This window comes from Vigna unguiculata, chromosome 3 (assembly GCF_004118075.2).
Source record: "Vigna unguiculata cultivar IT97K-499-35 chromosome 3, ASM411807v1, whole genome shotgun sequence".
Classification (NCBI taxonomy): Eukaryota; Viridiplantae; Streptophyta; class Magnoliopsida; order Fabales; family Fabaceae; genus Vigna; species Vigna unguiculata.
Window position 1 is genome coordinate 54,192,914 of NC_040281.1, and position 72,089 is coordinate 54,265,002.

At 28.1% G+C, this 72,089-nt stretch overlaps 4 protein-coding genes and 2 non-coding genes across 6 annotated transcripts; 3 read left to right on the top strand and 3 right to left on the bottom strand.

The window, feature by feature from the left end:
* Window positions 1-12,027: 12,027 nt before the first annotated feature.
* Window positions 12,028-13,901, top strand: LOC114176266 (cytochrome P450 78A5-like). The gene is made up of 2 exons (XM_028061248.1): window positions 12,028-13,100; window positions 13,168-13,901. Exons 1-2 carry the CDS (start codon window positions 12,111-12,113, stop codon window positions 13,798-13,800), a joined length of 1,623 nt encoding a protein of 540 aa, XP_027917049.1. The 5' UTR covers window positions 12,028-12,110; the 3' UTR covers window positions 13,801-13,901.
* An 11,740-nt stretch (window positions 13,902-25,641) lies between these two features.
* TRNAT-CGU lies at window positions 25,642-25,713 on the bottom strand. The gene has a single exon. It is a non-coding gene; the product is annotated as a tRNA-Thr (tRNA).
* A 566-nt stretch (window positions 25,714-26,279) lies between these two features.
* TRNAT-CGU lies at window positions 26,280-26,351 on the bottom strand. The gene has a single exon. It is a non-coding gene; the product is annotated as a tRNA-Thr (tRNA).
* A 3,707-nt stretch (window positions 26,352-30,058) lies between these two features.
* LOC114177145 (protein COBRA-like) lies at window positions 30,059-33,592 on the top strand. Its single transcript, XM_028062399.1, has 6 exons — window positions 30,059-30,553; window positions 31,160-31,239; window positions 31,381-31,837; window positions 32,245-32,401; window positions 32,476-32,753; window positions 32,854-33,592. Exons 1-6 carry the CDS (start codon window positions 30,217-30,219, stop codon window positions 33,138-33,140), a joined length of 1,596 nt encoding a protein of 531 aa, XP_027918200.1. The 5' UTR covers window positions 30,059-30,216; the 3' UTR covers window positions 33,141-33,592.
* Window positions 33,593-34,359: 767 nt separating this feature from the next.
* On the bottom strand, window positions 34,360-39,506 carry LOC114178543 (squamosa promoter-binding-like protein 6). The gene is made up of 4 exons (XM_028064521.1): window positions 38,076-39,506; window positions 37,646-37,782; window positions 35,290-36,164; window positions 34,360-34,733 (listed from the first exon to the last, which is right to left on the bottom strand). Exons 1-3 carry the CDS (start codon window positions 38,732-38,734, stop codon window positions 35,305-35,307), a joined length of 1,656 nt encoding a protein of 551 aa, XP_027920322.1. The 5' UTR covers window positions 38,735-39,506; the 3' UTR covers window positions 34,360-34,733; window positions 35,290-35,304.
* Window positions 39,507-66,993: 27,487 nt separating this feature from the next.
* LOC114179818 (MADS-box protein EJ2-like) lies at window positions 66,994-71,567 on the top strand. The gene is made up of 9 exons (XM_028066283.1): window positions 66,994-67,011; window positions 67,115-67,343; window positions 69,943-70,021; window positions 70,390-70,448; window positions 70,548-70,647; window positions 70,783-70,824; window positions 70,910-70,951; window positions 71,028-71,167; window positions 71,255-71,567. The coding sequence occupies exons 2-9, from the start codon at window positions 67,159-67,161 to the stop codon at window positions 71,337-71,339; spliced, it is 732 nt and encodes a 243-aa protein (XP_027922084.1). The 5' UTR covers window positions 66,994-67,011; window positions 67,115-67,158; the 3' UTR covers window positions 71,340-71,567.
* Window positions 71,568-72,089: the final 522 nt, after the last annotated feature.

A 72,089-nucleotide genomic window follows, 5' to 3' on the forward strand; every position in this document is an offset into this window, starting at 1 on the left:
ATATTATGTAAATAAATAAAATAAAAATTATATATATATATATTATTTTTGTGTTAAAAAATTTAATTAATTTTCTAGTGATTAATTCAAATAAATGAGTCTTATCAAAATTAACATAAATTTATAAAATCATTCTATTTACTTAAATTGACTTGTTTAAATCTCATTAAAACTTCTACTCGGGTTATCAATTTAATTTCCTCTAACAATAACATTTATCGATAAATAAAAAAATTATTATTATTTTTTTCAATATTAAATTTATAAGGGTCATTTATGTATTTATGACATAACTTCTAAAATTTTGGTTTAAGTGATTACTTTTTAGTATGTTGTATATTTTGGATCAATGAGTTATTGATATTAAAAGAGATGATGTTGATATTTGCATATTGTAAATATATACAGTTCAAAATTGTTCATATTTATGTGAAGAAAATTATTGTGTGCATAAGTTAATTAATCTAACTTTAATTTATAGATAAAGGTATGTGATTTAATATTTTTTATATTCACTTTCGTTATGTGAAATGCATTTTTTACATAAATTTGGTATGGTTCTTTATGTTATATATTATTTTAGTTATTGTTTTAATAAATTTTGATGAAATAAAAAATGATCGATGGACTTTAATCTCAATATAACTAAAAAATTGCAAATAGTTACGAATATCTGGGATACATTAAATTTCTATAAAAAAAATATTTAAAATATATCAGGACATATGGTATTTAAGAAAAAAAATCATTTTCAAATTAAGTTACGGTTCAGAAAATTGGATGACCTGTTTTTTTTTTTCAAAAATACCTTTTATATATATATATATATATATATATATATATATATATATATATATATTTTGAAAAACTTCTCTAAATAGTTAAGTTAAAAATGTGAAAAAACGTCAATACGAAATATTTTGAATATAATATAACATTTATGGAAAAACTCTGTTTTCACTTTCAAAATATCATCCTAAATTCCTTAAAAAAACAACTTATGTTCTTATAAAAATATAAACACGTAAAACAAAAATCAATAGAAGTAATATTAATGCAAAGGGTTATAAATTATAAAAATATCTAAAAGTCAGCCGGAAACATGACTGAGTTACTATATTTGATTAGGTTTTATAGAAAAAATATTGTTTTGAGATTACAACAAGATGACATAAATTTTAAATAAAATCACAGTAATACTATTTTGAAAAGTGCTGTTCATAATAAAATCTATTAAAAAAGTAATTAAAAAATTAAGCAGACCAAATTAATGAGGAGTTAAAATTCGAGCCATCGATTTGACTGACTAACACGCATACCACACCATTATAACAATCATAGTTCCCAAAAATATTTGTTTGCATCATAAATAATAATTATTTAGAGAGTTTATAAATTTAATTTTCCCTAACAAAAATTAACAATAACATTGCCGATAAATAAAAAATTATAATTATCTTTTTCAATATTAAATTTATATGAGTCGTTTATGTATTCATAACATAACTTCTAAAATTTTGATTGAATTGATTATTTTTTAGTGTGTTATATATTTCGGATCAATGAGCGGTTGATATTAAAGGAAATGATGTCATTATATATGTAAATATCCACAGTTCAAAATTGTTCATATTTATGTGAATTAAATTATTGTGTCCATAGGCTAATTAATTTAACTTTGATTTATAGAAAATAGTATAAATGATTTAATATTTTTTATATTCATGTTTTGTGAAGTGCATTCTTTTATCACGGATTTGTTACTATTCTTTATGATATATATTATTTTATTTATCTTTTTAATAAATTTTGATGAAATAAAAAATATTGATGTACTTTGAATATCAATATAGCTAAAAAATTGCAAATAGTTACAATATTTGGGATACATTAAATTTTTATAAAAAAATATTTAAGATTATCAAGACATGGTATTTAAGAGAAAAAAATCATTTTCAAATTAAGTTACGGTTCAGAAAACTGGATGACCTGTTTTTCTTTTTCGAAAACACCTTTTATATATATATATATATATATATATTTATATATATATATATATATATATATATATATATATATATGATTAGGTTTTCATAGAAAAAATATTGTTTTGAGATCACAACTAGGTGACATAAATTTTAAATAAAATCACAGTAATACTAATTTGAAAAGTGCTGTTCATAATCAAATCCATTAAAAAAGTAATTAAATATATATCAACAAAATCGATATTCAATTAAAACAGAGATTCTTTTTTATTCATTTTTTAAAATCTAAATGGGTCAGTTTAAATTGTGATTGTAAATTTTGAAACCAATTCAAAAGGAACCGGGTCAAAATCAATTGTTTAAACATTATATTACATACTATATTAATTATATTTGAAATATGTATATGAATAAAAATTTAATAGAAACTTATTTTGATAAAATTGTGACAATTGAACAACACAATAATATATGGTAATTTTGAAGAGAAAAATGTCAAAGTAAAATATAGAAATGTTCAGAGAAAATTGGTTAAGTTATGAGAGATAAATCATAGGAATTATTCAGTATTTCTACCAAAATGTATAAAAAATACAACTTAAACACCTCTTTTCTATGTCTTTCATGGAATAGTGTAGACACTATTTATTTATATTTTTCAGTTTTTTATGAAAAAGTTATTACATATAAACAAATTGTTTAATCATATATAAAGACAATGAGAACTTATAAAGTTGAAAAAAGAATTATATATGTAAGATCTAGAAAATAGCGTTTTAAAAGTGATAGTGGTTTAAAAATAATGATACTCGATTATTTTAATATTAAAAGGTTTTAGTATAAATAGAATTGTTATAAACGAGTTTCATTATTTTAAAACATATCATCTCTCTAGAAACCACTTTTCTAGAGTTCTCTGACTTCTCTCTAGACATTTTGTCTCTCTGGTCGTCTGATTGAAGAACCGAGACCGTAGGATTGATCCTCTCGGCTTGCATGCGACGTTTTAATCATCAATATAAGTCTCTGTTGATCAATGATCATAACGGTATGCCCTGATCGTTCTTGTGATATTTCTATGTGTAGATAGAGCACTGTGGAGTTAGAGGTGTTAACGTTTTTAAGGCGTTGACGTTTATAAAGCTGTCTAAACAGGATAACAGGTAAGGGAAGCTAACTGTTTTACTTGAATTTCGTATAGAAATCATTATGATGACTTTGAATTGCATGATTTTTGTTGTATGAGTGCTTGAACTGTGTAATTGAGTGTATGCTTGGATTGTGCTAGATTTCTGTTGCATGTGAGAACAGATTGGGAATCTGGTATTTTCGCCTAAGCGAGTAGCTCTCACCTGAGCGAAAACACTAAAAACTCATCCCCTGTTTCTGCGCGAGATCTCGCCTAGGCGAGCCAGTCTCGCTTGAGCGAGAGTCACTCTCGTCTAAGCGAGACAGCTTAGCCTGAGCGAGAATTCGCCCAGATTGTGGGTTGTTCTCTGTTTCGAGCCTCGCTCAGGCGAGAATGACTCGCCTCAGCGAGAGAGCCCTTTCGCCTGGGCGAGACCTTCCAGCTTGGACGAGAACTTCTGCAACTGAGTGTTATTTCTCTGTTTTTAATGGATGAAGCTATGTTTAAATGTTAAAATATGAACTTAGTTATGATATGCATGAATTGTTATGACTGGTAATATGTGTGGTGAAATTGCATGAAGTTGGAATATGAGAAGAAGTGGTTGAATTAGAATTTCAAGGGAAATTCAAAAGAGTATGTTAGTGTGTGTAAGGACATGAGGACTCCGTATAGGTTGGTATCCTGACGCTCCAATAACCATTAAGGCTCATGTAGAGTGTAATGGATTATGTCGTGAGGAGTAGCAGGAGGTCTTGGTCTGTGGACCCGATTCAGTCACAGACGCGAAGGGGACTTACCTTGGGAGTGGTTGGGTGATAACCCCTTATGTCCAAACTCTGCAGAGTTTGGGAACCTTCACAGGTGCAAGCCAACTAGAGATCCAATGTCGCTTACATAATCCGAATATCAAGTCTAGAGTAATATATTTGCATTGTGTTTGGGGTGGTCTATATGATTCTGGTGATAATGAGAAAGATTGCATGGTTTCTGTTTATAATTGAACTGCATGATTCCTTAATCAGATTAGCTTACCTTTGTTTTGTGTTCCTGTCTTGTGTTGTATGTTTCCTTTTGCGATGATCACATATTCGGTGGGAGCAGATGTGGTTGCAGTGTCAAAGGCACTTATGGAGGATGAAGAGCCATCATTTTAGGGTTAAAGAGGAGGTTTCCAATGGGAGCTTTAGCAGTGGTCAGTTTAAGTATAGAGTTTATTAGTTTAGTTTAAATGTATAAGTGATATATTTTTATAGTCATATATTTTGTAAGACTGTATTAATTATTATGTACACTGTATTATCTGTTTTGGAACTATGATGAAACTCCCTATTTTTATTAGTTTTAAGCTGCTGAAATTGGGATGTTACAATATATATTCAAAGTAAGTTGTGAAAATTGGTCCAGTTTAAATTTTGTTAGATGTTTATATTTATATAATTTTCTTTTTAATTTATGCATAATTAATCAAAAATTGAATTAAAAGGGATTACAAACACTGGGAATATTTAGACATAACTTTTTTTTTTAATATATCTCAGTAATTCTCCATTTATATTATTATAATATAGTTATCAAGTATAATTGTACTACGGATGAAAGTATCATCTTTCATAAGACTATCACAACAATAATATATATATATATATATATATATATATATATATATATATATATATATATAAACATTTTTTAAATTTTTATTTAATTAATATTTTTAATTATATAAATTAAAATAATTATTATATTTATATATTAAATTACTTTAGTGTAACTAATAATCAAAAATTAGTTTATAAAAATTAAAAATATAAATTATAACAATAATTTATATTTACTTATTTACAAATATATATTAAAATTTAATTTTTAATAATTTAAACTTTAAATTTTAATTAAAAAAAATTAAAACTTTTAACCACCAAAGCAAGATATAGTTCAACAATTTAAAAAATTACGCAGACCGAATTAAAACAAGTTGATGAGTTAAAACTCGAGCCACCGATTTGACCGACTAACACGCGTGCCACACCATTATGACAATCCTAGTTCCCAAAAATAAATGTTCACAGCATCGACTTGGAAATTATGTAAATCCTAGCACGCTTCATGTCTGTCATTGAAGACTACATATAGTATTAGCCAATAACCAATTTGTTAAAATTGGTCCAGTTTAAATTTTGTTAAAAGTTTATATTTATATAATTTTGTTAATTTGTTAATTTGTTAATTTGTTAATTTATTAATTTATTAATTTATTAATTTATTAATTTATTATTATTTATTAATTTATTAATTTATTAATTTATTAATTTATTAATTTATTAATTTATTTTTTTTTTTTTTTTTTTTTTTTTTTTTTTTTTTTTTTTTTAATTTATTATTTATTAATTTATTAATTTATTAATTATTAATTTATTAATTTATTAATTTATTAATTTATTAATTTATTAATTTATTAAATTTATTAATTTATTAATTTATTATTATTAATTTATTAATTTATTAATTTATTAATTTATTAATTTATTAATTTATTAATTTATTAATTTATTAATTTATTAATTTATTAATTTATTAATTTATTAATTTATTAATTTATTAATTTATTAATTTATTAATTTATTAATTTATTAATTTATTAATTTATTAATTTATTAATTTATTAATTTATTAATTTATTAATTTATTAATTTATTAATTTATTAATTTATTAATTTATTAATTTATTAATTTATTAATTTATTAATTTATTAATTTATTAATTTATTAATTTATTAATTTATTAATTTATTAATTTATTAATTTATTAATTATTAATTTATTAATTTATTAATTTATTAATTTATTAATTTATTAATTTATTAATTTATTAATTTATTAATTTATTAATTTATTAATTTATTAATTTATTAATTTATTAATTTATTAATTTATTAATTTATTAATTTATTAATTTATTAATTTATTAATTTATTAATTTATTATTTTTTTTTTTTTTTTTTTTATTAATTTATTAATTTATTAATTTATTATTTATTAATTTATTAATTTATTAATTTATTAATTTTTAATTTAATAATTTTTAATTTGTTAATTTGTTAATTTGTTAATTTAATAATTTAATAATTTAATAATTTAATAATTTAATAATTTGTTAATTTGTTAATTTGTTAATTTGTTAATTTGTTAATTTGTTAATTTATTAATTTATTAATTTATTAATTTTTTAATTTTTTAATTTTATTAATTTGTTAATTTGTTAATTTGTTAATTTATTAATTTATTAATTTATTAATTTTTTAATTTTATTTATTTATTGTTTATTTTATTTATTTATTTATTATTTATTTATTTTATTATATTTTATTTCTTTTTTTTTAAATAAATATTTAAAAGAGACCACCTCAATTTGTATTTTAATTAAAGGTCCCGTCTTAGGATGGACGTTGTAGGGTGCTAACACCTTTCCTACACGTAATTAACTCCCGTACCCCTAATCTCTGTATTCGTAGACCTTACTTTTTTATGGTTTTCCATAGTTTCCTATATTAACTATGGTGACGACTCCAAACGTTTTTTTACAAATTTTATTTTTTTGGTTCGTCATCCCGTCGCGATTTCGGTTGTGACACAATGGAAATTCTTTAATTAGTTCTTTGATCAACAAACTCACTTTCCCCGATTGATTCCTGAAAAATAAACAAATAATAAATCTCAACTGCCATGTGTCAAATATTCTTATTTTGATTCCATTATTTGATTACAAGCATACCATAAACACTGCTGTGTATATAGGATTTGATGTATATGCCCAATTTCAAAGAAATGAAAGAAAAGAATGTCAAAGAGAAGAAGACAACATACTAATACTTATAGAGCAAGAAGAATGAAGATAGAAGAGAAGACACAAGAGAAGACAAGTTTCTTACTAATGTGTGTATATATATATATATATATATATATATATATATATATATATATATATATATATATATATATATGAGGGTATTTTTATAAATTAAAGTTTAGCTGGTATGGGTATCTACGGGTACGGGTATGATATTCGTACCCGCCCTGTTAACATGTCAAAAATATTCGTACCAACGGGTAGCAGATATCCATTTTTAATATCAATTTCCTATCCATTGTCAGTTTTATCCGCGAATATACAAATTTTTTTGACATTCTTACTTGTCACAAACAAACAAACTAGAAATTTTAATCTGTCATGTCACAAGATTGATTAACAGATTGACCTTTCACTTTTTTTTCTTACTTTATCTAATTTTTACTTCCAAGATTTATTTGTATATATACTTATAAATAAATATTTCAAGCATTTTTAGTTATATAAACATTTTTAAAATTTTATTTAATTAATATTTTTAATTATATAAATTAAAATAATTATTATATTTATATATTAAATTAGTTTAGTGTAACTAATAATCAAAAAATAGTTTATAAAAATTAAAAATATAAATTATAACAATAAGTTATATTTACTTATTTACAAATATATATTAAAATTTAATTTTTAATTATTTAAACTTTAAATTTTAATTTAAAAAAATTAAAACTTTTAACCACCAAAGTAGGATATAGTTCATCAATTTAAAAAATTACACAGACCGAATTAAAACAAGTTGAGAAATTAAAACCCGAGCCACCGATTTGACCAACTAACACGCGTGCCCAATGATGGACCTATGAAGGGACAGGGAGGAGCCGTGGCCCCCCCAACTTTTTTTCAAAATTTTTTATTTATGTTATATGAAAATTATTTTGTTTTTTATTTTTTAAATTATGTATAAGAAATTTGATTTTTTAGAACTTTTTAAATAATAAAAATATATATTAGAAATTGATAAGAATTAAAATAGGTATCTTTTTATTTATTTTATAAAATATAATATTTAATGCTAATAAATAATAAAGTATAAAATTAAATTTAATAAAAAATAAACAAATTTATTAAGATATTTTTTATTTTCCCTCTCACTATTTTTTGAGTTTCTCACATATTGTACCCACTTTGGACTTTTACTCGTTTTGTTTTCTTTTGTTTATGAAGAAAAAAAGAAAGTTGAACACAAATTCATTATTTTGTGCTCTCATTTTTGTATGCTTTCTTCAATTATTGAAGAAAAATGTAATTTTTCTTCTCAGTTGATAGTGAAATATTAGTTTAATAATTAATATTATTTTTTATCTCAGGAGCATTTGGTATATTCATTTTTATAAATATAGAAGAAAATGCTATGCACTAAGTGTTTTGTAATAACTAGTTTTTAATTATGTCTTGATTATCATATATTTTTCTTTTATTAATTATGTATCGCAATTTTTATTTAGATTATGATAAATTATCTTTTAGTATTTTTTGTTAAACATAAGTATATTGATAAAAAAAATAAAAGAATAAATTAATTATTTAAAAGTGATAAAATGGAAGCTACCGTGAGGAAGAAAATAGCAAAAATCAATCTTTGACAAAAATAGGAAGTCAATTACATCTACTTGATTGATTTTTTAATCCGTCTCGTCTTGTTTTAACTCTTCTTGTTTCTACAACTATATCAGAAAGATAATTTTCTACAATCTACAATGAAAATTATCAAAATAAGATTGCAAAATATTACGGAAGATGAATTTTTTTGCTGACGATATGATTATTTACATTAAAAACAAAGTATAATTAAAAATTTTAATATTGATTCAATTATTATTGAGTTCAATAATTTTACGGATCCATAATTAAATATATAAATTTTAAGTATATTTTGGCACCCCCACAAATATTGAGCAAGGTTCGCCACTGCGCGTGCCACACCATTATGACAACCCTAGTTCCCAAAAATATTTGTTTGCAGCAACGACTTGGAAATTATGTAAATCCTAACACGCTTCATGTCTGTCATTCAAGACTACATCTGTATAGTATTAGCCAATAACCAATTTGGATGATGTTGTCATATCCAACTCTTCTAGTAATTTGAGAAGCTTTTAATTAATAAACTACAACCCACTCCAACTACCCTGTTGTAATTTATATCATTATTCAAATCTTCAATTTTATTATCATTATTATTACTTTATAATTTATTTATACTATTAATATATATATATATATATAGTTTTAAATTACCATCATAAATAATAATTATTTAGAGAGTTTATGAATTTAATTCTTCCTAACAAAAATTAACAATAACATTGACCAATAAATAAAAAATTATAATTATTTTTTTCAATATTAAATTTATAGGAGTCATTTATGTATTCATGACATAACTTCTAAAATTTTGGTTGAATTGATTATTTTTCAGTGTGTTATATATTTTGGGATAACGAGTGATTGATATTAAAGGAGATGATGTTATTATATGTATATTATAAATATACACAGTTCAAAATTGTTCATATATATTTATGTGAATTAAATTATTGTGTCCATAAGTTAGTTAATCTAACTTTGATTTATAAAAAATAGTATAAATGATTTAATATTTTTTATATTCATGTTCTGTGAAGTGCATTCTTTTATCATGGATTTGTTACGATTCTTTATGATATATATTATTTTATTTATCTTTTTAATAAATTTTGACGAAATAAAAAATATTGATGTACTTTGAGTCTCGATATGGCTAAAAAATTACAAATACATTAAATTTTTATAAAAGAATATTTAAAACTATCAAGACATATTGCAAATATATATTGAATATTTTGAATATTTTAAATATTTTAAAAATGTGAAAAAATATCAATACGGAATATTTTGAATATAATATGATATTTATGGAAAAACTCTGTTTTCACTTTCAAGATGTCATCGTAAATTCCTTAAAAAAAACACCTTATGTTCTTATAAAAATATAAACGCGTAAAACAAAAATCAATAGAAGTAATATTAATACAAAGGGTTATAAATTATCAAAATATCTAAAAGTCAGCGGAAACATGACTGAGTTACTATATTTGATTAGGTTTTTATAGAAAAAAATATTGTTTTGAGATCACAACAAGGTGACATAAATTTTAAATAAAATCACAGTAATACTATTTTGAAAAGTGCTGTTCATAATCAAATCCATTAAAAAAGTACTTAAATATATATATCAACAAAATCGATATTCAATTAAAACAAAGATTTTTTTTATTCATTTTTTAAAATCTAAATGGGTCAGTTTAAATTGTGATTTTAAATTTTGAAACCAATTCAAAAGGAACCGGATCAAAATCAATTGTTTAAACATTATATTACATACTATATTAATTATATTTGAAATATGTATAAGAATAAAAATTTAATAGAAACTTATTTTTATAAAGTTGTGACAAATGAACAACAAAATAATATATGGTAATTTTGAAGAGAAAAATGTCAAAGTAAAATAAATAAAAAATTAGCAGAAAAAACAAAACAGAGTGATTAGTTTTGATATTTATGTATTGAAAATATAGAAATGTTCAGAGAAAATTGGTTAAGTTATGAGAGATAAATCATAGGAATTATTCAGTATTTCTACCAAAATGTATAAAAAATACAACTTAAACACCTCTTTTCTCTGTCTTTCATGGAATAGTGTAGACACTATTTATTTATATTTTTCAGTTTTTTATGAAAAAGTTATTACATATAAATAAATTGTTTAATCATATATAAAGACAATGAGCACTTATAAAGTTGAAAAAATAATTATATATATTCAAAGTAAGTTGTGAAAATTGGTCCAGTTAAAATTTTGTTAGATGTTTATATTTATATAATTTTATTTTTAATTTATGCATAATTAATCAAAAATTGAATTAAAAGGAATTACAAACCCTCGTAATATTTAGACATAACTTTTTTTTTAATATACCTCAGTAATTCTCCATTTATATTATTATAATATAGTTATCAAGTATAATTGTACTACGGATGAAAGTATCATCTTTCATAAGACTATCACAACAATAATATATATATATATATATATATATATATATAACATTTTTTAAATTTTTATTTAATTAATATTTTAATTATATAAATTAAAATAATTATTATATTTATATATTAAATTACTTTAGTGTAACTAATAATCAAAAATTAGTTTATAAAAATTAAAAATATAAATTATAACAATAATTTATATTTACTTATTTACAAATATATATTAAAATTTAATTTTTAATTATTTAAACTTTAAATTTTAATTTAAAAAAATTAAAATTTTTAACCACCAAAGCAGGATATAGTTCATCAATTTAAAAAATTACGCAGACCGAATTAAAACAAGTTGATGAGCTAAAATCCGAGCCACCGATTTGATCGAGTAACACGCGTGCCACACCATTATGACAACCCTAGTTCCCAAAAATATCTGTTTGCAGCATCGACTTGGAAATTATGTAAATTCTAACATGCTTCATGTCTGTCATTGAAGATTACATCTGTATAGTATCAGCCAATAACTAATTTGTTAAAATTGGTCCAGGTTAAATTTTGTTAAATATTTATATTTATATAATTTTATTTTTAATGTATGCATAATTTTAATCAAAAATTGAATTGAAAGGCATTACAAACCCCTCGGAATATTTAGACATAACTTTTTTTTAATATACCTCAGTAATATAGTTTTAACTTACCATCATAAATAATAATTATGAATTTAATTCCCCCTAACAAAAATTAACAATAACATTGACCGATCAATAAAAAATTATAATTATTTTTTTCAATATTAAATTTATAGGAGTCATTTATTTATGTATTCATAATATAATTTCTAAAATTGGTCTAATATATTTTGAATATATGAGTAATAAGAAAAAAGTGTTTGATAAAGAAAGGTTTGCATGTTGATAATATGTGTATATAAGGTGGTTCACACTCTTGGTCTTTCACCACAACTCAACTTCAAGGCCCTTCTTAAGCGCCTCATTCCTTGCCTTCTTCTTTCTCACTCATTCACAACAAACCTCTGAGAAGTAAGATGTCATCTGAACTCTGCTCTCTCTTTCTTCCGCTATCCGCATGTTCAGCCATGCTCACTTTTGATGTTTTCATCGGTGTTATGTCCCTCGTGGCCATTTTCGGCTACTGGCTGGTTCCCGGTGGTCTCGCTTGGGCTCTGTCCAAGTTCAGACAGGGAAAACCTCTCACCAACAAACCTGCCATTCCCGGACCTTCTGGTTTTCCGGTGGTGGGTCTTGTTTATGCTTTCACAGGGTCTCTCACTCACAGAGTCCTTGCTAAGCTTGCTCACACCTTCGATGCCAAGCCTCTGATGGCATTCTCGGTTGGGTTTACTCGTTTCATCATCTCATCTCACCCTGACACTGCCAAAGAGATTTTGAGCAGTTCAGCTTTCGCCGACCGTCCTATCAAGGAGTCTGCTTATGAGCTCCTCTTCCACCGTGCAATGGGGTTTGCCCCGTACGGTGAGTACTGGAGGAACCTGAGGAGGATTTCCGCCACTCACATGTTCTCTCCAAAGAGAATCGCCGCCTCCGGCGGGTTCCGGTCTGAGGTTGGGGCTCAGATGGTGAAAGACATCGTGGACCTGATGAGGAGAGATGGTGAGGTAGAGGTGAGGAAGGTGTTGCATTTCGCGTCCTTGAATAACGTGATGATGAGCGTGTTTGGGAAGAGTTATGTGTTTGGTGAGGGTGGTGATGGGTGTGAGCTTGAGGAGTTGGTGAGTGAGGGGTATGAATTGCTTGGGGTGTTTAACTGGAGTGATCACTTTCCACTTTTGGGTAGGTTGGATTTGCAAGGTGTGAGGAAGAGGTGTAGGAGTTTGGTGGAAAGGGTGAATGTTTTTGTCGGAAAAATCATTGCGGAGCACCGGGAGAAGAGGGCTGCTGCAGGCGAGGACAAGGCCAAGGAGGATAATGAGAGCTCCGGCGACTTTGTTGACGTGCTTCTGGATTTGGAGAAAGAGAACAGGCTCCAACACTCTGACATGGTTGCTGTTTTGTGGGTAAGTTTTTCCTCATTCAAATCTTTGAATGATTATGTAAAGTTTCTAACTTGAAAATTTGTTTCAGGAAATGATCTTTCGGGGGACTGATACAGTGGCAATACTCCTTGAATGGATTCTTGCGAGGATGGTTCTACACCCTGAAATCCAAGCAAAGGCTCAATCTGAAATAGACTCTGTTGTTGGGTGTGAGCGGAGTGTGAATGATGATGACCTTGCCAAGCTTCCTTACGTGAGGGCCATAGTGAAGGAAACTCTGAGGATGCACCCACCGGGTCCTCTTCTGTCATGGGCCAGGTTTTCCATCCACGACACAGAAATTGGAAACCACTTTGTTCCAGCTGGTACGACAGCCATGGTTAACATGTGGGCCATCACTCATGACGAAGAAGTGTGGTCTGAACCGGAAGAGTTCAAACCGGAGCGTTTTGTGAAGGAGGAGGTGCACATGATGGGTTCCGATCTGAGGTTGGCACCTTTCGGGTCTGGGAGAAGGGTGTGCCCTGGGAAAGCCATGGGTTTGGCTACGGTTGAGGTTTGGGTTGCGATGTTGCTGCAAAAGCTGAAATGGATGGGTGGTGATTGTGGCGTGGATCTGTCTGAACGCTTGGAACTGTCTATGAAAATGAAATGCTCTCTCATCACCAAAGTTGTTCGGAGGCATGCTCTTTTCGTGCCTTCTGTAACCCATTCTGCTTGATCAATCAATCAATCAAAAGATAGGCTTCTTTTGTAACCTAAAGGGTTGGAGTATCCCACAGTTTTACTCCTCTTAATAATTAGTATTTCTTTCCCATCAAATCATCTCTTCCCAGTTTTTAATTTATATATTACTAATTATATCAAAACAGTAAATGTTAAAATTGCATCTTCTAATGTAATTACTTTCGTAATCTACACTATTTAATAATTAATTTTATTATTCTTGAATAAAAATTGAAAGTATTAACTTTATACTTTAATTTACGCCACCAATCATTTATGTATAAATGTAGTCCATTTCGGTTCCTTTACATTATTATTTGAAAAGTTGTTAATGTTTTGTTTATACACTAAATTTTGCAGAAATAATTGTTAAAAATAAGAAATAAAATGAGAAAAAGGAGGAATAAGAGTTGCTATAAATTTATGTATCTCTTCTACAGGTTTGTGGGTAGTTTAATTTTGTTGTAAGTTGAAGGTGTGATGATACAAGAGTGTAACAGGTTGAAGTACTTTTAACTTGTTCATGTGATATACATGTCTTTTTATTATAGTAAAAAACCATAAAAAAAACATTTTTTCGTATGTGAATATCATAAAATTATGTATAAAAGTCAGTCTAAACTAACTTCTTTATATAAGTATTTTTTTTAGAACAATACAAATTGAAATTAATTTTTCTAAAAATTAAAATTAATTTGTGGAAGTTCTTTCATATATTTTTTGTTTTTTTTTATTTATATATAAATTAATTTTACCTTATAATTTCTTTTCTGTATGCATTTATTAAAAAAATCATTTAAACATGTTCATCTTATGGATGCAAGTTGTTTATTATTCTTATTATTCTTGTTCAATTTACACCATGCATAATGAATTATGTACTTTATTATTAAATGTATTGCATATTATCAAGGTGAAACTCTTGATATGATGGAAACAATACTAGTAAGTACATATGATACAATCTATAAGTTTTGTTTTTCTTTTTCAAGTGAATAATTCTTGAACCAAGATCGCATTAATTATATTTTTTTATTAATTACATCATTGTGAATTTTCTAATCTTTAATTAATTTGTACAGCTATTGTGTGAATATAGAGCTAAACTTATTAAAATATCAAATTATAAATTGTTTTATTAGAATGAACAAAGTTTATTATATTTTTTATTGTAAATGATCTTGAAAATGATATAAAAGGAAATATAGAAACTACCTTGTTTATCTAATTTTTTTTAACTTGTCTAAAGATAATTAAACTTGTGTCATGGATATCGACTAAATTGATCTAAATTATATATATATATATATATATATATATATATATATATATATATATAATTTTTTTTCTGTATTTGTTTTTAGTTTACAGTACAAAAGTTAATAGTTTATTAGTTAACATAAAAAAAATTATGTTGGATTGACGGAATTTGTAATATCATCGTAATTGAGAAGTTCAAGTTTAAAGTTCAAAGTAATGTTTGACTTCATTTATTTCAGTCTTTATATAATCTTTTTATTTTTTTCTCAATTATGTGATTTGTTGAATTATTACAAAGTTCATTCAGATATTTATGGTACTTCTTAATAATTTTTTTTTCTTTGTGCAATGCCAACCAAATGGTATTGCACTTTTAGAAATACATATATTAATTTCATTCAATCAAATAATTTATACAATGATATTATTTATTTTATCTTTTAATATTTTATTATTATTTTTCACATGAAAATTAATTCTCAATTTTAAAATATTCAATCATGTAAGTTATTTATATTTATATAATAATAATTTCTTTCTTTATTTATGATATGGTAGAAATAATGTTATTTTTATATTAAATATTTGATAGTATTAACTTATTTTAATTTATTTATAAAAACATTTGATCAATATTTAAAATAACAAAAATAAGATATAAGAACATTATTTATACTTAATGAGGATAAGGATGAGAGTTTAATGAATTATATAATAAATATTTTTATGCACTGGTAACATTAATAATGGATACACATTCTTTAAACTATTGGGTATCTACAACTTTTAAAAGTGTTTGGTACTTTAGGTAGTTAAGGTTGTAAAAACTATCAATTATAAAAGACTAAAAATATCCACATAAAAGAATGGGAAAATGACATATAAAATGGTTAACATTGAACAGAAGTTTTTTGTTTTCCTTATCCCCTTGCTTGATGTGATAAGAATTAGAAATTAAAGAAACATAAAAAGCAGAAAATTATAAGATGGAGTTGGTCACTTCTAAAAGTTAATTATGAATAGAATAGAATAGAGAGAGAGAAAGTTGGTCAGCAATCTAGCATGCGTGATGAAGGTTATATAATTAAGCTATCAAATCACTGAATTCCGTATATATATCATCATCATGGCTGCATCATTTTTTTCCTCACTTTTTTTAAGTGTCGTCAATTGTGGGATACTATATTATCTGTTTTTATTTTTTATTTATTTCTATTCTAATAACATTTTTTAATTAATTTATATCTTTCAAAATAATTTTGTTTTATTTCTCTTTCCCCCCAAGTTCATCGTGAAGCTCGCAGAAGCTTTAAAATGATTGAGGAATAAGAACCTAACAATTATATATGAAGCTAAATCTTTTGCAGGATCCAAAACCCTGGAACAGAATATATTATATATTAACTATGCCTTAAAAGCTTTGTTCCTTTTCCACCTATAGAGAAATATGCAAATAGGATTTGAATATCCAAAGAAATTAATAATATCTCTTTCTATATGCATCAAATGCAAGTGTTTTAGTCTTTCCTTTTTCTTTTTGCTATTTAGAATCCTTTATTTATTTTTTATTAACTGATTCTCTCTCTTGATAGTACTCTATATTCCTTTCTGCCTTCTCATCCATCATCAACACATTCCGTACTCCACCAAAATGCTATATATATTCCCTTAAAGTTATGCTAGCATGTGTTGTTTTAAAGTAGATTTTTTTTTTCTAAAATAGTGTGATTTTGTTATGAAATTATTAAAATGGCACAACTGTTCAAAAAAATTTTATTGGAAATGAGTTGAAGTTGTCCGAATCTCGACGACTTCTTTAGATAAGTAAAATTATAACATTTAGATGTTTTTATTAAAATTAATTAAACTCTTAAATTAAAAGTAAATCATATTAATAAGACTTCAATTTATTATGAAATATACTGAAATCGTGTGTGATAATTTTTATATTTACAAATTATATTGAAGTCGTATTATATTATATCGACTTCTTTGTTTTTGGCTTTAAGAATTTAAATAATTTTGATGAAAGTTTTATGTACACTCGACAATTTTAAATTTTTTGAAAAAGTCACCTAGATTTAACACCATTTCAATTTATTTACAATGAAATTGTTTCAATATGACACAATTTGTCGAGTTTCAAAATTTTCTTAAAAGTTGCACCATTTTAATAATTTAAAAATAAACATTTAAAGTCATATATGTTATTAAATAAAAGTAATATATATTATGATGAATTTTAGAAGAAAAAATTACTCAGTAGAAATTACATGAAGTAGCTATATTTTAGTAAATACTAGAAATATTATAAGAAATAAAGATATAATAAGAATATATAACATTTGTTTTTCTTAAATCTTGTAGGGTTTAAGAAAATTACTCAAACGGTTGAGTGATGGTGACATCAAAGTCCAGTGACAAAGTAACTTACAACAAGCCTTCACTAAGCATTTTAGAACATTGCGTACACCTAGCACTAGTGTCGTCGTCGATGCTGATGTTTTGATTGGTCATTTTTTTTTTAAATGAAATTTAAGATGAGAGAACAAGCAAAAACCGTACAAGATCACATGTCAAGGTTGGTAAGAATGCTGCAAATTCTGTAAAACTTTTTATGCAGAAACAAATATTGCAAGTTATAGATTGTATTCTTCTCCTTAGTTCACAAGGATTAGACATTCATATGGAATGTTCCGAAACATGGATTAACTATATGTCATTCAAGATATTTTTACAACTTTTGTGTTTTTAGATAAAACTTTAACCAACAAGTATGGTAATACAAATGTATTTTAACCGTTCAAATCTGAGTTTAAGATTCACATTAAGTAAAAATAAAAAAGTTGAATATCATATAAAGACGATGATTTCGTTATTGGAAGATTTTAGTTAAGAACAATGTCTATTCTTTATGTGTAAATTGAGTTCATATCTTATTGATATTGTATCTTTTCGATAATTCTCTTTAAAAAAAATCAACGCTATTGGTTAATTATTCTTGTATTTTCAAAATATCAAGAACCATTTCACTAAAAAACAAATTTTTTTAGTGAACCAACGTTTTTGCTGTAAAAGAAAGCAACTCGGGTTAATTACCTGAAGTAGTCAAATTTGGGACAGTAACTATCCAATTATTATATATGCTTAGTTGCTAAGTAGTTTAGTTACTAATATTTCATCAGTAGTAATTGAGTGACTGAAGTTGGTTGTTTCTGATATTGGATTCCACTTAACACAGATAATTACACAATCTGTAATAATTTTGCTTCAATAATCAATCACCTTTTAGAACATCAAATTCGAAGTCTGTCATAGACTTGAAAATTGTGTTGCAATTTCATTGGCAGAATAATGCACCATTTTAAACTCTTGAATGTCAAAAAACCATCATTTTAAACAGTTACAGGTTGTATTATGTGGAGGTTTTGAAGAAGAAGAAGAAAACAGAAATAGTCCAAAAGGAATTAAGAATATATTTACCCAGAAAAGAAAAAGAATCGATTAATCACAGACCAAAATCTTTAAAATGAACTTAGCATTAAAAGCGAGATCTATAAGAAAATGGTGAGATTATGAACTAAACTAATGAAGCTTCTTAATTGGTGCGCCGGCAAAAGGTAGATCGCGATCTGGCAGTGGCATAAAATTGTGAAAGAAGATTGAGTGAATCGAATTAGAATGAAGATTATATGAGAAGATTATCTAAATGTAGTAAGGCTCTGTAGCTGCTTTAAGTAGAAAATGAAAGTTAAATCCTGGAAGTAATTGGTATGTGATTCGAATGAGTCGAAAAGCAAAAAAGAAATAAAAGAAGATGAATTTAAAATCCTGCGCCGCCTCCTCAACTAGGAAAAACCTAAGGTTTTAAAAGGGTGGGTGAAGCATATGAACGAATCATCATCCTCCACCACCCATCGAACCTACATAACAATAAAAAACAAGAGCAATGGATAAATTCTATGTTACTTATGTATCACACAAGAGATCGTAAAGAACCTAATTCTGAATTCCCATGACATTGCATGCATATATATGATTTATTAATAAATGTGTAACAATCATAGTTGGCTGTTGGATGCTTCTCCAACATATGCTTTACGATGTTAAAGAAAGAATTGGAGAGCAAAAGCAGTTTCTTTCCAATGTGCTCTCCCCAATTTATGGACCACACAAATAATTGGTTTGGTTTTGAGTATAATGAAAATGGTGAAGTTGATCCTATTATTATTATGAAGAATTTGGCTAACTAAGAATTGTGTGAATGGGGACAACTGTTGGGATCTCGGGTAGGGCAAAAGCCGCAAATTCAGTCGCTACTTTAATGCCTAAAGCCATTATTTTAGTTCTTTTGACTCTCTTAAAGCTTCATACTTAGTTAGTTAATGGAAACCTTCTTTTGTACACACAAAATGAGAGGCTGGTTCTGTAGGATTCCTGCCAAGTGCAAAGTGGAATCTGCAACCACAATGATCGTGTGACATGGACACCTTAATCACGCATCATCACCTGGTTCATAGGATAATATGCCCCACGCCACGAGTACCATATTTTATGTTGCGTCTTCAATTTTACTTTTTTTCATTCAATCTTCTTTAAGAGTTAAATATGCGTTTAGTTACTGAATTATGTTAGAATTCGTCTTAATTTGGATTTTTTACTGATTTTTCTATGTTATTCCTCTACTGTGTTTTTAAAATATATTGATAACCATTAATTTTAAAATTTTAAAATATATTAAAATTATCTTTAAAGTACCAAAACAATGTATTTTTAATGTTCAGTAGAGGACAGTACAAAACAACTAAACTTAGCAAATAAATTGGACTCGAATTCGTCTTTGTTCGAAATTTTAATATATTTTGGTTCCCAAATTTTAAAAATAAATGAATACAATCATTTTAATTCAATTAGGTTAAAATGACTATATGTCTTCATTTTTTAAGTTTGGAAACCAAAATATATCAATGTTTCAAACAATCTATAAAACGCATTTGACACGTCAACAATATTTAATGTAATTAGGTTAAAAAGACTATGTACCTTCATTTTTAAAGTTTGGAAACCAAAATGTATCAATGTTTCAAATAGTCCATAAAACACGTTTTACAAGTCAAAAAAAAAAATTGATGTAATTGAGTTAAAAGAATCATATGACTACATTCTTAAAGTTTTAAAACCAAAATATATCAAAATTCAGACATAGATAAATTTTAATTTTGCGTCAAATTTTAGAGATTAAAAATATATTTAATCTATTTTTTTATTTACAAATATAGAAAAAAAGTTGAATAGAAAGAATAATTAGATAGATAGATATAAATCAAATGCATAAAAAGTAAATTGGTCAGTGATTGCGAACACAAGTTGCGACTGTACAAGTGTATGCATATATCATTGATATATATTAGACTTTATTAAATTCCTTATTAGTCTGATAAATAAAGAAGCCTGGTTGATTAAAATAAGTAATGTGAAAAATAAAGTTATAATTGTTGTTGATTTAGTCTGAATAAAGTATATTGTAGTACTAATTTTAATTTTATATTGGAAAAGTCTGTATGCGCATGTTGCTTAAATACTTACGCATGCTTATATTTATCTACTAATAGTACTTGAGTGCAAAGCTCTAGCCGAAAAATTCGACACGTTAGACAAATTTATATTCAAATCAAATTTTAATTAAATATAATTTTTAATGTTATTTAAATTGTTATCAAACTACAAAGTTATTATTATAAACTTTTGCTTTAATTAAGTTTTAAATTTTGATAAGTTTAGGTATGTTGAGTTGAGTGTATAATGGGTTTTTGTGTTATATCAAATATTACAAAAAATTTTACTTTCTAAGCGAAGTCTGCACGAAAATGCGAGGTGAAATAAGATTTTAGGCTAGTAAGCACGCATAAGTTCGAACTGTATAAGTTTACGGTCCGCGTGGGTCAAGGAAGGGGTACATCAAGTAATAATCTAGAGATGATAAATAAACTCGTTTTTATGGATATTGTCTGAATTTGTTTTTATTTTGATGGGAAATTCCCGCATTGACGGGATATGACACTACAAAAAAATATATTATTAGTAACCAATTTTAGTGACTAAAAGTTGTTAGTCACTATAGTGACCAAATTAAATTCCAATTTACAAAATTAAAATTTATTGGTTACTAAAATAGTCACTAATATAAATAAAAATTATAATTGGTTACTAAATTTGTCACTAATTAATTAGAGACCAATTTAGTAACTAAGTTATTTTTATAGCCAAAACTTAGGTAGCTAATTTTTAGTGACAAGTTTTCTTTGGTAGCGAAAACTATGATAGCTAATTTTAAAAACTAATTTAGTGACTAATTATAATTTTTTATTCATAATAGTAACTATTTTAGTAACCAATAATTTGTTTACTTTGTAAAGTTGTATCTAAATTAGTCATTATAGTAACTAACAACTTTTGGTCACTAAAATGGGTTACTAATGAAGCATTTTCTTGTAGTGTGGGTATGGGTATGAGTATGGGGATTCCCCAACTTTTTCAATTGGATATGGGGATGCACATATCCCCGCCATAATACTCGTCCCCGCCATATCTCTGTCTTCGTTTAAATTATTAAAATATTCACAATTAATCATATATATATATATATATATATATATATATATATATATATACACACTTTCTATTTTTTATTTCTTCTAATTATTTGGTTTGTCATGAAACTCATTCGCATCTCTAATATATTTTTCATCTTATCATAACCTTTATGTAATTATGTTAAAATGACGTATGTCAATTAAAAAAAATTTATGCCTCACATTTGAATATTTGTATTATTTTTTAATATTTTTATTTATTATATATTTTTCTTTCACATGAGAATGTTTAATACTCTCAATTTAAGGTAATATAAAAAAAATTTTACTTATTATTATTAATTTTTGTTTAATTTGAAGAACTCTTTTGTTTCGTTAAAATAATTTTCGTTATTTTTCAACCATTGAGTATATATTTTGATATTTGAAAAGTTTTCTTAGATTTTGATATTTGTAACATGTATATATAGGTTGTAATTAAACTTATTTACTAATTTGGTCTCAAAATGAAGAGGACGAAATTGGATCATTTTAAATTGGGGTACTAAATTGAAAACAACTATTACCACTGCCACATGTCATGATTGTAAGCTACCATGTGGCATGATGATAAACTGACACGTGGTAGTTTTAAATTTTTTTGAAAAAAAATATTTAAAAAAATAATAATAATTTTAAAAAAAAAAAATTAAAAATTTCATGGCTTGACACGTGTCCTGTACAGATACGGTGTTAACTCCAACTTAACAGAGAGGACCAAATTGAATCTCTTTAGAAAATTTGGGTACTAAATTGAAGAAACTAAAAGTTTGGATACCAAATTGAACTTAACGAAAAAATTGGAGTACCAAATCAAATCAGTAATTATACCTTAATTTATCGATGAAATGTCCTTTTGGTGAAAGAGCACTGTATAACTTTCATTAATATTAGGTTAAAAATCAAAGACCCTTTTGTTTTATATTTAATATTTGCATACCTTTATAAATTTATAATTTTATGATTTTACAACTTTATAATTTTTGTAATTCAAAAATGCATATTTGTCTCTCTGAATTTAATTTATAAAATTACTAAATACATTAAATTTGTAATAACACATTTCTTTTATTTATTCTGTATTGATTCTTATAAGTGTGTTTTTTATGTTAATTATATATATATATATATATATATATATATATGTATATATATTAAATATCCGCTTAAATCTATATTCATTTAAGTTTGCATCCCATTTAGATTCGCATTTGAAAAGATAAAATTTTTGGATCAATAATTTTGTAATTCTATTTAAAGAAAAAATGATGTAAAATCATTTGGTTTTATATTCTATTACATCTTGTTATTTAGAGAGAGAATAAAAGAAAATATATGAATAAAATGAAATAACAAGTTCCTCTTGTAACATATTTTATATATATATATATATATATATATATATATATATATATATATATATATATATATATATATATATTTTGTAGTGTGATAATATGAACCTTAATATTTCAGATTATAATATGACTCTTAAAATTTCATAAGTTTGCATCTTAATTAAGTTAAATCCGCATCAAACTCTAATCATTAAAATGTGGACTTAAACAATATATTTATATATATACATACATATATATATATATACATATATATATATATATATATATATATATATATATATATATATATATATAGTAGTATGATAATATGAACCTTAATATTTCATATTATAATATGACTCTTAAAATTTCATAAATTTGCATCTTAGTTAAGTTAAATCTGTATCAAACTCTAATGATTAAAATGTGAACTTAAACAAATATTTACTCTATATATATATATATATATATATATATATATATATATATGTATAATCATATAATCATATATAATTATAAAATTATAAAATTATATGTGGTGACAATTAACTAAGGTGAAAGAAAAATTGAATGGCAGTGACTCATTAAAAAAATAATTTTTTTAAGTGTTCAATATATCATAACATTTTTCAAATATATAAGAGACTTTGAAGGTTAAATAAGTTTAACTTAAAAAAAAAAAACCAATTATGGTTCACTTAAAGGTATACAATTTTAATTTATATATTTCTTTTATTTATAACTCATAATACATAAATGATAGGGTTAAATATGTTTTTGATATCTTAAATTTAAGTAAAAATTGAAATTAGTCACTCTTCAAAATTTTGACCCCATTTAGTCTCCAAACTTTAGAAACATGTGTATTTAGTCCTTTTTAATTCATTGTTGTTAAGTTTATTTGACATTTCAAAAGTGTTTCTTGATAGCATTTTAGTTGTTTATATAGTTTGATGTGTTCTCGCTTTGATGTTAGCTGATAAACGTGTTTGAAATGTCAACTAAATTTAATAAGTTTCCATAAGAGACTAATTTCAGTTTTCATTGAGAATTAAGGAACAAAAAAACATATTTAACCCCTATATTATATAAGAAATTCAAGTGTGAGATTAAGAATTATACAATTATATCTTAAGATTTTAAATTAAAAGTTGTATTAGGTGTTTTAAATTGAGAGATGAGTCATTAAATTCAAATTTCTCAAAGTTGATTCCTAAATATTTTTCATGAAAAAGTCAAATCATTATTTATACAACAACTCCACATTTCAAGTTTCTTTAAATTATTTTGTTTATACAAAGTTATAAATAATTAAAATGTAATTTTATTATTACACTATTATATAAAAATATTGAAAAAAAATATTGTGCACTACAGTGGTTATAATAATTATGTCCATCTCTCTTAGTATCCCTTTGTATTCGGGTGAGTATTGTTCACACAGATGAATTTTGAGGGAGAGGGAGTTGTTGGATCTGTTTATTTGATATGAAATGAGAGTGTGAGAATAGAATTTGGATTCTCTACTATTTTTTTTGTATTATTCTTCTGTCATGCCTTCAAAATATACTGATGACTACTGATTTTTAAGTTTTAAAATATATTAAAAGTATTTTTATAGTACCAAAGTAATGTGTTTTTAATACTCAACAAAGAACAATACCAAAAAATTCTGCAGAGAAACTGGACTTGTAAAAATGATAGCAATAAGTATAAGAGCTTCTTATTATTGTGTCAAGATTTGAAAGGAAAGCTAACTCACAATGAATGAATGGCAAACTTTTCCTCGTGAGCAAAATTAATGTAAAAATACATTTGTATATAGAAATGATTATTGATTTTATAGGTATGAAAACCAATTCTATACTCTAAACGAAATAACTGATTCTATATGTAAAATAGTGGGTTCTTTCTTTTTATTGCGACACTCGGTGTGTGTGCATGGGGAGAAGCACAACACAAATAGATTGGAATATAAATAATAATAATAATAATAAATATAAATAATAGTCATATAGATAATAGTATAATTAATAATAAAAGATCCTATCGAGGACGAAACTTGCAACTTTTTGCTTACGAAGGGAATGCACTACCACTATGCTACGAAGGCTAGTTGGAAAAGGGAAAGGTTAATGTTTTAACTTAAAACCATTTGCATACAATTGGATCCCCAACGAGGATCGAACTTGCAACCTTTCGCTTATGAACCGAATGCACTATCACTATGTTATAGAGGCTAGTTGGGAAAGGAAAAAGTTAATGTTTTAACTTAAAACCATATGTATACAATTGGATACATGACTTCAAATATATTTGAATAGGCTTCTTTATAACTATTATTTTGAGAGAAAAATGAAATAAACTTATTTATTTTATTAGTAGGAAAAGTTGATCCCACGATCTCTCTGACCCTACCTTCTAATTTTATCACTAAGCCACTTTATAAAACTTAAAGTTATAATTTTGTGAAAAAAGATTGAACCAAATATCATACTCGCGACCTTTCTCTTATGAGAAAATGCACTACTACTATGCTACCCTCCCTTCCAAATTTATCACTAAGCCACCATATAACGCCTAAAGTTATAATTTTGCCAAAAAAGCCCCTAGTGAGGATCGAACTCACAACCTTTCGCTTACGAAGCGAATGCACTACCACTATGCTATAGAGGCTAGTTGGGAAAGGCAAGGCTATTGTTTTAACTTAAAACCAAGATGAACCCACAATCTCTCCCACCCTCCCTTCTAACTTTAGACCACTAAGCCACCTTATAACGCCTAAAGTTATATTTTTGCCAAAAAAGCCCCTAGCGATGATCAAACTTGCGAATTTTTGCTTAGGAAGCGAATGCACTATCACTATGTTATGAAGGCTGGTTGGAATGAGAAAAGGTTAATATTTTAACTTAAAACTATATCCATACAATTGGATACATTAATTGAAAAATATTTAAATAGGTTTCTTTATAACCTCTCTAACCTCCCTTCCAACTTTACCACTAAGCCACTTTATAACACCTAAAGTTATAATTTTGCCAAAAAAGCCCACAACGAGGATTGAACTCACAACCTTTCGCTTAGGAAGTGCATGCACCACCTTTATGCTACGAAGGCTAGTTGGAAAAAGGAAAGGTTAATGTTTTAACTTAAAACCATATGCATACAATTGGATCCCTAATGATGATCGAACTTGCAACCTTTCATTTGTATAACGCCTAAAGTTATAATTTTGCCAAAAAAGCCCCTAGCGAGGATTGAACTCGCGACCTTTCGCTTACGAAGCGAATGCACTGCCACTATGCTATAGAGGCTAGTTGGGAAAGGAAATATTATTGTTTTAACTTAAAACCAAGATGAAACTACAACATCTCCCACTCTCCATTCTAATTTTAGACCACTAAGCCACCTTATAATGCCGAAAATTATAATTTTGCCAAAAAAACCTAGCAAGAATCAAACTTGTGATCTTTCGCTTATAAAACGAATGCACTACCACTATGCTAGAAAGGCAGGTTGGAATGAGAAAAGGTTAATATTTTAACTTAAAACTATATGCATACAATTGAATATATGAATTCAAATATATTTAAATAGGCTTCTCTATGACTATTATTTCGATAAAAACATGAAATAAACTTATTTAGAAATAAAAAATATTTTATACCAAAATAAAAATAAAACATTAAGAAAAATTATATGAAAAAACTCTACAAAATCAATTTATGCATAATTATTTTTTCTGCCGAAAATTTTTATGGAGACTAGTGGAAACATATGGCATGTGTATCCATTTTTTTATTCCAAGAAAAAAAATTATTAAACTATTAAATAAAGTTTTTGAATAGTTATAAAAATATATAATTTGTTTAATGTTTTATTATAATTAATTATTCAAATTTTCAAAAATAAGTATAAAAAAGATAAAACAATAAAATAATAATTTTAATTTATAAAATGATTAAATTTAGATAATGGCAATTTAAAGAATAAAAAAGAGATATAACTATTTTAATTTAAAATAACAATTAATTAAAGAGTAAATTTGAAGAAAAAAATGTTTACATGAAAAATTAATCCTCCTTATATATATGTATTAAATTACTAGTGCAAACATGCTTTTCATAGGTTGGTTTAAGCCACTATTGCAATAAATGTTCAACTTATAAGCCCACACAATATATGGGCAAAGTTGTTTTATCAGTTGTTTGTAAACTGTAACTTTTAGGCCCATGGACTCCCATATTATCCCAAAACTATAACAAAAGAAAAAAAATATAGAAATTAAATAAATAAATTATGGTTTATAAGATATATTTACATTTGATCTTTAATCCCCGCAATTAAGTTCATTTAAGCATTCAATCATGCGTGTAATTTTGAAATAAACCTATACACCCTTAATTTGTTAAAGTTGTATGAGAAAAAAAGGTGAAAGATGGTTCAAAAAATTATGAGTTACTTTAAAAGTATATTTAAAAGATAATGTATTTCGAAACCCTGTTATGTAAGGTATTGTTTTAGGTATGGGTAAATTAAATAAGCAGGTTTTAGGCTTCAGTTTATACGATTACTAACTCTAATGTTTTATGGTTGGTTAGTTGCCTCAATTACAAATAAATTTAATAAAATTTAATTAAAATAAATAAATCTATTTACTTTTAAAAATGAAAAATTAAATTAGTCTAAAATTTAAAAAAAAAATTAATTTATTAAAACTTAAGAGATAAAAATAATTGGAGGAATAAAAATATATTTAACCATTTCTAATACGATATGTACGAAAAGATGCAGAAAAACGTTTTCTTCATCCAGCATTCTCATAAATTCTAGTAACACTCCATTCTTTTGAAATTACCATTTTATTCTTTATAAAAAGTGATTTTGGTTGGAAAAAGCATTCTAGAAAGTTGATGAAAATTTCTAAATAGAATTTCTGAAACAGAAATTTTTTGGAACATTCTTTCTAAAACACATTAAATGCATTTCAAAACAAACAAGATTGTTAGAACAATATTTTTAGAATAATTTTTTCAAAACATATATAAGATACCTTCTGAAAAGATTTTTTCTTAAACTGAATTTTAGAAACTTCAAAGATACCCTATGAAATGAGATGTTCTAGAACATTAACATACTTTATGGAATGAGCTTTACGGAAACAAGTTTATATTTTTCTTTCTCCTCTCAAACAGTGCAGCCGCAATGAAAAATGAAGGTGCAGTTGGAAGTGGAGGCAACCATGGCAATGGTGGAGACAAAGATGCAAAGTATAACAGGAGGGTATTTTGGTCTTTTTAGTATGAGGTGCAGTTAGTAATAATCATGGAGGTGCAAGAAGAAACAAGCCTAGAAAATAAAATGAAGTTATGAGAATGTAAAAGGGTTGGTGTAGATAGGAATGTTTATTGCAGAATTCTGAATTGGGCTGAGCCCTTCAATTAGTGCATGTAAGTTGGCATAAGGAAAAGGGCCGGTAAATGTTTGCCAAAGTGAGCATGTGTTCGTTATGTATTTAAAATAAAGGTTAAATATGTTTTTTTTCTCAAGTTCTAATGAATTTTAGAATTAGTTCTTTTTTAAAAGTTTATATTTCAATTTAGTTCTTTATTTTTATAAATATGTAGATTTAATCTTTTTTATCAAATTTTGTTAAGTTTATTTGACATTTTAAACGTATTTTATGATAATATTTGAGTTAACATTAAAGCAAAAATGTGTCAAACGGCGTAAACAATTCAAATACTATCATGAAGTGCGTTTGAAATATCAGATAATCTTAACAAAATTTGGTTATAAAAACTAAATTCACATATTTTTAAAAATAAAAGATTAGATCGGTGAAAAATTTTGAAGACTCATTCCAAATTTTACTGAAATTTTAAAAATATATATATTTAACCTTAAAAATAATAACTATTTGCTTATGTCATCATCCACAAATGTAGATCATAATTTTTGCGTCGTAGTGAATTAAAGTCCATAACAATTAATTACCTTATCGGCTCAAAAGTGACTTTTATGTCTTAACTCTTCAGCAAAGTTCCACCTAAGTGGCCAATGTTTCTTTTTTTCTTCAAACTAATTCAACATTTATAATAATTCACAAATATGTCAGAGTCCGACAGATTATTCAAGTCTATTGATCTACAAACAAAAAGCCATGTAGAAAATAAAACAGTACTGTTTAACAGGAGGAGGGATGAAAAACAAAATCCACAACCAATATAAAATATATGGAAATTAAATGAATATTCTAATTAAATACTTTCAAGTTATGACGAAGCTATGAAGTTCGTCTACTAATAAAAATTGAAAAGGATGTACAGTAAAAGAGACAGTGGATTTAACTTTTTCAATGATATTTGAGATATATAAAATAGATAATAATAATAATAATAATCAAAATATAAAAATAAAAATATTAATAAAAGAATATTTATTATCGATTGATTTTATAGATTTTTATTTTTTATTTAAAAATATGTAATGAAAATAATTTCAAAAAATAATTTTTATTATATTTCGTATCAAATTTATTTATATTAATATTTTAGTAAATAGTTTAATTTGAATTGTACTGTAAAATTCTTAATTTTATTTAAATTATTTATAAAAAAATGATTTTATTTTAAATTTAAAATATAAAACATAAAAATATCTACAAATAGTAACAATAGAAAAAAAAAATCAAATTTATCTTTTCATAAATTTCCGACAAAATAAGAAAACGCAAATTTTTAAATCCCGTCCCTGTCTAACAGTTGCATATGAATTAGTCTTTGAGGGTTTGGGACAAAAAAAAATGTTTAGATGCGGCAAACATCCTAAGAGGGAGGGGAAAGTGTTGTGTCTTTACTCTCTTCACTGTTGCTTTCTCTTCACGATTCATTCTTCCAATACTACCCCTACCCCAATTTTAAAATCATTCATTCACTGCATTACTCTTTCTATTCAATTATTCAATTCAACAATACTGCTATACAACTTCCCTTACATTCCTCTGTCCGCAACATTGGTGCTGAGAATGAAATAACTATATTTTTTATTCTCAACATTCACTACTTCTGGTTTTATGGAGAAACTAAAACACATCGATGTATGTTAAACTTAAAATTAAAAAAGGATTATTGAAATGAAAAATCAAATGCATATCGCTGGTACTCGGAAATCCAAGAAATGAAGGGTGATATGATGATAATAATGACAACACTAAAAAAGCTGAAGTCTTTGGTAATTTTATTTTTGAAAAGACAGAGAGAGAGAGTGAGAGAGTATGATAATGTCACTGGCAAGGGTGTTTCAAAGTTGAACACAGACTCAAAAGCCTTAACCTTGTTAAGGGTGGTGGCTGGCTATCTTGAGTTCTTGCTTCATTTTCATTGTGAAAGAAACTCTGCGCCGGAAGAAATGGAGTCTGTGTGGTTCTCCACCACTGGATCTGCTGTCCCCCGTGTTGGCTTCTTGGCCATCTTACTGCTGTCACTGCTATTGTGCACAACATTCTCTTCTACTGGTACTGCTTTACTTCCTCCTCACTCATATATCAACTTTACTTCTTCGGAATATTATCATACTTCACACTTTCTTTCAATACAGTTGCCATGAAGATTCAGAAGCATTCCCATTTTCTTTAAAGCAAAAACATGCAAAAACAATAAATGTCTGTGATTCTTTCTCTCAACCGTTTTTAGTGTTTTCTTTTAGGTTCTTATTTAGTCTTTCTTTCAAGTTTCCTAGACATTTGTTCTTTTCGATTGTTGACGATGATATTTGCTGTGTACTTTTGCTTTAATGATGAAATGGCTACCATGTCGGGTGTTGTTCTGTGCTCTCTTTGTAGAACTATAGACAAACCCAGTTACGCTCTTCTTAAATTAACGGTCATTTGGTGATTATATGGGAATGTAACACGATAAGTACCTTTTCAACATCTTTTGAATGAAGAGGGGAAAATGGGAAAAACTTTCTGTTTATTTTCTAGCTTGAAGAAAGTATGATGTTGGCATAGAAAGGATACATACAAACTACTATTTTGGAGGCTTCTGTAATCTACCTGTAAAATTAATCTTACCCAGAAGTTAAAGTCTTCAACTTTTCATGGTTGTTCAACCATATACAGAAGCCTATGATGCACTTGATCCAACCGCCAACATTACAATCAAATGGGATGTCATAAGCTGGACACCGGACGGCTATATTGTAAGTGAGTTTTGGCATAATATTGAACATCACAAACCATTCCCTACTGTTGTTGTACCAATTTTTTAAGTGCCTTGAAATTTATATCCAAATCAATATTGTGTGTTTGTTGAACATAATAAATCCTTCTTACTTGAACAGGCTGTTGTTACAATGTACAACTTTCAACAGTATCGGCATATTCAGGCTCCTGGGTGGATACTAGGGTGGACATGGGCAAAGAAGGAAGTAATTTGGAATGTAGTGGGAGGCCAAACCACAGAGCAAGGGGATTGTTCAAGGTTCAAAGGGAACATTCCTCATTGTTGTAAGAAGGATCCAACTGTTGTGGATTTACTTCCTGGAACTCCTTACAACCAGCAGATTGCCAATTGTTGCACTGGGGGAGTCCTAACTTCATGGGCCCAGGACCCTGAACATGCAATAAGCTCATTTCAACTCAGTGTTGGTTCTGCAGGAACAACTAACAAAACGGTCAAACTGCCAAGAAATTTTACCCTCAAAGCACCAGGGCCTGGTTATACTTGTGGACCTGCAAAGATTGTGAAACCAACTAAATTTATTACCAAAGACAAGAGGAGAACCACTCAAGCATTGAGTAAGTTACTTCCAAAATGCATTGACTTGTAACTTTACATTTATATATACATGTTTCTTGATGTAATAGATGTATACACATTAGACTTTATTCTATAAATTTACTCTCTTACAAAACTGAAGTGAGTTCTGTAGGTTTAGGAGTGCACTATCTCATAGAAACAGATACTGAAAATAGGCTATTGTTATTGAATTATCAACAAGAGAATCCAATTTTACTTCATAGAATAGCAATATCTGTCTTCATTGATGAGATGAGATTATTAGCTTATAGTCAAACAAATAATAAGCAGCGAGGTAACTGGACCTAATTACTTATGCTTTATACAGTGATCACAAAAGCTATGAAAAGCAAGTTTTAGTTTCTCAGATTTGGTTTAAACCTAATCTGAATATTTTTTTTGGCAGTGACCTGGAATGTTACTTGCACGTATTCTCAATTCCTAGCTCAGAAGACTCCAACTTGCTGTGTTTCTCTTTCATCCTTCTACAACAATACAATAGTAAACTGCCCTACCTGCACCTGTGGTTGCCAAAACAAAACAGAACCTGGAAGCTGTGTAGAGTAAGTCATTAATTTATCATTCGTGTGTAGATACCAAAGTGTCCTCTGATATATTTTTCTGAACTTTTCTGCAGTCCTAATTCCCCACATTTAGCTTCAGTTGTATCACCCCCAGGCAAAGCTATAAGTACACCTCTGGTCCGGTGCACCAATCACATGTGTCCTATTCGAGTGCATTGGCACGTGAAACTTCAATATAAAGAGTACTGGAGGATCAAGATTACAATCACAAATTTCAATTACATAGTGAACTATTCACAATGGAACCTTGTTGTCCAGCATCCAAACTTTGACAATTTAACTCAGGTTTTCAGCTTTAACTACAAGCCGATAACGCCTTATATGGGCTTAAGTAAGTTCTATCTTGCACTATCATATGTAGTCTGAGATAAACTTGTGAGCAAAAAATATTCCAATTTTTGTATGATTGTTTTGGAATCTGGTTTTTGCAGATGATACTGGTATGCTGTGGGGAGTAAAGTTCTACAATGATTTACTTACTTCAGCAGGACCCCTTGGGAATGTGCAGTCTGAGCTCTTATTCCGAAAGGACAAATCAACCTTCACATTTGATAAGGGATGGGCTTTCCCTCGAAGAATTTATTTCAACGGAGATAACTGTGTAATGCCACCTCCTGACGCCTATCCATGGCTGCCAAATGCAAGTTCAAGACTAGTTTTCTCTTTACTAAGCACAGTTTTTGGCACTTTAGCCTGTGTGGTAATGTTATTGACTTAACCATGTTGGAGAATCTATATATGCGGAACATAAAAGGAGTTATCTTCTCTTTTGAAGTTACATAAGTTATCTGCACATGATTGCTGAAGCTGAAGTCGTTCACACGGTTCATAGTATGCATGGAACACAAGAACCCTGTTCAATTCTGTTATTTACTTAGAAAGGTGGATTTTACTCCCTCGTGTATGTTGTAGCTTTTTGCGTTGTAAAATTATGTAGTTGTTACTTTTTCTTTGTTCTTTCTCTTCGCTCTTTAGAGTAGACAATTGATCTCCCAGCATTTTGATGAATTCAAGCATAAAGTTTAGTCAGCACCTTCTACACCTTTCTAGAGTGATTTTCTCTTCATTTTTTGTATGTATAAATTATCGATGTTCATTTTAGCTTCTATGTCTTATCATTTGTACGTGAATGATCATCATTATTAGTGTTGAAAATAATTTAAATGTGAATCAAAAGTTTCATATTGTATATAATAGAGTAAGTTAAATATTATATAAAATTTTTTAATTACTATAATTATATGATGAAAATATATATATATATATATATATATATATATATATATATATATATATATATATATATATATATATATATATATATATATATATATATATATATATATATATAAACCATTATCATAATCATAGTTAACGCTCGTTCATACTCGTCATCTCTTTTGTTTTCATAAGCAAATAGCTTAATCATTATAATAACTTTATTAACATGTGTTGAACATTGAACCTATGGTTTAATTATAATTGAACCATAGACTGTTTCAAAAACATTGGTTGGTGATTGGTAGTGTCATCTATGGTGTACGAGGTTGTGGAAGAAGAGTATTTGAAGGTTTACGTCTATGCATGAATATATAGTGTAACACCTAGACTGTGACGTTGGTACGTGCTTCAAGTGTTGAATTTAGTGACGCGCTTCTCAACGAGATTAGTGAGTTGGTCTGGCATGTCCCTATTCCAGTTCCCTGGTTCATGATTATGAATTTGCCTGTCCCATCAAAGTGATGTAAAGTTACTTTTTCAGAAAATATGTATAAAAATATGTCTCTGCCTTCCACATTCCACCAAGAACAGGCTGGCTTCCACAGTCTTCACTCATCCAACTCTGCATGTTGTTCATCAGCTTTATATTTTGATCAAACTCTAATTTTAATTGAATAACAGTAAGACACGTAAGATGTTACACCTAGAGTTTGTCATTATCGTTACAATACCAGTGCAAGATTAATATTTCAGTACGACAAAAAATGTCATTGCCAAAGTTGGCACGAAATCGAACGTCAATTCCAGTAAACAGTTGTCCTGGTTTGAAATGTTTATAAGGCTTTTGTTTATTACATCCAGATGGATATATTACACTTGGGACAATTGCGTCCTAACTAATATCACATAGATGTAGCCCCTGACGTGTTTAGTAGATCAGTTATTCTGCAGACAAGTTCTTGAACCGAATCAGCACAAGCAAACTACATTAAATAGTTAGCAACAGATGAAAATAGCACCATTTGAAGATTCAATTTCACTGTGGCCTACGTTGTCTAAGATGACCGTCGCATGCTGCACGACCCTTTTCCTGCATCGAATACAAAATCAAATTTTCATCCTCTAGATTCCGTTTAGGTAAATGTACTTCAGAGGGAAAACAATATCTTGAATCACTTGATACCTAATTAGTCATTACACAACATAGAATTAAATATTAATAATTTACTTTGGTGATTGAAAAACTTAAATACGTATCATGCAAGTGAGATGGACTTTAATTTTATGCATTATTAGTGTAAATTTGTTCTATACTTCATTCAATAATATATTGTTAATGTCCCAAGAATTAATGAGTTTGACATTGCAAGATATTATTAATGTCACAACACATCAATTTTACAAATTTTACACCGATCATGGTGTTAATTCAAATAATTTAGTTCCTCGTTTTAAAGTAGAGCCTTAAATGACAGCCCCAAATTTCATTTTTCCATTTTCCTCGAAAGCAGAGGAATGGAGGAAGCATGATATAGAGGTAGTGCATGGTGTGTAGTGTTAACCACAGGTTTACCTTCAGCAAAGTGCCAACGTAGTCTGCATAGAGAAATCGGGACACCAAATTTTAGCAAAACAGGAAAACGTACCTCTTCCAAAGCATTTTATGTAATCCGCAGAGTGCAAGAAGAATCATTTTCTTGCTTCACCTGCAAGGATTGCCTCTCATGCTCAACTCGCTGAAGCTGTGATGACAATTGTAGCAAGTCTATGGTTGCACCATCTTCGCAGGGAAGTCGGTCCTTCACATTCATGAATTCTGAACCATGGAATATACCATCTGCCATATCAAAGTTTACAATATCATTATGGTCTGATATTAACACAGGACTGAGATGACTTCCATCTGCATGATTTAGTTCTGAAGGAAAACTATCTGACACTCGGCTTGAAGAAGTCTGTGAGCTTATTCCTATCTTTTCAGAGACCTGACTCATGTTGTAGTGATGGCCATGACTGGTTGGAATAACCATGGAGTGAGCCAAGGGAATTCCTGATGATTGGCTTGAAGAGTTCTGGGATTGAGATGACAGAAGAGAGAGAGCACAACAAGAGTCTGAAATCCCCGACAATCCTTGAACAGTTGATGCTGTATCAAAAACATTGAAGTCCTCATTTCCTATGGTGTCCTGGAATAGTGGTCTTAACCCAGAATTTTGTGCCCCAAGAGCAGGTGGATAGTGGCTATTGCTCTCGCAGAAGATGCTTCCTGTGGTGGACGTTGCACAATTTTCATGAAGAAAAGGAAATTGTTTTCCGTTATATGATGGGAACAAAGATCTTGACTGAGGATGTCCATTGGATACAGGCATAGAAGAAAGATGCCTAAAACCAGCCCCATGTTCTGCTTTGATAGGTCGCCAGAAGCTACTCACACCATATTTCTCAGAACACATGACCCCACTAGGAAGCATCTCTGGGCGGATAAAGGATGATGTTAACATGGTTCCCTGGAATCTGCTATCTGCAACCACATGATCCTTATCAACTTCAAACAACTTTACTAATATCAGATGACTATAAAAGTAGACAAAACTGGCCTCAGGGAATCAGTTCTTGCAAGAGTCGTGAAACCATCTCAAATTTAACTATTATGATGAGTAAGCGTAACGGTTCAAAGTACGATTAAGGAACAACGATAGCTTTAGAATTTAGGCACGTCCCATACATACAGTTTAAAGATCAATTCAAGAGTTTCTGAATATTAAAACAACTACAAATTTTGTAACACTTTTGATGTTCTAGCACAAATGACTGAAAGAAGTTTGTTTCATTCCATGAAGCAATTAAAAAAATGTTAACAGTAACGTACGAAAACTCTCTCACTGCTTCATTTCTTTTTTGCCCTTTCTAATTAGAAGCAGAACATGAGTGGCAACAGTTGAGATATATCATAGAATATTAAGGTTAGTCTATGGGATAAAAACTCAAGTTATTTCCGGTTGAATGGGCTTCATGTTGTTTATAATCAGACAAGTTAATGACTAATCAAAAGGGAGACGGATGTGGCACCTGTGGTGTGAGAAGTTTTGATTGAATGGTTTCTAGTCACGTGAAGGAGGAGAGGTGGACCAAGAAGGACATAGGAGAATTTGTCAACAGAGATCTCATGGTAAATAACATCTACGAATTTTGGTTTCAAAGTCTAAAGACATTGCGTGGTCCATATAGTCAACCCCACCTAGTTGAAGGACATTCCCCTAATAAGAGATAACACCAATCTTTTGTTGAACAAGTCACTTAACATTTGCTAACAAAAGAGTCCAAATTAAAAGTAGTTTAGACAACGTACCAAAAAATAAAAGAAGTTAGTTTACACAAGGTCAAAACAGAAAATAAACGAAGAATAAACATTTTTGAAACAAATGGGGCTATGAGATGACACAGCATATCTTATGGATATATATTCATCAGGTAAATCAACATTTGAAAATTCACATTTATTCAGTTGGGTGGGTGACAATGCAGGATACCAATTAGCAGATTACCTCTAAAAAATAATATAAGTTGGACCACATTACGTGTTTTGAAGTGTAGCTGTTTGAGCACAAAGAGTTAATGATGACACTGACATCAGAATGAAACCTGACAGAAAACTGTATGACAAATGTACCACAGTATGGACGGGAATCAAAATTTAGAAGTAAAACAGAAAGTCGAACAAAAACTTTGAATCATTTCTGAGGCTGTATGGACGATACATGAAGCCTTTCAAAAGGTAGATATGGACAAGGAAAAGAAACCACCTTTTCAAAGGCGTGCTTCTATATTTTTTAGTGCCAACAGAGTTATAATTAATCAGCCAATCACATGAAATTTAATCAACGAAGAATGCGAGGTTGAATGTGCATGTGACCAAAAGTAAGATGGGAATTTAAGAGAAAAGGGAAGTGCAGGAGAGAGGAGAGTTATATCATGAACTATTTTAAGAATATATATTATTACCCCCACATGGCTGAAGCAACCTCCCAGACTTTCCGGGGTGAATCCCCATTTGTGGCTTTCTTCTACGCTCATTATGACCTGCAAGGCGTTTACGGCAGCTTCGCTTACCATCATCAAATTCAGCCAGCAAATGAAACCTGGATCATATACTAAACATTACAACAAAACTATATATCTCAACAACACAGCTTCTCATTTCAAACTTGCCCATTATGAAGTAGCCAAACTAGTAACATTGACCATATCTAAAGCGGAAAAGGAAAATGATGCAAGGCATAGCAGATAAAGCCTCTAAAACCAATATGACATACAATTGAGTTGGTAAAGAGTCATGTTCGGTATTCAAATGGGCACCAAAAAGAGACAAGCCATAGTAATAGACATTTAGCAGCATGGAATTGTAAGATGAAAGGTTGAAAACTTGACCAACCTACTACATTGCTGGCAAAACCTTTGCTCAATACCATTGACTATAACGGTGGCAGTCTTGGAGTGAACCTCACACACCTTGTGCCTCTTGTGGTAATCTTTGCAGGAGCTGAGATCCTTGTTACAGCCATAGACTTGGCAATATGCAGTCTGAGAGTGAACCCCCGAAACTCTCACTCTCTTGGGAGGGGTTGATGACTCAGAGGAAGACAAAACTTTGGAAAACCCCGCATCAATGGCATCTCCATGGTCAGCAAATCGACCCAGTTTCAAATCAATGAGGGAATTTGAGTTTGAAAGCTTGGAATTTGAGTCCCCTCTTTGAGAAAAGGCACTTGGGGCATCCACAACAGTTCCAGTGATTCTGTCACTGTGCTGGTGTTGTTGATGTCTACCAGCATCCACCTTTCTGCTTGAAACACTGGCAATTAGATCATCGGACAAGTGTTTGCCCAACATTTCAGGAAAACCCAATTCCTCAAAACCTTGATTCTCAATGGGGTGCTGACCCAAACCCAACATGTCGTTGGAAAAAGCACATGGGGTTTTGAGTTCCCAGCCCAGGAAAGAATTTATGGTCCTCCCGAGAGTGTTGGGAGGGGATAGTGCCTCATTGGAGACACACTCCTTTTCTTCAGGGACAAAGCTCCAAGATTCCATCACATGCAAAAGAAGAAGGGTAGGTGCAAGACAATTAGACAGGACCAAACAACAATTGACTCTTGAATAGTATCCGAACAGTGTTCCTAATTGGCTATGGCCAGGCAGAGCTGGAATTTGGGGTCATGTTGCCTGAGGTTAGCAGAAAGGTAGCGACTGAAAAAGCATTGTTTTACATTACCCAACAAAGAAAGACATGAATTTAGTCTCCTAAAGCCATGAAGGTCTTCGATTTTGGAGAAACCAAAGGGATTAAAGAAGGAAAGAAGAAGCCGCGAGAGAAGAACCAGAAAGGGACAAGGTGTGAGAAGAGCACGTGAAAAGAAGATGGAAAGAAACGTAGAAGAAAACAAATAGGTGAATATGGTGAAGACAAAGAGGGTGTGAGGTTGCTGAAGCAGAGTTGAAGGAGGGAAAAATAGAGAATCGGGAAAAAGTATACTGAAAGAGAAAGAGGGAGCGAGAAAAGGAAAAGAGAGAGTTTGCAAACAGTGGAAGATGGAAGTGAAGTGGAGTGAAGTGAAGGTGAAAGATGATTTACTCAACTGGGATGGAAAATTCAAGAGATTGGAATTCTGAATTGCTATTTTTGGAGAAAGACAATGAGAGTGGACAGCTTTCCACCATGCTAGCTAGCAGCCATTCACACATACCTAAGTTCAGAGAAAGAGAGACATTCTTCTCCTCTCCCCCTTTTATTTAAACATATTTTCCTCACTTTTCAATTTCTTCTTTTTCTCTTCCATTAAATCACATAACCTAAATCAATTACCCTCATTTCTATTCTTCAGTTTAATCCACTGTTAAGGATGATTGAACTGTCAGATAAATCAGCTTAAAGAAAATGTTCCATGGCTCAGAAATGTTTCACTGTTCACTGAATCCAGGAAAATTAGGTAAATAAAAAATTAAATTAGCACAAAAGTTGTATCACATTTCTTTCAAAGTACAAAACAGTACCAAAAGTTCAACAGTAACTGTTCCTGAGTAGTTTTTATCATGTAGACTTTAGATAGTTAAAGCAAATTTTGATACATTAATTAAAAACGTTTAAAATGTTCAGAAATAAGAAACAACACTGTAAACTGTTTCTCCAGAAGCCTTCACCAGTTTTGAATCATCTCTGTATCCAGTCTTCATTTATTTCACACCACTGACCGAGCATATCGAATGCTTGACCAATTCACGGTTTATTTATTACTCACTTTGGAACTTTACAAAAAATGGATATATTTTGTGTATCATCACAGTTACAATTTGTGTCTGAAGCTAGATATTCATATTCAAACAAGTTAAATACAAATGTTGTAAGTGTAATATGAACAATTTACTACACATGGCGTGTGTGCAATGAAATAAATATAGAAGAAAATGATAAGAAGTTGAGAGAGGGAGAAAGATGGAAGGTGTTGATGCGGTGTGAATGGCAACTCAGCATGGAGTTAATATGTTGGGATCTATTAGACAGGACCCATTTTTCTCATTTACCCCTTTTCTGACACGTGTTTCTTTCATTCATTATCCTTAACTTGTTGCGCGCGTGGCGGCACGCACTTGGGGATGAGAGTGACATACGAAGCAGGCTCCACCACGGAATGGGAACGCAACGCAACACTTGAAAACAATATTCCCGCAACCACTCCCGTTCCCTCTCCTCAAACGGAAAATTACATGTCTTTTTCCAAATTCCAACTTTATCTTCAAAAATAACACATTCACTGTTCATCCATTTTTCTTTGCACTATGTTTCACTAATTTTCTTTCACGCCTCTTAGTTACCTACTATCTTCAGCTCCCATATAAGGAAAACATAAATCAACTCATCACGAACTTGTACAAGACATCCTTAAATTAAAAATAAAAAAACACTTTTTTCCGCTAAATTTGAGTTAGTTAATGTATCATCACTGTATCCACTGATACACAAATGTCAGTGATGATCCAACAAGTGCGTAAGCAATGAGTTGTTCATTCCTCTGTTCTGTTCTTTATTTCATTTTTCTTTTTTAGCTTCTGATTGGAATACGTTGTCGGTGATGTGATGGTATTCCTTTTATTTTTAAGCAACATGTTACTTAAATACACCATTTCTTGTTCCCAAAATTACACTGTAAATAGTTTTTTATGCTATTATTTAATCACAATTTATTACATAGAGATAGATTCATTGACCTTTATGACAACAACACCTTCAAAATTACTTGCTAACATAAAAGTTATATTCACTGTTTGGGTACCCGTGTTCGATTTTTTTTCCTCTTAATTTCGTAATTTTTCAAAAGCAGTTACCATCACTGTCTATAGTGTCATAAGATGGTATTATTTATGCAGTTGGAAATTGAGTTTCTTAAAACCTGTTACAAGTTTATCATTAAATAGGTCTTTAAATACACAATCACATCATTATAGTTTAATATTTGTAAGTGATGTTAGGACTTGGTTAAAAACATGTCAATATCAAGTAGACAGAGTACACTACTCTGTAGTTGCAACACAAGGGCTTTGTTCTGTTCTGTTCTGTTTTCACTCTACATAATACAAATTCTAGTATTTTTATTTTCTCACAACATTGTTTAACACACCATTCATTTCTGATAAAAAAAGATGAAGGAAAAAAAATCTTTATATAAAAAGTAGAAAGTGAGTTGCCATATCTGTGAATTAATATTTTTATGTAAGAGATTTAGGTATAAGAAGAATTAAACAGAGGAGGATTTTGATAAAAGATGGTGTTGGTAGGAGTAATATTAGAGAGAGATAATAAATATCCCAAGTGGTTGGGTTGAGTTGAGTTGAGTTGAGGGGTTAGATGAAAAAACATAAATGTTTGAGACGACATCTCTATCAAGTTGCTAGTGGGCATGTTGGGGACAGTGTCTAGGTAACCTACAAAGAATTGAAATCCATGGATCGGTTGGTGTTGAGGAAATGACAAGGTCCATGGCATGGCATGAGATGGGAAAGAAAACAAAGCAAAAGACAAATTTGATTGTGGGGGGGAAAATGGAGCCTAAATTTGGCACCCAAACACCATACTTTTTGGTGACATGTGGAACATTATCATATATAAATATGCCCAAGTTTCTACGTGCTCTAATATCTAACAATACTATGGTGGGGGCTTCCTGAGGGAACCTACTGCACCAACTCTGGAATTAATCCATCTTCATCATCATCATCACACCATCAAAGCTATGTCATACCCATGGCTTTCTGCCTACCAAGTTCTTCTCAGTCCTACCACTCATCTATCTGTGGTCCCTCTTTTCTTTTCCTTTCTACCCTTTCATGCATACGTTCGTTTTTTCAAGGTTCATTTGGCAGTAAAAGTTTAAAGATACGGTGAAAGTGGTCGTGGATTCAATTCTTTCTGTTAGCACAAAATGAACAAAATGAAGTATGAGTGATTATGAGTTCAAATCTTCTACTAATAAAATTAACACATAATATTTATTGATAAGAAAAAAAATGGTTTAATTATGTCTTTAGTCCCTATTTTCGTAATAAAATATGAAAATGGAGATCAAAACAAGATTAAACCAAAAAAATTATAGGTTCACGTACAACTGTATTTTTTTCCCCTTTCTATCCACAGTTCCGATATTTCGTTTCCTTCTTGCTTTCTGTGCGTTAAATTGGTGAAGCACTCACCAACCCAACTTAGTCCATTTTTGTCGATAAACTCTTACTCTGCCCTATTATACTATTTTTTCTAGTTGTGGATTGAGTTACCAAAATCACGTTTAGCAGTTAACCCTGCAAAACTAAGTTTGTGTGTGAAAATAAAATTGTTGGATTGTTTTCATTTGAGTTTGTGGAGAGTTTTTCCCTCCTTAAGTGTTAAGTACTTGACTTTAAAATGTGAAATTCCATCCACAAAATTGAGCACCTCCATAAATAAAGTTGTGGCATCATTATTTGACTTTGTTAGAAAAGAAAGGCACCACAAATAAGGCATCTTCTTTCTTACTCTTCAACCTACCGCTTTTCCTTTACTTTCCAATCAGTTTATATAAACTCATTACATGCTCTGTTGCTACCTCTTCCTTTTTATTCAGGGAAGCTAATTCAGATTAATTTCTCAACTAAACTACTCATTCAAGCCTTAACGGCCGAACTATTTGACTTTGGAATTTTATCATTACTACTTTTAGACTTAATCATTAATTTGGTTACTATATTTTTTTTTTACTTGTTTTGGTTTATATATAATTAAGTTACTTTTTCTTCTTTAAATTATGAATTGAGTTCTCATTTCTATAACAAATATTCAACATGGTCCCATTTTGTTAGATCAATAATAGCATTTAAAAGTATTATTTATCAAAATTTGAGTTCGTAAAAATTTAAATTATCTTTTATTCAAAAGAGTCACGCATTAAAACTATAGAGGTTCCAATATAAAAGATGATCTAATTTTAATACTGTGACAAATCTATATATTTTGATATGTGACAAACATATAATTTAACATATAATAAACATAGATTTTGACACATGACACTTTGAAACACCAATTTAATTTTATATTGAATCTTTTTTACAAAAACAAAAACTCAATTAAATAAAAAAAATATAATAATAATCAAAACGAATCAAATATGTCTGTATATGATTTTTATGTTATTTTGTTATTTTTATTTCTTTTTTTAATTCATTTTCTATATTTTTTATTTTTTTTAATTTAATTTAATTTTTTTTATAAAATTAAACAATTTTGTCTCATTCCAAATTAAGACCAAATTTATTTTTATATAAATATTATGGTGATATTTTTATTAAAATTAACATATTTTTATAAGTTAGTATTTCTAAAATTATTTTAAAACAACTCTAATAATTATATTCTAATAATATATTTAGAATTAATTTTAAAATAATTAATATTAAAAATGAAGTTAGAAGTGATAGAATGTGATAAAAATAATGATAGTCGTCCTTTAATTAATGTTTATGTTCTTTTCTTTTTTATCTTAATAAAATTTTATATTTTGTTCTTACTCTTTAATATCATTTAAAAGAAATACATGTATTTTTCCTCTTTTAAAGGTTAACGACTTACATGTATTATTTTTATCAATTTTCTCTGTGTTTGAATGAAAATTTTAACAAAAAAAAATACATGTTCAATGAAATAAAATGTTAAAAAACCGTAACTGAAACGACAATGAAATAATCTAAAAAAACACATTACAACTAAGTCATTCACAAAATCACTTAACAGTCACTTAAAAGATGTCAATAAATAATAAATAAAACTATGGAAACCAAAATGAGAAAAACAAATATTGAGAATAAAAAAAAAATGTAAAAATTTATTGACCACCAAAAACAAATTATAAAATCCAAAATTAAAATTCAATTAAGAACTACATCAGGAGAAAAATTATTAAGGATTATATACAATAATTCACAAACGAGAACAAAATTAGTTTTGAGCCTTACTATATTGAAAATGTAGGGAGAATAATTTCACATTACCTGAAGTACGTCACAAATCATATTTTATCACTTCAAACTTCATTTTTAATATTTGTGAAATTATTTTTAGGGTTAAATATATTTTTGGTTCCTCAAGTTTCAGTGAAATTCGGAATTAGTTCTTTTTCGAAATTTTATATTAATTTAGTCATTCATCTTTAAAAATGCATGAATTTAGTTCTTTTAACCAAATTTTGTTAAGTTTATCTGACGTTTCAAGCGCATTTTATGATAGTATTCGAATTGTTTTCACCGTTTGACACCTTTTCGTTTCAGTGTTAACTCAAATATTATCATAAAATGCGTTTAAAATATTAAATAAATTTAACAAAAATTAGTAAGAATGACTAAATCCACGTATTTCTAAACATGAAGGACTAAATTGGTATAAAGTTTTGAAGATTGACTAATTCCGAAATTCACTTAAACTTGAGGGGCCAAAACCATATTTAACCCTTATTTTTAAACCAATTCTAATTATATTATTTCTTATGTAACTTTCTTCCTACACTATGACATGTAAAATATTAAGTGCAAAGTTTTAATAATTTTATTTTTATTTAATTACATTAGTGAAAATAATAAATTCTATAATTATATTTCTTAAAATAGGTGAAATTTATAATTTTATAATATATAATTTTTAAGTAGGGTTAGTTAGAAATTTCATAAAAGATGTAGATAAGTAAAATAATAATGGAAGTTAAATTTCAAATAACTAGTTATAAAAAAAGTAGAAGTAAGTGACGAGAGATCCTCCCAAAAAAACAAACTTAATAATTAATAAAAAAATCCACATAATACTCACATAAGTACATTCATCATAAATTATAAATACATATTTTGAGAAAAATTCATACAATAATAAAGATTATAAAGATTATGTAGACCAATTTATTCTGCCTTGTCATTGATCCGTACAGATTGCGAATCATGTAAAATGAACTTTAAGTGAACTAGCAGACCAAAATACTTAACTCATCATCTACTTTTTTTTTCGGACCTCACCGCATAACCAACCTAGGTTAAGATTCTTAAATATTTTGATTAAATATTTTAAAGATAATTATTTCTCAATCATATTACATTATTTTTTTATGTTTTTTTATCAATTTATTAAATTGTGAGAGATTTGAGTCATATTTATTATATCAGTAGTATATTATTTTATATATTATTATTAATATTATTTATTGTTAATCGGATGACAAGTCACATGTATTTTCTTCCCTTGTTATTTTATTCCTTAACTAATTAAATTATTATCTCAATTTTTTTCTCTATTAATATCATCACCACTACATCACTAGATAGAGAAAATGTTATCTCACATCTCACATCTTCGTCTCGGATTAGTTATCCCTACATCTTCTAACGTTGTATTTATTACCTTTTTGTCCAAAGTTTACTCGGTGTTCATTTTGTTATGGACGATGGTAGTTTGATACTAATACTTCTATTTGACACTCATATAAATTAATATTTTATTTAAATAATAATATTTTATTAGGAAAAGTTGGCACCAAATGGTAGTTATTTAGGAATGATAGTGTCAAAAATAACTTTTTCCTTTTGTTATTTGATTTACCTTTCTTTTGCAACAAATCTCATATACACATGTTAATAAGTGAAAATTTTCTATACAATTAAAAAAATGTTTTCTTATAAATAATTTGTACATACGCTTATTTTAATTTATGGAAAAAACATATTTGATTTTTCATCCTAAATTTTGTAGGGAACATGTCCCAATCAAATTTGATAGTCAAGTTTAACTTATTGAAGAATCGATCTATAATATTGTATCTCAATCTATTTTTAGAAAAGAACTATATTTTCAATCGTGAAAAGAAAAAAGATATTACTCGAAAATTAGATTAGGTACTACTTTAGGTAATCTACTAATCACTTAATACTTGAAGGGTCTCAAATTGCTTCAAAATCAATAGAAATTTTTTTAAGTAGATTCTAATTAATTAATTAATGAATGAATTAGTAAGCCAAGTGATGTGAAAGAAGAAGGAGGGGTAGTTATTTGGGCCAAGCATTTGCACACCCAGAAAAACACACGACAAGGTTTTAATTAATGTTGAGCCCATAGGTTTGGTGAACCGGTTGGAACATTATTACGAACTTCAAATTTTTAATGTTCAACTTGTGTATTGTAAGTGGTAGGTATTCCACCAACCCCCTCTCCTTCCAAACTCCACCTGTTTCAGTAACAGTTTTACAATACGCTAATTTCATCTAAATTTAAAATATGTTTGTTTCCATGAAAATATTATACATGCAATGTTAGGTTCACAGACGGTTTAATGAAGAGATACAAACACCAATAGAACCTGAGTTCAATTACATAAAATATTGACATTACTCTTAACTCAAAACCTTAAAACAATAGCTTGTATTCCTACCATGCAACAATGATACAATTTAACATTGTAACTCCTAACATTTTGTCTAACTTGTTTAGTTCTATGTTCATCGATGAAGATTGTTAGATAAAATAACGACAGAGATTATAATATCTGGGAACATAATATTTATTGAATTTTGTAAGAAAGAGTTGTCCCCCGGACCCTTCACCGTGCTGTCAGTGGTCCAATTACCTTCAAAATGCTGATACAAAATAAAAACTAAATTAGTAAGTTTTCTTGGAGATTAAATTAATAATATTTCCATTGTAATATCAATTTTAGTAACTAAATGGATTAATAGTAGCGTTAAATATGTTTTTCTCCCTTAATTTTTAGTGAATTTTGGAATTAGTTTATTTCGAAATTTTAGACCAATTTAATCCTTCATTTTTCAAAATATGTGGATTTAGTCATTTTAATCAATTTTTGTTAGGTTTATTCGATGTTTAGTACGCATTTCAGGATTATATTTGAGTTGTTTATATTGCTTGACACATTTTTATTTTAATATTAAGTCAAATACTATTATGGAAATGCTTGAAATGTCAAATAAATTTAACAAAATTTAATTTGATTAAAAGGACTAAATACACGTATTTTGAAAGATAAAGAACTAAATTGGTTACACATTTTAAAATGGATTAATTAAAGTTGAGGAACAAAAATCATATTTAACCCTTAATGGTATAAAGACTAAATTGATGAGTATTAATTATAGTTTTAGAATTTTGGAGATTAATTTGATAATGGTGGTTAACACTAAACTGTTTCATGAATAACGTTAGTTAATGTAATTTTATGATTTGGACTTTATTAAAGAGCAAAGTTGAGATAAACTAGAGGCCCAACCCAACAGGCAACAATAAAATATGTATTTGACAAAACTTGGCCTAACAAAGTGCAATGTTAAATTCAGAATGTTGTTGGTCAAGGAAACTTCTAAAGGCATTATGAATCTACATCTAAATTATATATATATATATATATATATATATATATATATATATATATATATATATATATATATATATATATAATGATAAAGGATTATAATTATTGATAACCTTTTCAAATACAAAAAACCTTAATAATATGAAGAATTTACTTGTCTCTATTCTGAAACTAATATTTATGATAAACTATTTTGATGTGCGGAACAAAAATAAATTTTATCTATCTTAATCAAAATATTTTTGCTTTTGCACGAAGGAGAAATTGATATTTGTGTGTTACATATATGTAAGTCTTATTTTATATTCATAACATAATGAAGAAAACAAATTTTCTTTTGTAATTAGAAGCCACAATATATTTTTGTAATTACTTTATGTATAAGTATTTATTGTTTTAGGTAGATATTATATAGCAGCAGCTTTAAAATTGAAACTGCTCTCAACCAAAATATTTTCTTGTTTTTCATCTTTATATATTTATATTTTAAAAGCTAGTAACTAATATAATGATATTTTAGTTAAAAATAATAATTTATTTGATCATAATAAATTTCCAATTTAATAAAAAAAATTCATTTTTAACGAATTTAGAATACCCATTTGTATTTGACTCTGTATAGATTCAAAATTAAGTGGACAATGTATTAATTAGGATAGAGATCTAATAATAATATTTCTTAACATTCCAATAACATGAAATAATATTTTTTTTTGTCAAAAATCATTAAAAAATAATACTGTAGTTTTTTTTGTTGTTGCTGATACTGTAAACATTAAATTCTTTATGATACAAATGTTAAACTTCAATAGATTAATTTTAACTTATTATGAATTACTTAAGAAAAAAAATTCTTCCTTCCGTTTACCTTACTTAATATTTTAATTTTATGTAAATAAAAAAATAATTTTTCAAATTCTATATTTTAGCACAACTCTTTTAAATTTAATTTTAGAAATACTAAATTTATTTATATTAATATTTTAATGTATAACTTCATCTATATTATACTTTAAAATTAGTTTTATTTAGTTCATATTTGAAACATTTATTTTTAAATACTTCCATTTAAAATTATTAAAAAAAGAAAAATATAAAAATATTTATGAATATCCATGGTTACTTATAAAAATAAAAAATTCACGTGTATTTTTTGACGAGTAATAAAATTGATAAGAAGACAAATTTTCTTAAGTATAATGTATTAAGTAAGCAACCATATTCAACCTCTTGCGATCTCCACTATAATGATTAAATCGTTAACCCATAGTCTCATCTAGGATTTTGATTTTAAATGATCACTCCTTTGACGGTTATTCTCTAAAAGAAAGGAAATAAAAAGGATATATTGCACCTATTGATTATATTCCTCTAGGCTAACCTTGTTATTGTTTTTTAACCTAACTTTATGGGATGTTCAAAAATGGGGTGCTGAATGCTGAAGTTGGTCTTTGTGATTTCAAGTATAACACATTTATTTTAAGTAACGTAAATTGTTTCATTTAGGTGATAATATAATTGTGATGCGTAGACTATTATACTCTTAAATAAAAAAGATTGTACTTTTTAATTAATAATTATAATTTTTGACATAATGGTTAGCACTCGATCCTAATCATTAGAATCAGAGTCAAAATTACGAATTCAATTCAAAATGAAAAATTATTAAAAAGGAGTTTGACCTAATGTTAAACACTTGATCCTAACAACATTTTCTTTCAAGTTGGTTATTGTTGAAAAATCTTACATTATTTATCTGAAATCTTAAAATGTAACGTGTATCCACTTAATATCACTTCATTTTAAGGTATACAAAGTGTGATATGGTATGAGAATTTAATGCTGACAAAGAATATTGGATTCATGAGTAGCATTTGTATTCAAAACTCGGTATGAGTTCACATATCACAGGAAATGTGCAGTGGTTTTAATTTATGAACTGGATCGATGGTGACACGCATGAAACAACAAGAAGGTTTAATAAATGAACATATTGTTGAATTGCGATAGGTGATGCTGACATTATCTTCCAAACAGTTTCCATCACAGTGGAAGAAGAATGAAGCATTTAAGAAAGTTATTTCTCTGTATAAAATCACTTTTAAATGTAAATGCGGTTCAGCTATCTTTGTTCATATCGTTGCCATCAGTGTTGCGTATATACTTAAAACACGTCTCTTTTAACACTTTGGACTTCAATCATAACCCAATTGCTACAAAAGTTGCTTTTCTCAATGTCATTTCCTTTACATTGTCAAAATCCACATTTTATTTTATATACTGTCATCTTCGCACACCACAAAGTATGTTATCTAACATTTTATTTTTAAACTAATTGACATTAACAGAAAGTCATTATCAAGATGAATTATAAACTCGGGTACCGTATTAGACGAAAGTATAAATGTAAGTCATCCTCGAATATGTTATAATGTTACATAAATTAAAAATTCGTAGAAATGTTACTTTTCAGTACAATCATGTCAGAACAACATGGGTGTGTGTGTTGAGTCCCACGTCAAATTTTGATGGATTTCGGTTTGTATTGTTGATTGATTTTATTTTTATTTTTTAGTTTTTTTAACGGTTTTACAATATTCTTTCTCAACTTATATTATTTGTTCAATAAGATAAGAAAAAAAGAGAGTCAACTATGCTAGTCAAAATTAACTCGAGAAAAATAACGATATTATGTTCATTAAAATAAGATTTATAAGTTGTAATTAAAAATTTATCATATACAATAAAATGATCATCACTATCGTTATGATTATTATCATTGTAATTTTGGTCACCATGATTATTATTGTCATGACCAGATTCATCATCACTATGTTTACCACAATAAACACCTTCATGGTTGTAGTTCTTACTATTATCATAATCACAGTTACCATTATCAATGTTGTCCATACCACCATAGTTGTCACAAATGATGATAATGACATTAGTATATTGTGATAATCATGATGATTGTGGTATGAGAGAGATTATCATCACAATAATAACATAAATATCATTTCCACTTAATGTAAAAAATAATTATTTTTAACCCAGATATATTTATTACATTTTGATTGGTTATATATGTAATCTGATTAAAGAATAAAATAGCTGGTATTATGTTTTTGCATGAAACATTCCATGATTAAAATTCTAAAGTTATTATATTTGGATATAATAATTTGTAGTCGAACTAACTTGGTATTGTTGTTTCTTTGCATAGCCTATATATATTCTGATAAGGACTTCCCTCTCTCATTACATATATCGTACACCTCACTTTCGTGTATTCAATATTTGTATATATTCGCCATCATTTTACTTTAAAATAAAAATAAATATTCATATGTCAATACCATCAAAATAATTAATAAAAATAAATATTCATATGTCAATACCATCAAAATAATTAGTATTTTCATATATTTCTTACCGTTGACTTGTTTCTTTTGTCCAACATTTATTACTTTTCTATGTACCTGATAAATTTCACGTCAACTAAAAATAAGACAATTTTATAATATATATATATATATATATATATATATATATATATATATATATATATATATATATATATATATATATATATATATATATATATATATATGAGGTGCAAACTTCATCTTATATGTTGGTTTTGTAGGGTTGAGTTAAGCTCAGAGGCCACTTCTTAACATGGTATTGAAACAAAGTTTTGTTGTTTTCTATTTTTTTAATAATTATTTATATTCTTCTTTTAATCTCAAATTTCTTTTATTTTAATTTATTCTGACATATAATTAATTTTAATAGGTTACAAACCAATTTTGTGGGGTTGAGTTAGACTTAAAACCTACTTTTTAATATGGTATTGGAACCAAGTTTTGTTATTTTCTTTTTTTTTAATAATTCTTTATATTCTTCTTTTAATCTCAAGTTTCTTTTATTTTAATTTATTCTGACATATAATTAATTTTAATAGGTTAGTAACTATTAACTAACGTGTATTTTTCTATGTCACATTTTAATATGTAAGTTTAATTTAAATATATAATTTCGATCGTTGTCTAAACATAAGTAGTATATTATTATTAATATAATTTAATTTTTTGGATGATAGTTATTTGCAATCTCTTTTTTTTTTTGTATGAATACTTTTCGATCGTTGTCTAAACAGAAGTAGTATATTATTAGTAATATAATTTAAATTTTTGGATGATAGTTATTTGCAATCTCTTTTTTTTTTTTTATGAATACTTAATACATATTATTTAGTTAGAAACGTTTTGAACACGTATCTTAAACACATTAAAAATTTATGATGGATACATATATATAATATGATAGATTACTTGTTGAATGTGACTGCATTTAAGATCAAAGAACTAATTGTCTAACATATTGACAGTTCAAATGTTATATTGATATTAAGCTGCCAGTTTATTTAGATGCTAAGACAATTCTGACAAAAATATATTCTTGATCCTTTTGGAAATATAGGATTCAGGATGGGCTTAAATGAAACAAAATAAAAATATATGAAACCAAATTTTAAACAATTCTTTTATAATTATATCACTAATTAATAATTTTATTTTGATTATATTAATTTTAAAAAATAATTAAATAAAATTAATTAATAATTATTAACACATAACACTTTTATAAGGTTTTTATTACTAAAGTTATGAGTCTCCACCATCAAAATAATTATTTTCAACAATAACAATAATATTTTGACAACATAACACTACTTTCAAAAAGTATTAAAAGATGTATTATTATTTCATTTGTTTAAATATGGTAACATATAATAATTATTTTATGGATTATACTAAATATTGTATCAACGGCGGCGGTAACATACAAACCGATTAATTTCCTTTTGTAGTGCAATAGATAAGACATTATGATAAAGTTTGTTTGCACGTGAGTTTACCAAAATAATTGAATTTTTTTTGTTAGAGCATTGTGTATATTGGAAGCTAGTTGAGAAACTGAGTAATAAGTTCTTGCTAAGAAGAAATAATAATTTATGGTACCACCATTTTGGATTATGATCAATGACAGATGAAGCAACTTAACAGATTGAATAAATATTAAATAGTACAATGGAAGCATGTGTGGACGAGGGAAAACGTGAAAGACAAAGGAATAAACTGAGTTATCCTGTGACCATAAGTACTATAAATGTGAAACATGTTGTGTTTGATTTTAGTGTTTTTCGTTTTCCAAGTCAACTTTAGTAAATTATAACTCTCACTGCTAATTGCTGTTAACTATTATCCAACAAATTTTCAAATACACTCTAAATCACCATGTAAGGCATTTTCCTTATTAGTTTTATTATTTTTTTAATTTATATATATTTTAAGACAAAATATTAAAATTTAACTTTTACATTATATATTTTTTGTATTCTGTGTCTCATTTGTTAAAATGAAAGCATTCAGAACAATATACACATAAATATTGTTATGGAGTTTTATTTTTCATTTAAAATTATTAGAAAAAATTAATTTATATTTACTATGAATTAAAAAAATTTGTATTTCTAATGAATATGAAAATTAAATCCCATACAACTAATATGACAATATATAAATAAATAAATAAATATATATATATATATATATATATATATATATATATATCTCATTACACAAAAGTGTTTCATTAGTAATCAAGTTTAGTGACAAAAAATCGTTAGTCATTATAGTGATCAATTTAGATACCAATTTAAAAAATAAAAAAATATTAGTTACTAAAATAATCACTATTATAAAAAAAATATAATTAGTCACTAAATTTGTAGGAATTAATTAGACCAATTTAGAAACTAAGTCATTTTGGTAGTTAAAACATAGGTAGAGCTGTCAAAACGGGTAACCCAGCTCGATCCACCACGGATTGATGATTTAGTGAGCCAACCCAACCCGGTTCACTTTTTAACGAGCCAAAAAAAATCGAACCCGGCCCGGCCCACCACCGGTTAGCGGGTTAAACGAGTTAGCTCATGGGTTCACTTAATTAAAAACAAAATTATTTTTTTATTTTTTTTAGTCAAAACTAAATTATAATTCTAATTAAAATCTAAATAAACTTTAGTACGATCTAAATACAAAAAAAAAAATACAAATTATTTATGTGTTGGATAAAAAAATAACCTAACATGACCCAAATGTAAAACCCAACTTAATAAAAAAAATAACAAATACTTGTGTGACCCTTTTATCTGTAGGTTGGTGAGCCAACCCGGCTCACCACGGGTTCAACCCGGATGAGTCGGGTTCTAAATGAGCCGAGTCAAAAATCAACCCGTATTGAAATTTGTAAAAAAATTTCAACCCAATCCGACCCGGACCCGTGGTAAGCTGGGTTGGAACTCGCGAGCCAACCCATTTTGACAACTTTATAAGTAGCTAATTTTTAGTAACCAATTTTCTTTGGTAGTCAAAACCATGATAGCTAATTTTAAAGACCAATTTAGTGATCAATTATAATTTTTTATTTATAATAGTGACTATTTTATTAACCAATAATTTTTTACTTTGTGAATTGGTATCAAAATTGGTCATTATAGTAACTAACAACTTTTGATCACTAAAATTGGTTACTAAAATAACATTTTCTTATATTATATATATATACTTTGATGAAATAATAGGAATGAAATTAACTCTTTTTTTATAAAAAGAAATAATTATTTCCTTTTTTACTGTTTGTGTGTGCACATATATAATTTATATTTTTAATTCATTGATAATTTTAATAAAATTAAAATATGTAATTCATGTCTTTAGAGATCCAATGATAAACACATCTTCAAAACAAAAATAATTTTATTATAACTTTTCTTTCAACACTTACAATTAGTTGTGATGATTACCAATAAAAAAATATGATTTTTTGTAAATTCGGATTATGATTTGTAAAACAATGGATACTATTATTTTGGTATCTAATAAATATTACACACAATTTACATTTATTATTTTATTGTCTAATTTTTTTTTCTTATTTTATAAATACAATAATTAACTTTTTCAATGAACAAAATATCCCTAAAAGTGGATTCTCAAGTATCAAAATAATATTTTTCTAAAACAAATATTAGGGGCAAATATTTTTGAAACTTTTGTGGAGTAAGAGGTAAAGTTTAAAAGAAAAAAAAAAGTCTTATTTGTGGAGTGTAGTGAAGCATGTAAAATTACTAATGGACTATGAGAGAAAGTGCGAATGAGAAGTAGAGCAATGTATATATAAGAAAGAAAGGTAATTAAGAAGAGGAAGAGAAGGAAAAGACGATTGTGGTGAATACTACGTTTCGTGGTTTATATAAGATGTAGAAGCAATGCGATGTTACTGCATTGGTGGTGCATTAATATAGAAAGACTTTGGAGAAAGTGTTGGTGTAGTGAAGACAAGATTGGTTAAAAAGAAGAGAGAGAGAGAGAAAAAAAATGTGATGAACTATTTATTCATGTGCAAAGTGAAGAAGATGGGGGTGCAGAAATAGTGCGTGGTACTTGGGAAGTGGCGATGATAGTTATATGGGAGCAGGTGGTGGTGTTAATTATTGAATGGAGAGAAGGATTGATGCATTTGAAGGTTTTTGTAAACCATGCATAAGAGAAACCAGGACATTGAAGTGGGGCATTCAACACACCTTATTGCATTTTCAAGATCATCTCATTAATCGGAAGACCTCACATGGCCGACCCAGATTGCGACAGTGACAATAAGTGTAGCCCTATATATCCCTTTCTTCAGTACGACTGCAACTCATCAAAAGCACAACATTTGCTTTTCTTCTTATTGGAGAGAGAGACCCTGTGCCATTAGCTGTAGGGGACCCCAGTTCTGAAGCTCGTAGATGAAATGTCTATTTCATATAAGATCTTCTTTGTAAGATTCTTTCAAGTCACACTAAATCGAAAATGTGATAGCGGGTGAAACAATAGATCCAACAACGGTAAGAGATCATGAACATATTGTAAGGTGACTCCGCACTTTGTGAGAGTACCTTGTAGAGATATTTTGTCTTTAAAACATCTCAATTGTACTAGAGAGTTTACTTGGGTATACTTTTGTTGGTGCGTTCCAAAACATGAAACGCAACATTGACACTTTTCTTAGTGAGTTGGTGAAGTCAATTAGCATCCTAAAATGGTAAACTGGAGTCCAGATTAGATGAGCATGTTGAAGACCTATAAGGCTACGATAAAATCTTCATCATTCTCATTTATACTATGTCCAAAGATGAAGGTATCCCAAGTATGAATTCGAAGTTAATGATACATCCGCTCTACGAGAACATTGTTGACCCGCCACAATCTCACTACTATAAAAACCACGTTTATATAACGATCTTTTACACAAAAATCACTTAACAATGTAATATTAAAGAACGATAATAAAGTAGTGAACTTTTTACATTTTCTAATCCATAGGTGATCAATTCTTAAAATTAGGAATGATATTGAGGTAAGATGGACGAGTTTTATTATCTAATCCATTATTGAAGTAAAAATTTTCATTTCTTCGATATTAATTATTAAAAAAATATAATTACATAAATTTTAAATCAGAATAACATATAACAATCGAGTAAAAATGAAATAGTTATATCAAATATTATACAATTACACATAAATAAAATTTCATGACAGTCAAAATATTATATAAGTATATATAAAATAAGAGAATTAAACCATTAATCAAGTAAAATTTTTTATTTTCTTGTTCTTATCAAAGATTGACATATTTCATGCATGGTTGATAAATTCTTCCAATCTTAATGGTTAGGATCATCAACAATAAAGTTGAAGTTTATATTTTAAACTAATCTTCTATTGTTCACTGAAATCTAAAGGATAAAATTAGTTTACAAGAATGCATATATCATCGATGTTAAAAGCTTTATAAGTATCCTTAGGAACTAAAGCATTGCTTAGAATTTAAAGTTTCATTGTTTGTTCACTAAACATGTCATTTAATCCTTGCAGCTGCTTATCCATTATAACAAAAAATATATTCAACCTACAATGATGCTCCAGAGTGACATGATCATTTTGAAGTCGAGAACGACCATGACGTGCAACATAAGTAGAATTATAATAAGAAATATCAATGTCATGTTCACAAAATAACATCATGCTTTTCAATAAATGTTGTCGACCATCATCTCTCACTACAAGAAAAGACCTCATTAACAACAAATTTTACTGACCAAAAGTTATTAGTCACAGATAATCACCAATTTACAGAATAAAAAATTATTGATTACTAAAATAGTTACTATTATGAATGAAAAGTTATGATTGATCTCTAAATTGGTCACTATAATATTGACTAACAACTTTTGGTCACTAAAATTGGTTGTTAATGAGACATATTCTTGTAATATCGCAACTTTTAAATCACAATTCACCCCTTGTTACACATCTTTTACATATAACACATGCTAAAACTTGAAAGAACGAATTACAAGGATAATTAATACAAATTATACAAACATGTAACAATCCAACTCCCAAAAAATTAGTTAATATATATATATATATATATATATAATAACACTGATATAACTTATATAATAAAAGGTCTAATAATAAATAAAATAATTGTCTAATAATAACAACGATAAGACAATGAAAATGATAGGCGCACACACACATTTAAATACAATCTATCAAACGCTTCAACTAGACACATGTCATTATATGTTAGTGTTTGACAAAACACAAGTGAGAGAAAGTTAGACAATAAATACTTTATTGAAAATATGATAATGAAAGTTTGTATACCGATTTATTAAAAACTTATCCAATTTATAGAGTACAATATCCCATGGTATAAGGGAAAAAAATAAAACCTAATATATATCATCATAAAACATAATATGTGATAATAATAAAAGAGAATAAAATAAATGATATATGATAGAATTAAAATCAGAAGATATATGTGATATCTTTATCACCCCTCTCAAGGTGAGCATGAAAATTATGAAGACCTAACTTGGAAGTAACACTTTTGAAAAGCACTAGGATGAAGAGAATCTTGAGAGCTTGAGAAGCATGATAACTTTGAGAACCTTGAAAAAGTCGTGAACCTTGAGAATTTTTTTTTTCATTGATGATAATTGATATCAACAATAAAGAGATATACAAATGTTAGTGTTTGATAAAACACAAGTGAGAGAAAATTAGAAGAGAAATACTTTATTGAACGTATGAGAATGAGAGTTTTTTTTTTTTTTATCAGCAAAGAATAAAATTTAATTAAGTAGAACACTTAAGGAGTGCTCTAACCCTTATACAAAAACATAACCTGTAAGTGTTGATGCATAGCTTAGCAAGAAGAGCCATCAACCAAAACCTACCAAGAACAAAGATGTAGCCTTAGTATATCACCATGACACTACACATAAGGCTCTGCAACATCTATGAAACTATTGACATATAGACCCCTCTATTGCAGATATGAAGTTGTTGCCTCTGATATAGCAGCAGTCAGCCCCCTCTAGCACTACTGCTGTGCAGTTCCATAGCTACAGAACTCAGCCATGTCTGATGTGTTGCAGACTGGATCCTACAGCATCGCTATAGTTGAAGCCTTGCATTATGATACTTTCTTCCCTTCACTTGAGGAACCTGCATTTGCTTACCTATCACACTGAAACACACAACATTACCGTATCATAGAGATTTTAGACATGTATGTGGGGGTAAGCACCAATCACTATAGGAGAACATGGCAGCTGGGATTTTGTGCTTCATCCACACCCAAGCTGTCATTTGAGCCTGACTAAAGATTTCTATAGGGTCAACTTTCCTTTGTTTAAAGATTACACTGTTCCTATGGTTCCAAATTTCCCCTATAATAGCTAACCACATTCCTCGCCAAACTAGATTTTGTATACTATTAAAGTCAAAAAGATGGAAGCGTTGAAAGTTGATCCTGGCTTTAATGTGGTGCACAGTGCATAACTCCAACCACCTATCACACATATTCCAGACTATTTGGGTCACCCTACAAGAGAAGAATAGATGGTCTGTAATCTCTTCATGTGCATTACACAAATCACAAAGACAATGCTGTAGTTGAACCCCCCTCTTAAGTAAGTTATCCTTAGTCGGTAATTTATCCAAGAATACTCTCCATCCTAGTATTTGAGTCATGATATATTAAAAATTTGTCCAATATATAAAGTACAATATCTCAACTTAATATGTATCATAATAAAATAGAATATCTGATAATAAAAAAAGAAAAAAAAAATAGTATCTCTATTAATAGAATTAAAACATTAAAATCAAAAGGTATATGATATCTTCATTATTACACGATTCAACAATGTAAGGAGACAACATGAAAAGAAAACATTCTTAACATCTCAAAGTTTGAAGGGAATTGCATGTAACTTCCCAAAGTAGCAAATTGTTATGGTCTATTAATAAGGCTTTTAGAGGTTTATTCTTTTGCATTACTAAATGATAACCTTTATCTTTGGATATGAAACTACAAGTGTTTCTAACAAGCGAACTAATTGTAGTTTAGATTACAACCAAGTCATGTGAAATTATTTGAATTGAAATTCTATTTTCTTGACTTACACTTAGAAGTTTGTATAACAAAATTTTGTTGCCTCAGTCTAGATGACATGGTTAGTAATTAAACTTCTCAAACTTTTTTTTTTTTATTTCGTTGATTAGTTTATAACTAGAAAATAGTTAGCAATTGTCTCTCTGAAAAAGGGCTTAGAAAGATGCGTTAAGGTAATACAAGAGCGTGAAAACTTGCTACTTTAAGATTCTCAAAGTCCGCAAACATTAGTATTCCGCATAAAATGATCGTTTTTTGGCATATTGGTGAGAAGAGATGCTATAGAGTAATATTCATTGATTTAGGTTAGTCCAAAAGTAGTTGAACTTTGTCTTTGTCCCTTTTTATCCTTGTCTGGAGATTTTATCGCCTAAATTTTCAACTTGTTGCAAAATAAATGAACATTTGAAAAGTTGATCAAATAATTTATGGTGTTGTAGGATTTGCTTCACCAACATCAGGTGTTTTAAATAAAATAAAAGATAGGATAACTACCAAAATGTCATTTAACACCATTAATTAACCCAAATATATAACAAGTGGTTCATTACAACTTTGCAGAGTCCTAAAAGTAACTTTATATATATCTTCTTCCTTCACCAAGACTCGATAAACCTAAGATTCATATATTATAAAAATATTGAAATTCATACCATTCATAAATAACTACCATCGGAATGATATTTAATGTCTTATGAACAAATCAATCAAGGACATTTATACAAAAAAAAAAATGAAATTTGAAATCATGATACTACTTCTTTCTCCGACTGAATGACACTAATTAATCGCTATCCGTTAAAAATATAACATAATTAAAAAAGTTACTCAACCCTAAAAATCTACCACAACGCATCAATATCGTTACATTTAGAAAAATCCAACTTCACATTTTTCGTATGAAACAATTAATGTTAAAACTTATCACAAAAAGTTAGATGTCAATTAGGTTTCTGATTCATCAAAATAAATATATATTATAACATTAAAAAAATTTAGTTAACTTACATTATTTTAAATAAATATCAGCTGAGGGAATGAGGGAAAGAGAATTTGATTTTTGACGGAATGAAAACAAACATATATGGTTCCTCAACATGTTAGATAATTTTTTTTTTCAAAACCAAAATTAATTATTTTTAAAATTAAATATATAGTTATTAATCCCAAATCTCTAATTATTATATGAATATGTGTTAAAGGCACTATATTGCACTATGTATGTGATTATTTGCATCTAATAATTGAATTTATGAAGATATGTAGAAAATATATTTTTAGGTGTAAAAGGGGTTTGGTTTATGGGCGAGGCAAAGGTCAGAAAAACTTCATGTTTCATGTGATGAAGAAAATGTGAAAACTTTATATTTGGTTTTATGGGGTTGAAATTCATGGTCTTCTGTGCAATATTTGACACGAGATGTCAAAAGTGTAAACGTGAATTTTACTTTGCAATCACGTGGATCAGATTTTGTTATACGTGACCCAACTACTTTGCTCCTAAACTTTTGCCTTCTACATTTACAAGCCCTAATATCGCAGTAATTAACTTCCACTTTAATTGTCTGTCTTCATAATCCGACATAGTAGTTAAGCGTCTGCAGTTACATATAACAAAAAGATTGAATTATAAATTATTTAATCTTTGAAATGATTTTTTAATTCTTAATTTGGGGATATACTTTTATATAAAATAAAGTAATTCTTTAACTTATTCCAAATTAATTAAGTGTGACTGTGTAACCATATACTTTGGAAAAGTGAATAATAACTTATATGTGTAAAATTTGATACCAACAAATTAATCTTGTAGGATTCAAAATCAAAATAAGTAAAAATGATTATTAACTCAATATTATTATTTTGTTTGTCTCCGATTAATATGTGATTTCTAAAACATATTCCTTATCTCGAGACATACATATATATCTTAAGTGTGGAACTAGATATCAGTGGTCCAATAACAGTCTGATAGCAAGTGATTTAATAAGCTCAACAAATAACAATAAATCTTATTAAGACAATCTTCGGATGACTCTTATATCAATTAAGAGTGTCAAAGTAAGCCAACTTAACTCACATAGATTGGTTCACCACGAGTTGAGTTAAAAAAGGGGTTAGTTCAACCCTGCTCACATTTTAGTGAGCTAGAAAATTTTCAACTCGGTCCGACCCACCACGTGTTTGTGGGTTAGTGGGTTGGCTCACTTACAGATATATTTTTTTACAAATTATTTGATATATTTATTCTATTACAATGAAAGTGAATTGACTTAATTTATTTTTTATAATAGTGAAATCAAAGTATTTACCTAATTTTTGAGATACTATTATAAAGATAGTAGTTAAAAATTAAAGTATCAATGCATATAACTCGACAAACAAATAAATCAAATATTTAAACTATTTAAATATTATTTAACAACATTCTAGTATTTAAAATATCAATTGTGAACCTATATAATTAGAAGTAGTAAATAATTATAAAAGAAATAAAAAATTGTAGAGAAATGTTGGTGGATTAAGTGAGTCAACACATCTTCAACTCGATTCGAACCTATTTAACCCATAAGTTAAGTGAGTCATGTTCATTTTAACCCGCTTTTGAAAAAAAAAATGAAATTTTCTCAACCCAATCTGATTTGAATTCATGATCAGCCGAGTTGACTTACATGTTAGAACCCATATTGACATCTCTAATATTACTTTAGAAATAATTATAATTTTAATTCATAAAGTGAAACTTAAATCCACTTATATAATAATTATATAATAATGCAAAGTCATGTTATGTATCGTTATATCTTTTTCTCCAAATTATTTCTAATAGACATAAGGAATCGATCATGATTCTTTGTATTCAAACACCTTATTGTGTATATAACTCTCAATCATGCATGACATTAATGAACTAAAGTTTTGCACTTTATTTGGATTAGGAAGTAATAAATGAAGGAATAGGAAGTGAGGAAAAAAGAAATTATACAGTAAATTTGTTTAATCAAGGAAAACATACTAGAAAGTTCTCATGAGAAATTAATAAAAACAAAAACGTTAATTTGATAATTTATAAAATGATCAAAGTGTTTTTGTATTACAAATGAAATGTGATTAAATTGAATACCTTAGCTAGAATAAATAAATCAATATACTTCTTTGAGTTGTCTTTCTCTATAAAGAACATTTCTTTATCAAATAATCTGAACCATGTAAACTTTTCTCTATACACAAATATCTAGATACAAGCTTCAAGATTCATCTCCAATCAATCATTATTGTATAGTACTACTAGAAGTAAATTAAATAAAGTTTTGTTGACGAAATATGTTGCTTGTTAATATTAAAATAATTCTACGTTGTATATTATTTTATAGAGTTTCCATGTGATTTTTAATTCTAAGACATGTATAAAAGTCGTTTTTAAATACGTAGGAACGGAATAAGTTGTACCTCTCGATTATATTTATTTTACTTTAAAAAACTTAAATATGTTGGCTAACATAATTACATATTCTTTACTTTTTTATTATTTTTATTCAAAGTAATAGAAAAATATTTCTTTTTGACTTTTTTATTCTACACGTGTAGAAATAAAGTGCAACGATACCAAAGTGATCTTTGATGACCTTTTGATAAATGTTTGTTTACTGGAATTCCTTTCCCTAAAGTTCATGAATGATAAGAAGGCTAACAAGCAAATACTGTTCCTTTACATCTCATTTTTTCCCAAACTTAGTAAGTATTTTTACTTTTATTACTTTAATAAATTAGTTAAATGCTAAAATATAATTTTAAAAAATAATCTTTCAGTTTTAATCAATTTTATTCGCATAAAACATTTAAAATTGACAATTATTAATTTTGTACTAAATAATCGAATATAAGATAGTTTTTCTTCCTCTGCTAAGAAAAAGAAAAGCATATTTGGAATCGCAAAAAGCTAAATTGAAGCGACGAAAAGTGATGGACAAAAAAGGAAAAAGAAAAAAAAAATACATCTGGAGGTTGTGAAAAGTAAATAATGGAGTTGGACGATGGAGAAAGATGTTTCCTCGGAGAACAATACAATGTTGTGTTCCTTAAAAAGGTTGTGTGAACCTTCGGTTTATAATGCGCCTCGTTACTGACACGTGTCCATGATGATGTACCTGTGCCTGTCTTGTCGCAAAAGCCGTTTATAACGTACGGTCATGCTCGCTTACTCTGTGTGACTGCAACATATTTGAGACTGCCCACTCCAAAGTCGACACGTCGCATCCACTGTCACTTTGCAATGACAGATTTAAGATCCTATCTTATTGGACCCATTAACTTTTATGCATTTTTTAATCTTATTCACAATGTTAAATATATTCATCTTTTAATAAATTAATATTTACTCATTCATAGACAAAATTAAACACAAGTTTAGAATGTATTATAATTATTGCAAATTAACACTCTTACTCATGTAGAATAAATGGTCATTTGCACGTTTTATTGATAATACATTTATGATGTTCATCTAAAAAAAATGGAGATAATCAAGTGTGAAGGTAAAAAAATGGAGATGATCCTTCAAAAATCATCCTCTATCTTATTTTTAATTTAATTTTAACTTTTAAACTATGTTCTTTTAGGAGGATGGGAGACAAGAAACAAAATATTATTTCTTATTAGTTTCAGAAAAATAAAATGTTAACAATCCCAAAAGTTGTGTACAACCCTTTGATGAGATTGCTTTTAAAAAACGTATAATAAAAGATAAACTTGTTACTAAGTGATGAAAAAAAAACTTAAATAATAGTATTGAGAGTTAATAAGTAGGCGTAAAAGAAAAGTGGGGTCTCAAATGTATGAAGTTCTTTAGTTTTAAAAGCAAAATACACTAAATATGTTAACAAAAAATTTCAACAAATAAATTTATCTTTTAAATTAAAAAAAATTTAAAATTTTTCTTTATATATATATATATTTATGAAATCATGTTAGACAAAGTTATAAAACTTTAACATTTCAATTAAATTGATATTTTTCATCAATCACAAACTACATGGAAATTCTATAAAAAGAGGAAAAAGTAAACAAATAATATAAGAAACCAAATCGAAATTTGACTAAAGAAAATAAATCTCCAAAAACTATCAAAACTTAAATTCTAAAATGCTTAAACGGCTTTGTAAAATATCAAATAAATGCTGTCAAAATAAAAACATTCTGTTTGGTCACCGACCTCCTAGACCACACTTCATAGCAAAATTCAATCCTATCTTTTTAGATTTTTATTTTCAATTTAGTTTATATATATAGTAAGAGTTTATCATGTAATATATATATATATATATATATATATATATATATATATATATATATATATATATATATATATGTGTGTGTGTGTGATTTGGCTTTTATATAATTTGTATATTGATCAAGACCAGCTAAATAAACGTTTGCAGTGATTTTAGAATCTTCTTTACTGAAGTTTTCTTTGGTATCAGGTCTTATTTGGGTAGAAATATTAGATAATTATCACATTATATATTTTTACATGGTTGTCATGAATAGGTAGATTATTGTAGGTTTTTATTTGGAATAATGATATTTTGACCCACTCTTTGTTACTCACTTTTAATCCACTATTTTAATCATCCTTGGATCATCACATCACATCATTACAAAAAGTCAAAATAGATAATCTATGGGTGATTAGAGTGGCGAGCTAGAAGTAGGTTAAAAAAATGAGTGAAAATATCATTATCCTTTTTTTTGTGTGTTTATATATGGAGGGGATCTTACCCTTATTATAAATAAAACTAAATTACGTTATCAGTGAATACAAATCTCATTATATAAGTTGGTTTTGTGAAATAAGGTTAAGTTAAACCTATATTTTATGGTAATGTTTATCATATTTTTTTATCGGCAAAGAATTAATTTAAATTAATAATGTAGCATTTGAGGGGTGTTCTACCCCATTTACAAAAAGAAGAGAGATACAATGCATCTCCGTAATTGGTCAAAGACAACAATATAGCTTTCATGTACAAAAACTAAGGTTCCCCGAAATGTTAGACACAAAAAATATATATTAGAGGGGTCTTCGAACAACATCTTAGCAACATTCTTACTAAGGGAATAGAGATTAGACAGATGCCAAAAACCTACTATGCTACTAAAATAAACCGACACTACAATCAAAACTAAACTTTCAGTGTAAAAATTATGTCTTTCCAACGTTAGAAATCTTAATATTAACCACTCTAGAGAAATCAAAGCCACTATCTAGAAATTACAACAACAACTGCAACACCGACAATACAATCATAATAAAATTTATTATGTATTGAGCTACTAATCTCGTGTTAGAGATTATATTATCTATCTATAGAAAAGTCAAATTACATTATTTAGATGAAAGTACATATTGTAAGGTTTTATTAAACTGGAAAAAACAATTGAGAAAACATTGATTTTTGGATTTATGTGTTTTTTTAATATATTATTCACATAGGTTTAGTAGTAAGAAGATTCCAAAAGAAGATTTCTGAATTAAATTAAACCTGCTATTTTATGTGAACTCTACTCTCCTTTAACAACTAATTGAAAATGACTTCATCTGTGTTTAGACGAGTGGTCGAAAAATGGATTTTACAATAAATATTTTAATTAAATGTAATTTTGAAGTATGAAGTACTTTATATTTAATTATTTATTGTGCTAATAGGGAAAAAGGTTCACTCTAAAAAACAGTTTACATTTTGTTCCAGCCCTATCACTTGTAAAAAGTAAAAAAATTTCACTAACTATTCAATACAGTTTGTTTTAACTCAAAGGATTTTGAACCCGTACACGTACCTCAGTGTAAGGTCAAATTTGTGAATACCTACAATAATATTTGTTTCTTCAAAACGGGAGGAAAGAAAAATCTATTATAAAGAAACATAACAATTGAAAAAATTCTTTATTGAATTATAATTAATTTTATTTTTAATTTTGACTTCTTAATAAAAAAATTTAAGTGTATTTCATTCTCTAATTTAAAATGTATCTCTTACTTAGATACCGTAATAGTTAAACTTTCAACGTAATTTTGAACAATCTCATGTGAATGAACTATATATACTTAATTTTGCACGTTTGAAATATTAGATGTATGTCTTCTTGATTTCAATTCCATGTTAAAAAGTTTAAATAATAATTTTTTTTTCTTTTTTAAAACGTGATTTTGGAAGTCTGAATAGATTTTGACAGTGTTTGAATCAACCAAACATAACTTTTGTTTGTAAAATGCTGATATGTTTGACCACCTCCAATTGCTATATATATATATAAGGAATCAACTCAAACCCTAATTAAACTTCTTTATGTTCTGCGCCTAATAAATAAGAATGTTCCTTTTGCTAATAAAAAAGAAGAATGATGTTCTTAACCTGACAACTTTATCGGATACGTGCCAACATTAAAACTGGTTGGTAATGAAAGTGAAGATAACCTAGTAACTCAATATACATTTCCTATTCAAGCATAACAAACGTTGAACGAAGTAGTAAATGTGTGTAGCATTTAGACAAAATATTGAGGTGTGGAAATGTGGTAAGTTAGTGAGCTATAGATTTTGTTTTGGTACATAGGCGACACTATATAGTTAGTGGCCTAACAATGGACAAACAAGGATTAAGTTAAACTTTTTGGGTACTAAAGTAAGGTACAAACAAGATATATATCTGAAAGTATGTCAAATTAGTATGCAAGCATAAAAGTTTGTCATTCTATTGTTTAGCTGATTAAACATATTATAGAGAGGGTATACGGCAGATAGATGAAAAACAAACATAAGGGAACCTTTTTCAGGTTTCCTCTTTTATTTCCTCTCTTGCACTATTGTTTTATCCCTTTTGGTACCCTAAGCAAAGAGTCGATTTAAGAAAGCACTCTCATCTGTTAACCAATACAGGAAAGGGAGTTTCCAGAGCGAGAAAGAGTGTGTTTTTAAGAGAGATGGGAAGAGGGAGGGTTGAACTCAAGAGGATAGAGAACAAAATCAACAGGCAAGTCACATTTGCCAAGAGAAGAAATGGCTTGCTCAAGAAGGCTTATGAGCTCTCAGTTCTTTGTGATGCTGAGGTTGCCCTCATCATCTTTTCTAACCGTGGCAAGCTCTATGAGTTCAGCAGCACCTCAAGGTACATCAATTAACTCTTATTGCTTATGTCTCTCACATGTTTGATTCTTTGAATGAGAACACAAGTGCAAACATGTTCCCTTTTCTGCACCAATAATCTTCCTGTTAATTTCGACCACTTTTTCTGCAAGATCTGTGCTTCACTGCTGCTTCTCCTCAGCCTAACTACTTCCTCATTCATTCAAACAACTTGTATGATCAAGTTTTCAGCAGCTCACACCCAAAATCAACATCTTTCTTATTTCTTTTTCCTTACTTGTGGGAACTGTAAAGTTCCGATCTTTCCTCTCTGTTCGCTTTCCATAATTTTATATGCAACAAACCAAGTTGTTTTATTAAATTCCTATACTTTAAAGTGTGAAGATCTGAAATTCTATCTTTTAACTTCCTCTTTATGAGGAATGAAGGAGTGTCAAAGGTGGGGAGATTTTCTTTTTGGTCTCTTTTAGATGTTCTTTTGGAAAACTTTGCTGCTTCTATTTCATCTGGGATACACATACCCTCTTGAACTAGGGCAAGCTCATTTCTGGAACAGACGAGTGTAGAAGTCGTTAATTGGTTTCGTAACATAGTGTTCTTGGTCTTTTTTGCTGAATTTTTTTTTTTTTTTAACTTGGGTGATCATGAATATAAAGTTTGTAAACCATGAACTGGCCCTAATAATAAATACTTGAATTTTTTAATATTTGTGATTAGAGAAGGAGCCTTAACAGTTCAAGCCAGGGTTTACTGTTATGATTTGGTGTCAGAGATGGGATGTTTGATGCGAAAACCTGTTTTACTTTGCATTACAATTTAAGGATTGCGCAGACTCAGAGAGGGAGAGAGACAGAAAAAAGGGTGTCCTTTAGCTTCTAAGGCTGCGAATCTACGTCTATCCTCAAAACCGTTGTGGAATAGCTTGTTTGATCTACAAAAACTAAAAGACAAAAACACTTTTCTCACTATACTTGCAGAGACAATTATGGAGAGCACTTATTTTCCTTTTTTCACAGATTGAAATGAAAGAATGGAAGATCAGAATTTGAGAAAATGAGCAGTAATTAATCTAACAAAAACTCTTTATCTGTCTTCATCCCTTCCGGTTCTCCGTTAATCTATATCTTCTTCCATTCACTTTCTCTTCTCTTCATTCAGTGACATTCTACATCGACCTTTCTTCTTATTGGAATGTGTTTGGTGCTGTTATTGTAGTAAGTTTTGCTTGATTGTTGGAAAACTTTTTCTTTGGCTTCACTAATTTGAATATATATGATGCTGGTGTTGGTGTTCTATCAAGATGCGTCATTGTTTTCAGCTTTTTCATAATGATATTAATATAAATCCTCCAAAGGTTAGTATATAATGGTTATTGTCATTGTTGTATTGTATAACCATTGGATCATTGTGTGTCAGTCAAAAACGTAATCTTTGACGGGTTACCTGCTGGGTATATAATTCAAAAATGGTTCCATTTATGAACTCTTTCTTCTGCATGTGGTCATAATGCGCAGTTAAAAATATTTTTGCTTTAAATCTACTTGGTAAAAGGTTTTTCTTTTTTTTTTCTTTCGTTTGTTTGACCTTAAGGTCATTAACTTAGTTATTACTTTTGTTTTGGTTAATTTAATTTTTCATTGTTGATAGTTTTTTTATATTATTATCAAATTACCACAACGTGAGAATAATATATTTATGATACCAAGTGTTTGATATAAAACTTAATGATGTAAATAGCTTAGGATTGGGTGAAAGTGTTTTTTTTTTTTTTAATTCTAGTTAAATAAAGATGAAACAAAACCCATTTTATAATTTAACCACAGGTTGAATAAGTTGGATGTTAACATTTTAGGCATTTTAGATGTTCAAGGTGGAAAAAAAATGAAAATACCTGAAGCATAGAAGTTTGTAATGTGATCAATAATTCAGCTTAACTAAATAAATGTCTGGACACAAAACAAGATAAATAATACAAAAATGTCGGCTAAAATGATTCCCTCTCTCCCTGTCAACATGCCATTAATAATGTTAGAAAAATCCCATAACAGACTCAAAGTATAAAGAATAGGAAATGGATCAAAATTGATGTTTTAACTCCTAAAAGTGACACAATACAATACTTATCTTTTCAAATTCCATATAAATCTAAGCTAAACACCAAAGTTCAAACTTTAGGGTATTATTTTAACACTGATTGCTAAAGTCATAGCCTTAAACATGAAAAGTTATGTAGGAATTAGTACATGGTTTGCTGTAATGGTTTAACATCCACAATCGTGCTTACTATGTTGTGCCCTTCTGTGAAAACCATTGCAATGATGCAATTTTAGGGCACTTAACAGAGCAAAACCAGTTGATATTCTGATGATTAATTCCCAAAACATTGATAATGCCCAATTATGAACATACATTGGAGTTTCTACCCCTTAACAATGTTGCAGAACTTGCATAGACACGTACAAGCATGCGTTTTTCTTTTTCTAGGGTTTTGGGTGTACACTTTTCTCACTAAAAATTGCAGTTTTAAACCTGATCGCTTAGAAATTTTCTGTTCAAAATTTTTCATCTTTTACAACTGAATGATCCCATATTTTTTATTGGGTAAATTTTTTGTAACACAGTATGATGAAAACACTGGAGAAGTACCAGAAGTACAGTTACAGTGCACTGGAGACCACCCGACCTATTAACGACATTCAGGTAAATCTTCTCGTGTTTAAGAAATAATGTTTCTGCTTTAAACTAAGGTTCCGTGGACTTCATGAACTCTCTCCATATAAATATATCTGTTTTCTTTCTTACTATATAACCTCCAATGACCTATGCATTCTATTTGTGATATATGAAATAATCTTTTTGATGAAAAACACAATTCAAAGTTTGAGCACTGGTGATTCGAGTTTGTCTTGTAACTTCTGCAGGTTGAACTTTTTTCTTGCTGTTAACTTGTTGCCTTACTTTGGATGAATTTGGGGTGTTATTCCTTCTACCTAATTTTGTTAACAAAAAGAAAATAACTTTCATGATAGATATATGAAGTATCTAACAACAAATATGCCATTTGACAGAACTACCAGGAATATTTGAGATTAAAAGCAAGGGTAGAAGTCTTGCAACGTTCACAAAGGTAATTAACATGAGAAATTAATGCACCTTGTTGCTACCTGTGTTTTTAGTCTTAAAGCTCATATGAATATTTTGGTGTCATTGATTCTAAATGATGCAGGAACCTACTTGGGGAAGATCTTGCCCAAATGAATACAACTGATCTTGAGCAGCTAGAGAATCAACTAGAGGTAGCACTGAAGAATATTAGGTCAACAAAGGTAATAACATATTGACCTATAACTATCATTATGAACTTGTTTAACTTCTTAACTCTTCGCAAATGCTTTCACTTCTTTTATATTTTACCTTAAGATTTCATGGATATTGTAACATATATTTGACAATTTTTTCAGACTCAATTCATGCTTGACCAGCTTGCTGATCTTCACCACCGGGTATGCATGTGTTTTTTCATCCTTAGTAGTTTCTGACACTGTCTTATTCCTTGGTGTAACCTTGCCTTTCACAAACTCAATGCAGGAAACATTGCTTGTTGAAACTAATAATGTGTTAAGGAGTAAGGTAACAGCTATTTCCAAAAGGTTAAACTTAAATTAGTGTTATTGGTTTAAAAGGATTTGTGTTGGAATTGAAACAGTTGGAAGAAAGTAATAACTCACAAATCCCAGTGAGTCTGGGTTTGGAAGCTGGAGGGTCTAACATGAATTACACAAACTTTCCTCCTCAATCAGAGGGATTCTTCCATGCAGTGGGAGTGAATCCCAGCTTGCAAATTGGGTAAAGTCATTCAACATGAAAAACTCTGAAACACATTTTGGTATATACATATGTATTTAGTTTAAAGTGTGTGTTTGTTGATTACAGATTCAACCAGATTGGTGGTGATGATGCAAACGTTGGAGCTTCGTCCTTGAGTATGCAAGGATTCGCTGCTGGGTGGATGCTTTGATGACATTGAATTTACGTATAACAAGAAAACGCGTCATGGATGTGTAGAACGCCCTCATAGTTATATTATATATATATGTTCTCATATCGTTTTTTTATGCATTATTTTTCAATGTTTAAATGAATAAAAAAGGTTGCGAGTAGTATTGTCATAAACATTTTATGAACCTGAAAAGCTGTATATTGGCATTAAAGTTTAAACTTTAAGTTTTTATTATAATTAGCTTCAGATCTATGATTGCCTTTTCATACGATTTAAGATAAATTAAATTTTAAGCTTAAAAAAAGAACATTGATAAAATTTATTTTAAGACTTCTGATATATATGAACTGATGTCTAATGAAAATTTTTAGGAGAGTATTTTACTATTAAGTTTGACACTTAAATTAATTTAAAAAAATAGTTAAATATGTTTTTGGTCCTTAATTTGTTGTGAAATTTATAATTAGTCTTTATATGAAATTTTAAATATGTGTGAATTTAATCATTTAAATCAAATTTTGTTATATTTATTTAAAGTTTCAAACATTTTTTAGTTAATATTAAAGCGAGAATGTATCAAATGGATATTTAAATCATCAAATAAATTTAATAAAAATTTGTTAAAAGAACTAAATTTACATATTTTTTATTTTAAATTTAAAGATTAAATTAAATTAAAATTTAAAAAAAGGACTAACTTCAATTTTCACTAAAATATAAAAAAGAAAATCATATTTAACTGTTTTAATAATCCAAAATAGGAAAAAG

Coding starts and splice junctions, on each gene's coding strand:
- LOC114176266 (XM_028061248.1), top strand. CDS start 12,111: ATGTCATCTGAACTCTGCTCTCTCTTTCTTCCGCTATCCGCATGTTCA. Junction 13,101..13,167: donor ACATGGTTGCTGTTTTGTGG/GTAAGTTTTTCC, acceptor AATTTGTTTCAG/GAAATGATCTTTCGGGGGAC.
- LOC114177145 (XM_028062399.1), top strand. CDS start 30,217: ATGAAGGGTGATATGATGATAATAATGACAACACTAAAAAAGCTGAAG. Junction 31,838..32,244: donor GAGAACCACTCAAGCATTGA/GTAAGTTACTTC, acceptor TTTTTTTGGCAG/TGACCTGGAATGTTACTTGC. Junction 32,754..32,853: donor AACGCCTTATATGGGCTTAA/GTAAGTTCTATC, acceptor TGGTTTTTGCAG/ATGATACTGGTATGCTGTGG.
- LOC114178543 (XM_028064521.1), bottom strand. CDS start 38,734: ATGGAATCTTGGAGCTTTGTCCCTGAAGAAAAGGAGTGTGTCTCCAAT. Junction 37,783..38,075: donor TTTTGCCAGCAATGTAGTAG/GTTGGTCAAGTT, acceptor TATATGATCCAG/GTTTCATTTGCTGGCTGAAT. Junction 36,165..37,645: donor GTTGCTTCAGCCATGTGGGG/GTAATAATATAT, acceptor ATGTGGTTGCAG/ATAGCAGATTCCAGGGAACC.
- LOC114179818 (XM_028066283.1), top strand. CDS start 67,159: ATGGGAAGAGGGAGGGTTGAACTCAAGAGGATAGAGAACAAAATCAAC. Junction 70,449..70,547: donor GTCTTGCAACGTTCACAAAG/GTAATTAACATG, acceptor TAAATGATGCAG/GAACCTACTTGGGGAAGATC. Junction 71,168..71,254: donor AATCCCAGCTTGCAAATTGG/GTAAAGTCATTC, acceptor TGTTGATTACAG/ATTCAACCAGATTGGTGGTG.